The 72089-nt window shown below is 41.4% G+C and overlaps 1 protein-coding gene across 1 annotated transcript; it reads left to right on the forward strand.

Annotated features, from left to right (window-relative positions):
* The first annotated feature begins 19232 nt into the window (after nt 1–19232).
* Nucleotides 19233–51219, forward strand: DPT (dermatopontin). Its single transcript, XM_002809821.5, has 4 exons — nt 19233–19627; nt 34077–34202; nt 45565–45672; nt 50062–51219. Exons 1-4 carry the CDS (start codon nt 19323–19325, stop codon nt 50126–50128), a joined length of 606 nt encoding a protein of 201 aa, XP_002809867.1. The 5' UTR covers nt 19233–19322; the 3' UTR covers nt 50129–51219.
* Nucleotides 51220–72089: the final 20870 nt, after the last annotated feature.

A 72089-nucleotide genomic window follows, 5' to 3' on the forward strand; every position in this document is an offset into this window, starting at 1 on the left:
TAAGCTGGTGCAAACGTAATTGTGGTTTTTGTCATTACTTTCAACGGCTAAAACCGCAGTGACTTTTTCACCAACCTAATAGAAAAAGCTTCTAGATTTGCATATGTTGAATCAGCCTTGCATCCCAGGGATGAAGCCCACTTGATCATGGTGGATAAGCTTTTTGATGTGCTGCTGAATTTGGTTTGCCAGTATTTTATTGAGGATTTTTGCATCGACGTTCATCAGGGATATTGGTCTAAAATTCTCTTTTTTTATTGTGTCTCTGCCAGGCTTTGGTATCAGGATGATGCTGGCCTCATAAAATGAGTTATGGAGGATTCCCTCTTTTTCTATTGATTGGAATAGTTTCAGAAGGAATGGTACCAGCTCCTCCTTGTACTTCTGGTAGAATTCGGCTGTGAATCCATCTGGTCCTGGGCTTTTTTTGATTGGTAATTATTGCCTTAATTACAGAGCCTGTTATTGGTCTATTCAGAGATTCAACTACTTCCTGGTTTAGTCTTGGGAGGGTGTATGTGTCGAGCAATTTATCCATTTCTTCTAGATTTTCTAGTTTATTTGCATAGAGGTGTTCATAGTATTCTCTGATGGTAGTTTGTATTTCTGTGGGATCGGTGGTGATATCCCCTTTATCATTTTTTATTGCGTCTATTTCATTCTTCTCTCTTTTCTTCTTTGTTAGTCTTGCTAGCAGTCTATCAATTTTTTTGGTCTTTTCAAAAAACCAGCTCCTGGATTCATTGATTTTTTGAAGGGATTTTTGTGTCTCTATTTCCTTCAGTTCTGCTCTGATCTTAGTTATTTCTTGCCTTCTGCTAGCTTTTGAATGTGTTTGCTCTTGCTTCTCTAGTTCTTTTAATTGTGATGTTAGGGTGTCAATTTTAGATCTTTCCTGCTTTCTCTTGTGGGCAGTTAGTGCTATAAAGCATATAAACAGAACCAAAGACAAAAACCATATGATTATCTCAATAGATGCAGAAAAGGTCTTTGACAAAATTCAACAATGCTTCATGCTAAAAACTCTCAATAAATTAGGTGTTGATGGGACGTATCTCAAAATAATAAGAGCTATCTGTGACAAACCCACAGCCAATATCATACTGAATGGGCAAAAACTGGAAGCATTCCCTTTGAAAACCGGCACAAGACAGGGATGTCCTCTCTCACCACTCCTATTCAACATAGTGTTGGAAGTTCTGGCCAGGGCAATCAGGCAGGAGAAGGAAATAAAGGGTATTCAATTAGGAAAAGAGGAAGTCAAATTGTCCCTGTTTGCAGATGACATGATTGTATATCCAGAAAACCCCATCGTCTCAGCCCAAAATCTCCTTAAGCTGATAGGCAACTTCAGCAAAGTCTCAGGCCACAAAATCAATGGGCAAAAATCACAAGCATTCTTACACACCAATAACAGGCAAACAGAGAGCCAAATCATGAGTGCACTCCCATTCACAATTGCTTCAAAGAGAATAAAATACCTAGGAATCCAACTTACAAGGGATGTGAAGGACCTCTTCCAGGAGAACTACAAACCACTGCTCAATGAAATAAAAGAGGATTCAAACAAATGGAAGAACATTCCATGCTCATGGGTAGGAAGAATCAATATCATGAAAATGGCCATACTGCCCAAGGTAATTTGTAGATTCAATGCCATCCCCATCAAGTTACCAATGACTTTCTTCACAGAATTGGAAAAAACTACTTTAAAGTTCATATGGAACCAAAAAAGAGCCCACATTGCCAAGTCAATCCTAAGCCAAAAGAACAAAACTGGAGGCATCATGCTACCTGACTTCAAACTATACTACAAGGCTACAGTAACCAAAACAGCATGGTACTGGTACCAAAACAGAGATATAGACCAGTGGAACAGAACAGAGCCCTCAAAAATAATGCTGCATATCTACAACTATCTGATCTTTGACAAACCTGAGAAAAACAAGCAATGGGGAAAGGATTCCCTATTTAATAAATGGTGCTGGGAAAACTGGCTAGCCATATGTAGAAAGCTGAAACTGGATCCCTTCCTTACACCTTATACAAAAATTAATTCAAGATGGATTAAAGACTTAAATGTTAGACCTAAAACCATAAAAACCCTAGAAGAAAACCTAGGCAATACCATTCAGGACATAGGCATGGGCAAGGACTTCATGTCTAAAACACCAAAAGCAATGGCAACAAAAGCCAAAATTGACAAATGGGATCTAATTAAACTAAAGAGCTTCTGCACAGCAAAGGAAACTACCATCAGAGTGAACAGGCAACCTAGAGAATGGGAGAAAATTTTTGCAATCTACTCATCTGACAAAGGGCTAATATCCAGAATCTACAATGAACTCAAACAAATTTACAAGAAAAAAACAGAAAACCCCATCAAAAAGTGGGTAAAGGATATGAACAGACACTTCTCAAAAGAAGACATCTATGCAGCCAACATACACATGAAAAAATGTTCATCATCACTGGCCATCAGAGAAATGCAAATCAAAACTACAATGAGATACCATTTCACACCAGTTAGAATGGTGATCATTAAAAAGTCAGGAAACAACAGATGCTGGAGAGGATGTGGAGAAATAGGAACACTTTTACACTGTTGGTGGGGCTGTAAACTAGTTCAACCATTGTGGAAGTCAGTGTGGTGATTCCTCAGGGATCTAGAACTAGAGATACCATTTGACCCAGCCATCCCATTACTGGGTATATACCCAAAGGATTATAAAACATGCTGCTATAAAGACACATGCACACGTATGTTTATTGCAGCACTATTCACAATAGCAAAGACTTGGAACTAACCCAAATGTCCAACAATGATAGACTGGATTAAGAAAATGTGGCACATATACGCCATGGAATACTATGCAGCCATAAAAAATGATGAGTTCATGTCCTTTGTAGGGACATGGATGAAGCTGGAAACCATCATTCTCAGCAAACTATCGCAAGGACAAAAAACCAAACACCGCATGTTCTCACTCATAGGTGGGAATTGAACAATGAGAACACATGGACACAGGAAGGGGAACATCACACACTGGGGCCTGTTGTGGGGTGGGGGGAGGGGGGAGGCATAGCATTTGGAGATATACCTAATGTTAAATGACGAGTTACTGGTTTCAGCACACCAACATGGCACATGTATACATATGTAACTAACCTGCACATTGTGCACATGTACCCTAAAACTTAAAGAAAAAAAAAAAGAAAAAGCTTCTAGAAAGCGAACAGTTAAGCACAGTAAAGTTTGGGAAGTGGTGTAACACTCGAAACAGGAATGCTCAGGAGGGGCACTGTGCAGCTGGGAGAGCCCGGCGAGGCTTCCCAGGGGAGGTGCACTGAAGCTGAAGTCTGCAGGGTGAATTGGAGTGAGTCTGGTGAATGGAGAAGAGGACACAGAGTGTTCCATGCCATGTGAAGACCAGACAAAGGCCAGGAAGTAAGAATGATCATGGTGTTTTCAGGTACCTAGATGTAATTCATGTGACTGAATCATACAGTTCCTGGGAAGAAGCAGGGGCAGACTGTGAGAGGACAGCTCCTCACCTTTCTCAGTAACCGATTCTGTCCCATAACTAATAATTTAATAGTGATGTTGAGGTTTCAGAGACAGAAGTATTGTCAATGCTAAAAAAAAAGTATTCATCTTTTCAAGAACATATTTTAAATATAGAATCCGTAAATGTTAGGGTTGGAAAAGGCCTCTTATCTAACCCAATCCCTTCGTTTAACAAATGTGGAGACTGAAGCTCAGAGAGGTTTGATGACTTATCCAAGGTCCCCAGCAAGTTTTAATAAATGTTTTTGCTTGAATCAGTGCATAGACGTATTACCTTCCTGGATGGGAAGAATGTGTATTTTCAAAACAGTGCTTTTTTAGATCCAGGTATAGGATTCACATAACTCTAATTACAGTAGCAAAAGGATTATTTATAAACAATTCACCCAATCATTCCAGAAATCAGTGACACTTAAGTTTTCAAGCCATTCAGGGTAACTTTCTATTTCACAGTGCATTCTAAACAGAAAGTAGAATGGAAGAGAGATCCGCCATTTCCCCACATACATAAGGTACTTTCATAGGTTATAGCTCACTTCTCATGAGTATGAGTACATTTTAAGAACACACTTTCTGAGGAAATATTCTTTTTTTTTTTTTTTTTTTTTTTTTTTTTTACTTATTGACTTATTTATTTAAAACATTTATTGAGCATCTAATATGTACATCTAATATCCACATCTGCAGGAACACTTACATACTGCCTACTGCACTGTGCCAGTAGTTTGCATGTATCAAACTATTAATCCTTTCAATAGGCCTAGGGGGTGAGGCTATTATTTTCGTTTTTTTTTTTTTTTTTTTTTTTTTTCTTTTTTTTTTCTTTTATTGTAATTATTATTATTATTATTATTATTATTATACTTTAGGTTTTATGGTACATGTGCCCAATGTGCAGGTAAGTTACATATGTATACATGTGCCATGCTGGTGCACTGCACCCACCAACTCGTCATCTAGCATTAGGTATATCTCCCGATGTTATCCCTCCCCCCTCCCCCCAACCCACAACAGTCCCTGAAGTGTGATGTTCCCCTTCCTGTGTCCATGTGTTCTCATTGTTCAATTCCCACCTATGAGTGAGAATATGCGGTGTTTGGTTTTTTGTTCTTGCGATAGTTTACTGAGAATGATGATTTCCAATTTCATCCATGTCCCTACAAAGGACATGAACTCATCATTTCTTATGGCTGCATAGTATTCCATGGTGTTTGTCCTCAATACTGTTCATCAGTCTGACTGGTGGCCAGCAAGCTAACTTAAAGGTAAGCCTTTGACACCAAAATGAAAGGAAACCTGCAAAGGCAACTGTCAGTTATCCCTGACTCAGAGCCTTCCATTCCAGCCCGTGAAAACACTTCCTATGTTTTTCTTCTTCCTTCCAACTTCAATGATAATTAATGCTCCTATAATATCTTTTATCCAGGGAGCTCTAAGGGATTGACTAGCATTACAGTGTTGGTTCCTCTCTGATTAGCCATGGGAAAATGTCAGTTCTTGTTGTTCAGGAAAATTACTGCCCTTTCCAATTTAGGGCACTACACACCTTCTAAATCATCATTCTCAGGCCAGCGGAGGGAAGTGCCTATGTCAGAGGGGAAGCTGAAAGCTAAACATGGAAGGGACTGTCAGGGACCCAGCATGCTGCTCGGATGGCAGTGTTTCAGGAGGCTCTGACTCTGGGATGATCGGTGCTATGGAAGTGCTGCGTGTTCCAGGAGCCTCACCCACCAGGCTGCTGTCTCTGGCGTGCTGCAGAATACTTTAAGTATCAGGATTTGAAATCATGAGCTGCCTATAAGCCACCTTTTGATGTTTCATGAGTCTATTTCAGTTGCTAATGGTTGTGTGTGTGTGTGTTTACACGTGGGTGTGTTTAGCTCCTAATTAACAAGACAGTAAGGGGACAAAAATTGTAGAGTCTGGGACACCTCCATTCAGAACTATGCAATATCACTTGTAGGGTGTCCAAGTAGTTAGAGACAATGATTGCTTCGATGGGAAAATTAGCATTTTATACTCTACTCCTTTGGGACTCATCCAGCATTGTAATAAGGGCCTAGCTTTAGAGCTAGACTCAGACTGCCTCACACTATAAGGAAAGATGAGATGGTGAATCTTAAAGTCAGAATTCTTGTGTACAAGCCCCAGGTGCTCCACTATTTGGCAGTGTGACCTTGGCAATTAGTTAACCTTTTCTTATCAAACAGTTTTCTCATGTCTAAATGTGTATAATCCTGTCTCAAAAGATAGTTGTGGGATTAAATGTGATAATGAACATAAAGAGCTTAGCGTGGTGTCAGCACATCCCGTGCAGATGGTGGCCCTTATGTCATACAGTGGTTGCTGCTGCTGCACTTGCTTACTGAGTTAAGCCAGGTACTTCTTTGCCTTTGTAAAAAGGAATGAATTTTTTTTTTCTCTGTTTTCTCAGGATTTTTTTTTAACTTCTAAACTGAGACCTGGAAAAAACAATATTTACTTTCTCAGGCCCTTTTCCACCTAATAATCCTTCCCCCAACATGTTGCTTTTGTATTTCTTTTTCTTCTGCTGATCTCATTAAAAGAAGATATTTATATGATTATCGGATTGCTTCTAGAGGATTAGGGTTTGATGAAGAATTCTCATTAACATTTGGTATCGGAATGAAAACCTCCATAAGCCAGGTAACAGTACATATCATTTACCATTTATTAGGTGCCTGACACCTTTCAAGTGTTTTACATATGTTGATTTATTTAATTTCTCACAATTGTATGAGGTAGAAACTGCTAATTTTTCCATTTTTCAGAGGGAAAAACAGAGGCACAGAAACATTAATTAATTTGCTGAGGTTATGCCACCTTGTCTTCCCGGGGTCTACTAAATGTTGGAGTCTGTGGCGAGGACTAAATGTGAAGGAAGCTGTATTTGGGATCTGCAAATCCCAGTGAAGATGAGGTGAGGAAAGAGGGGATGTGTGAGGTGATATTCAGCAGATGTGGCCCCTGGGCACCTGGACTTCTCTAGAATGTTTGCAAGGAGAAAGTGTGCCTCAGAGCAGACTGTAGAAGGAAGAAAGGAAGGAGAGATGTTTCTTCACACATTTCCCTCCGTCTCTCATTCCCCTTCGCTTGAGGTTCCCTCCTCTCCTCCCCAAGAGCTCCCGGCCCCTCACTGCCAGGGTTTGTCATGCAATCCCTCAGCTTAGCAGCTGCTCAGGAAGCAGACACTGATGTTGTTCCATCCAAGTTAAAATGTGGAGGGACAACCTGGTGCAAGTGGTGTCTGTCAGAGAGAAAAGGAAGGTGGTTTAGACAAGCTGAGAAGGCCTGCCACGATTGCGTGGTATTCACTCAGGCGTAACTAGAAGGATGACTGTATCACCCCAATGATGGAACCCCCTTGAGCCCAGATGATTTAATTTCCTAGAGATACCATCACAAATACCACCAATCTGATTGTTTAAAATAAGAGAAATTTACTCTCACCATTCTGGAGGCCAGAAGTCAAAACTCAAGATGTCATCAAGACCATGTTCCTTCCAAAGGCTCTAAGCAAGAATCCTTCCTTGACTCATCCTAGCTCCTGGTGGCTCCCAGCAATCCTTTGAGCCACTTGGCTTGTAGATGCATCTCTCCAATCTCTGCCTCCATCTTTGTATCATCCCTTCCTCTGTGCCCCTCTATGTCCTCTCATCTTTTAAGGACACCAGTCATTGGCCCATAGCCTCCCTCTAACTGCAGTATGACTTCATCTTGAGTTTTTAACTAATTACATCTGCAAAGATCTTTGCTCCAAACAAAGTCACATTCTCAGTTTTGGGATAGGCAGACATTTTGGGAGGACACTATGTAACCCACTACACCAGGTCTTAGAAAGCCATAAGTGCCATTGGCTGTGGTAAAATAAACTGAGCCAGTACGCCCTTGCCTGAGAGAGAACAAGGACCATTTAGTGCCTTTGTAAAGCATCAAGTCAAAATTCTTTAAATCAGAATATCTCAGGAAGTATTGATCATTGATAAAGTTACTTGATAGCTACTAAGGATTGTGGGTTATAATGCATTTTCTTTGGGATGGTCAACTGAGATGAGCTGTCTGAGCTAGCCATACTGTTACAAAAAATAGTTACCTTGATGCAGAAGCCATCTAAGTAGGAATGGACACATCTATATATACACACACACACACATAGGTAAATAGAGAGAAAAAGGGAGAATAAGTTTTACATGACACTACTTATGATACCATTATGTTCATATAGCTGAAAAAACCAAAAGTTCTTTGCATTTTGTGCATTTGGAGACTTTTCTTTTCGTTGAAGCTATGGGTTATTTTGGTATACAAAACATGACACTTTTTGCAGTTTTTCCTCTTCGTTTTTTGAATTATATTTTTTTCTCTAAAGCCATCTCATTGGCTTTAGATTGCCACGTGATGTGCTTTTCATTATTATTTTCTCTGTAATATTACTAGCCAGAAGGTCACATTATTTCAAGTCTTGCTTCAGTGACTCCTGAAAGCATTTTTTTAGGATAAAGGGTACAAATTGAGAAAAGAGGAGCGGAGAGTGCCTTTACTTCATTGATGTGGGTCTATTTCAACTCATCCGTGCAAGACAACACTGATTCAATATCCGCAATCAATACACCAGTCCGAGTTGGGCTCTGGGGACACAGTGGTGAATGCAAGGGCGTCTTTCCTGCTTTCAGATGGCTTGTTGTCTGGCTTACCAAACAGCAGCTGCTCAGATATACTGAGGCCATCTGTCAATCAATGAAAAGTCAGAAAAACTGTACTTTCTTTTTTGTTGTTTTTGTTTTTAGAGACCAGGTCTTGCTCTGTCACCTAGATTGGAATGCAGTGGTGCGATCATAGCTCACTGCAGCCTTGCACTCTTGCACTCTTGGGCCCAAGAGATCCTCCTCCATCAGCCTCCCAAGTAGCTAGGACAAAAGCCATGCACCATGCCTATCTAATTTTTTTTTTTTTTTTTTTTTTTTTTTTTTTGGAGACAGAGTCTCGCTCTGTCATCCAGGCTGGAGTACAGCGGCGCAATCTTGGCTCACTGCAAATTCCACCTCCCAGCTTCACGCCATTCTCCTGCCTCAGCCTCCCGAGTAGCTGGGACTACAGCCATCTGCCACCATGCCCGGTTAATTTTTTTTATTTTTAGTAGACAGGGGGTTTCACCTTGTTAGCCAGGATGGTCTCAATCTCCTGACCTCATGATCTGCCCACCTTGGCCTCCCAAAGTGCTGGGATTACAGGTGTAAGCCACCACGCTCGGCCGCCCAGCTAATTTTTAATAAAAATTTTGTAGAGACAGGATCTTGCTGGGTTATCCCATCTCCTCTTGAACTCCTGACCTCAAGAGATACTCCTGCCTCAGTCTCCCAAAGTGCTGGGACTACAAACGTAAGCCACAATGCCTGGCCAAAAACTGTACTTTCCGAGCTACTTCCTGATCTAAATTTCATATCTTGGGAGGCATCAGATAAACAGAATTCACCTCTTGATCCTTAAGGTAGATCCTTATGAGGTCAAAAGACTGCATGTGACCTCACAGGTCATTTGGTCCAGTCTCCTGATTTCAGTGAACAGACATATGACAAATATTTATTGAATGTCTGCAATGCAGCAGACACAGTGCTAATACCCTGAAGAAACAATAGTATGTAAAATCAGGCACAGGACTGGCCCTCTTGGAACTTATAGTCTAGTATGGGGAATTAGATGTTATCAAATAATTATACAAAAACATATAAAATTGTGATTGGAATAAGGGCTCTGAGGGGGTTTATGCGGCCCTGTGAGAGTGTGGGGAATTTTCTGATCTGACACAACCCTGAGAGGTTCTTCATTTTGAGAGCACGAGTTTTGTTTTATAACAGGCTTCAAAACAGATCTTCTCCACCAGCTGGGTAACCCTGGGAAATTTTCTCTCTAAGCATCAGCACCCTCACTTGTAAAATCGGGAGGATGTGTCTTTCAAAGAGTATGGAGATGACATTCAATATAATGGATATAAAAATGTGTACCACAGTTAGACCTAATGATGTAAGCATGCACGTTCTCAAGATCTCACTTTCCTTTGCTCAGGAAGATCTTCAGGCCCAGGGACAACATGGCCTAGTGGGAAGCCTGACACACACATAAGGACAAATCAGAGGGATTCCCAGTTGATTCTCAGGAGAAGGTTTACCTTTGACTTCCTGAAGGGAAATGGTTACAAAGGTGTTTGGATGGAATGATATTAGAGTTAAGGGTAGAAAAATGGTGGAAGTGGTGCTGGCTTTGCATTGAAGAAAGAAGCACATGGATGCTTCCCAACATCACACAGCTGGGGAGGACTTTCTTCACCCCATGAGCACCTAAGGACTACAAGAAACTGGAGACAGATGCCCAGTGCTGGAGACAGTCACATTGTTTCAGGATCTTCCTTGGATCAAATCCAGACAGTTCTTCCTTATATCAGTCAGGTCCTGGCAGAAAACAGGTCCATATTCAACAGTAGTGACTGGAGAGAATTAATGAAATAACTATGTACAGAGATGTGAGCAGGGTTAATTGTGAACATCCCAGGGCCAGCTACAGCTATAAACCACGGTAAGACCACCCCTATAGTCCTAAAGTTGCAGGGTGAGGGAGTGAGGTTGCTGGAACCTAGCAGAAGCATTTACCTTGGAAAGGGGGCCAGCCAGCAAAAGCTAAGACTGCATGGAGAGAAACCTGGCCACTGCCAACCAGGCCTTGGTGGCAGGGAGCCAGGGGAATTCATATTTTGACCCCTGTCCTGATCCTTCCATATTCTGCTGGTGCCTCTCATTGGCCAAGCCCAAGCAGGAACCAGAGGGCAAGAGAGCACCTTAAAGTAGCACATAAAGCCTCCTAGAACACAGTGCAGGGAAGAGAAAGATCTGAAAAGTAAACAGGGAATATTCAGTACATCCCCTTGCAAAATGACATCTCATTGCTTTTTGTACCAGCAGTACCAGGCTCTGTTCCAAGCACGGTACACTGACATGTATTGTCTCATTTAGTTTTCATGATAAAGTATGTGCATTTCTATTTGAGTGCATGTGCATGTGCATATACTCTGCAGGGCTTTAGCAACACAGCAAAGATGCCATAGCCCCTGTTGGTGTCTTTTTCGGCTAAGCCAACCCACTGCTGTAGAGAGTTGAATTATTTTGGTAGTTGTTAATATTGCAGCATTTTAAAAAGCTGGGGTAGAAAATAGTACTCATTAGTGTGCAGCGTGTTCAGCTCCAGGCTGTTGACAGGCATGAGAAGAAGGCTGAGCTGCTGCCTTTCCTGCAGTTCTCAGTTCTGCTCTGTCACTGCCTGTGTGGGCGGTGTGTGGCAGGAGGCAAGTGGTGGGCTCCCTGAAAGCAGGATCAGGGTGCAAAGCCCTCAGCAGAGCCCACAGGCCACAGAGCCAGGGGAGTATTTCTACTGCAACCAACGACAGGATAGTTGGCAGAGGAGCCCTGCCTGGTTCTGCCTCATACTCGGGAAGCTTACAAAATCATAAACATCCTTATGCACCTTAGCCTGTGGTTTTACACTTTGGGATGCATAAAAGTCATGTGGGAAAGCTCGTCAAAAAGGCAGATTCCAGCTGGGCGCAGTGGTTCATGCCTGTAATCCCAGCACTTTGGGAGGCCAAGGCGGGCAGATCACGAGGTCAAGAGATGAAGACCATCCTGGCCAACATGGTGAAACCTCGTCTCTACTAAAAATGCAAAAATTAGCTGGGCATGGTGGCGCGCCTGTAGTCCCAGCTACTCGGGAGGCTGAGGCAGGAGAATTGCCTGAACTGGGAGGAGGAGGTTGCAGTGAGCCGAGATCATGCCACTGCACTCCAGCCTGGTGACAGAGCAAGACTCCATCTAAAAAAAAAAAAAAAAAAAAAAAAAATGGCAGCTTCCAGGGCCCCACCTCCAGGATTCCATTGAAGCATTCCTGTCAAAAACTCAGGAATCTTCCTCTAACATGCCTCCATGTCTGTGATGCTGGTGGTCTGTGGACCTCACATGTATCAATACTTTGGGGTGGGTATGTGTTTCTAGAGCTGGGAGAGACAGTATGCTTTTTAGGTGACCAAGTCCATTACCTGAAGTTGATGTACCGTAATTGCACAATGCTGAAAAGAGGTGCCAATCTGTAGCTTCGGGAATGGGAGCAAGACTGTGTGAATCTTGGTTAAAGAGCAAGCCGAGCTTGATCAGAGGAAGCAGCACACAGAAAACGCATGGAGGAGAGCACCAGCAGAGATGTCCTGTATATGAGGATGTTATTTTCAGGGAGGCTGCTCCTCCTGCTAAAGCCCTGCCCCCACGACCTGCCTTCAGGATGGTAGGAGGGAAAGGCTTGGACAAACTGTGTGAACTGGCAAAGTGCCCTAGAATTGGCCACGTTGCTTCCCTAAAGGATGTGTCACCAAATCCCTCAATGCCGTGTCCTCCGAGAGAACTGGCAGGGCTCAAACTAGGGAACATTGGCTTATGCCCAAGCCCTGTCACCCAATACTTCTGTAACTTTGGACATCACTGTACCTCTCAAAACCTCTATTTCCAAACTGATAAAATGGAAATAAGAAAGCCAACTTTACTACCTTCACCAATGCAAAGATGAACTGAGATCTGTTAAAACCCTGCACATGGAAAAGAATAAATATTTATTGAGTGCTGGATTGTGTGGTTTATATACATTATGCAAAATGCTACACAAATGAAAGGGGCTGTTATTTGTTTTATAAACCTTAGGTTTACACACTTAAAAACCCAATTTCAAATTAGAAAAATTGGCTTAAAATGACATCACTTAAGTACTTTCTGATTAAATTGTTTTCTTTCTTTTCCCCCGTTTGTATCCAAATCTCTCCAATGAACCTCCCCCTCTGCCGCTTTTTTTTGACCATGGTCTCTAGCGGGTCATGAGCTCAGAGGTTATAACCAGTATCCTGATCTCTGTTCCTCCACTTATGAGCATATAATATATTTACTAAAGCAATATTTCCAGCACCTATACATACATCTCTGTGCTTCATTCATCCTCACAGACCCCAGAACACTAATTAGGCACTTGGGCCCTGAAGCTTCCTTCTGTGAGTGTCTCAGAGCCAACTTGGCTTAGCACCACCCCATCCCCATCCGCATCCCTACTCTCACCCCAAGACACGTCCTGGTTCCCAAGCTCACAAGTTCCCAAGCTTCTTCTCCACCACAATAGCTCCTCCATCTGCCTACTGTTCCCAAGCCTCCTGAATTCTCTACCCTCACTCTCTGCCTTTAGTGCTCAGCCCTGTTATCCTGACACCTCTCCCTGCAAACTCACTCTCAGGAACCTCTGTGATTGACATTCATCCACATATTAATGGAACTCCAGAGAGTGGTGAAGCCATATTCCCCCAGCTTTACTCATTCCCAAACCCCTCCAGTCATCATCTGCACAAGAACACTCTTCTGCCCTGCATAGTCCTGGGGTTGTTCATTACACTAATGTGCATGATTGTCCCCTCAACTCCAGCTTCTAGTGTTACCCTGAGGTCAGACTAACAATGTACATTTGTTTCAAGCTTTACACTTGACAAAGTATTTGCAAGATCACTATTTGATATGACTGTCACAATAATCTTGTGGTCAGTGGCTGGTGTTGTGATTATCCTCCATTTTACAGATGATAAAACAAAGGTTATGGGTTTTGTCTGATTCAGTGGTTCTCAACCAGAGATGATTTTTCCCTCCAGGAGACATTTATCAATGTCTGGAACATTTTTGATTGTCACAGTGGTGGAAGAGAAGATGCTACTGGCATCTAGTGGATAGAGGCCAGGGATGCTCTCCAACATCCTATAATACACAGGGCAGCCAGCCTCCACAACAAAAAACTATCTGACCCAAATCAGAAGGTCATTTTGATTACTTGCAGAACCAGAACTTTAACTTAGATATTTGGATTTTAGGAGTCTCTGCTCTTCTCACAACCATCTGCCACTGCTCTGAGGCCCTACTGTGACCATTTAGCACTTGGGGTAGTATAGTTACTAACAAATTCAAGTCACCTTTCTGTACTAGCTGTGAAAATTGGGGTGAGCTACCAGTGATCTCTGAACGTAATTTTCCTAGAACTGCTGGAAGGTCAATTGGTCTGTCATATGTAAAGCACATAGTACAGTATTTAGCACACAGTAGGTGCACCTTATTCTACTCCTCCCAATCTTCTCTATTTCCTCAACTTGGCTTGTCACTCTTTCTCCTGCTGCTTCCAGTATGAGCATTTTTAACCTCATTGGTGGCCCTCAGGGCTAACCCCAAATGATATGAGAGTGGGTTCCACAAACGATCTTAAAAAGCAATGGGTCATGCAAGGGTGGCAAGTTTGCTGAAGGTGAGGACAGCCTGGGTGTACTGAGGCTATTGAATGCCTCTCTCAGCTAAACAGTGAAACTGGCACAGACTCATTTTGGAGGAAAGCCACGGATGGCTCAGCATACACTTGCCGGGAAGTTTGTAATAGTACTCTGGCCATCTAGAGCTGCAGCCAAGTCCTGATTATACACAGGAGTTAAAAGTGAAAAAAGACAGCAGGCAAAATGGAATCCTCCAATAACTCACAGTCAATATTTCGGGCTAAGCATCCATTCATCTGGGGCTACCAGCTTCACCCAGGCACTAGCATGAGCCTTGCCTTCTCCTGTCTGAGCAGCCCTCCTCGGGGCCAGCACGTCACATCCAGAATGCTCCAGTGGATCAGGTCTGCTCCAGGGTGACCTCTGTAAGTCTACATCATTCCCTCCCAATAAACAATAGCAGCTACCCCAATCCAGAAAGTGTAAAAGTAGCTCAGGAATGAGTTGATTCTAGGGCCATTCTAGGGGCTCCCAATTAAGATTGGGCAAAGTATTATATTCAGAATCTCTCAAAAAGGGATTATATGTTTGAGAAAGCTGCCAGACAGGAGTGGATCCAGGTCCCAGAAAGTGTCACCAGAGTGGCTATGAGTTCCTACACCTTTCAGAAGAACCCAGACTTAATAAGCATTGGTGAGGATGTGGAGAAGAAATTGGAGCTCTCATACACTGCTGGTAAGAATGTAAAATGGCACGATTGCTTTGGAAAACAGTTTGGCAGGTCATTAAAAGATTAAACACAAAATTACCATATAACCCAGCAATTCCACTCCTGAGTATATATCTGAGAGAAATGAAAACATATGTCCACACATATACTTCTACATACATGTTCGTAGCAACACTGTTCATAATAGCCAAAAGGTGGAAACAACTCAAATGTCCATCAACTTATGAATGGATAAATAATATATGGTAGACGTATACTGTAGAATATTATCTGGCATTATAAAGAAATGAACTAGTGATACATGCTGCAAAATGGATGAACCTTATGAACCACTAACATAAAACATTATGCTAAGTGAAAGAACCTATTCATGAAAGACCACATATTGAATGATTCTATTCATATGAAATGTCCAGAACAGACAAATCCATAGAGACACAAAGTAGATTAGTTGTTGCCTAGGGCTAAAGGATGAAGGGAAATAGAGAGCGACTACTGATGTGTTCAGGGTTTCTTGTTGGGTGGTTAAAATATTCTAAAATTGCTTGCAGTGGTGGTTGCATAAACTCTGTGAACATACTAATTTAAGGGATATATTGAATTATATACCTTAAGTGGTGAATTGTATGGTATGTTAATTATATCTCAATACAGCCGAAGAAGGAGGAGGATAAGGAGAGAGAAAAGAAGAATAAGAGAAAGAAGAAAAAGAAGAATCATGCAGACTTTTGAATGCTCTTTGTCAGAATCTCCAAAATATCTCAAGTCCACTACCTACTAGGAGATAAGATAGCCCAGGGGTGAATTGTGTGGGTGCCAGAATCAAAATTAGTGACCTGAGTCATATAGGCTTCAGCATCACTACATAACTTCTTGAGAATTGACACCTGGAATTTGGGTAGAGTGTTCTGCATTATCTGCTATACAGTAATTCTCACTTTAGTGAGTATCAGGTTACCTAAAAGGCTTGTTCAAACACACATTGCCGGGCTCTACTCCTAGAGTGTCTGATTCAGTAGGTCTGAGAGGGGCCGGAGGATTTGCATTTCTAACAAGTTCCCAGGTGATGCTGATGCTGCTGGGTTTAGAGCAACACCCCAAAAACTACTGATTGAACATTTAGTTCTTTAAAGTCCCCAGGGTCTATTGAGTAGACTTTTCAAATAACAGCAGAAATGCATAGTTCAAATTAGTTATGTGTATGTTAATATACATACTTTATAAGTGCATTATTTGACAATTATTCCTAAATGTTATAACTAGTAACTGTAACTTTGATGAAATGATGGAAGGAATTGCAGAATGGGAATCAGAAGACATGGGGTCATATCCTTCCAGTTCTAGAAATTTGGCCCAAAATGTTCTCTCACCACAGTTTCCTCATCTGTAAGAAACTAATTCCAATAATGCCTCACTAACATATAAAGTTATGAGGAAGATAACATAGTAACCTAGTTGAAAACACATGGTCAACTGTAAATGCATTAATCTTATGTTCTCAATGTCTGCGTATGGAAATCATTCTCTATGCGGCCACCGGCATCTCTCTCAAAGGCGTCAACAGTTTCTGGAATCTCCTGAGACACTGGATGAGTTAGGTTGCTTTCAGCTTTAAGTAACAGAAATCTATATTCAAACTGGACTATAGCATGAAGATATTTATTTTTGCACCTTACAGGGAATCCAGTTGAGGTAGTTCTAGCTGTAGTTGAAAGAAATCTGTGGAGAATGGAGATCAGGTAGAGGCCCTGGAAATTGTTGGAAAACAAATTCATAATAAAGATGAGTGTTTATGATAATCTGCTTTGTCTCTTAGAGCTCTTTAAGGTTTAAAATAGCTCATCTCATGTCCAGAATGCAAGGTACAACTCATGAGCATCAGGATGATAAACTGAAAAAATTAAAAAAAAAAAAAAAACCCTCTAGCATAGAGGTTCTCAACCCTGGCTTCCAGTGAGAAGCCTATAGGGAGGGTTTCAAAGGACGTCATTGTCGGGACCCTGCTCAGAAGCTTCTGATCTGATTGGTCCAGAAATTGCTCGGACTCTGGAGGTTTCCAAAAGCTTTCCAGGTAATCCTTAAATGCTGATAAGGTTGAGAATGATTGCTTCAGCGTATCATGAATCAGAGAGATCATTCTAAGCTAGGAAGAATTCCGATGCCAACACTGGACAGTTACTTACGGATGGAAGTGCTGGGAGAAGATGGTGCTAAAAACAAAACTAAGCCTCACATAGCTGTTCAGCCCAGAGCCTCTCCCCCTCGCTTCAGTAACCATGATCATCAGAGAAAACTCCATGCCCCCCCCACCCCACACACACACACAAGTTACTTGTTGCTTTATTCTCATGTATGACTGTCTTTCCCTTTCAAGACTATCTTGGTGCTTGATCTAGACTGAATACCATCTGGTAAATGTGCCATAGGCTAGGCAGACAGTGGGATTAATAGTGTGATTTTTCTCTGGCTCCACATTCCTTTAGGAAAGTGACTCTTAGCAATTGATGTGAATAAGGATCACCTGGAAAAATTTTTTTTAAATATAAATACCTGAGCACCCCTTGTGAGGTTGTGATTTAGCAGGCCTGGAGAAGAGCCAGAGTCTACATTTTAACAAACTTCACAGAGGCTGTAGATAGAATTGGTCTATGATCACAATTCTAAGAAACTTTAAGAACAACACTGATGAGAAATGGGAAATACTGTGTGCTTAAGAGATGACCAAAGGTTTCAAAAAATTTGAAAAGCCAAATCATCAACGAATGCATGGAATGGGTAATGAGCACATGAAAAGATGCTCAAAATCATGGATCATTAGAGAAGTAAAAATCACAACCACACTGAAATATCACTACAAACCTATTTGAATAGCTAAATTTTTTTTAATGGCAATTTTCTGGTAGTGGTGGGCAATGGTATCACCACTCTGGAAATCAGCTAGGTAGTTTCTTTTTTTTTTTCTGAGATGGAGTCTCGCTCTGTAGCCCAGGCTGGAGTGCAGTGGCACAATCTCGGCTCACTGCAAACTCCGCTCCCCGGGTTCACGCCATTCTCCTGTCTCAGCCTTCCAAGTAGCTGGGACTACAGGCGCCCACCACTAAGCCCGGCTAATTTTTTGTATTTTTAGTAGAGACGGGGTTTCACCATGTTAGCCAGGATGGTCTCGATCTCCTGACCTCATGATCCACCCGCCTCAGCCTCCCAAAGTGCTGGGATTACAAGCGTGAGCCACCACACCCAGCCTCAGTAGTTTGTTTTAAAGTCAAACATACATTACCTTCTGAACCAGCAATCCCACTCCTAGGTATTGATCCAAATGAAATAAAAATTTGTTCACACAAAAACCTATACATAGATGTTTATATCAACTCTATTTATAATGACTTTTATGTAATTCATTATACAAAATATAATGAATATAAAATTCATGATACAAAATATAATGAGTATAAAATTCAAAAACTGGAAACAACCCAAATGTCTTTCAACTGGTAAATGTATAAAGAATCTGTGGTACATCCATGCTATGGAATATTACTCAACAATAACAAGAAACAAAATACTAACACATACAATGAGATGTTGAATTTTAAAATGGATGAATCTTAAAAGCATTATGCTAAGTGAAAGATGGACATGAAAGGCTGCGTGTGGTATGATTCCATTTATTTGACATTCTGGAAAAGGCAAAACTATAGAGATAGAAAGTAAATCAGTGGTTACCAAGAGCTGGGTGTTTGGGAAGATTTGACTACAAAGTGATATAAGGGGATGTTTTGGATTGATGGAACTGTTCTAAGTCTTGATTAGGGTGCTGTCTATATTACTGTACATTAAGTATTTTAAAAGATGAATTAATTATATGTAAATTATAACTCAATGAAAAGAAAATTCAATGTGAGGGCAAAAATACTGAAGGCTAAATAGGGGGTTTATTTCGATTAAACCCATTACATTTTTGAGAGCAGAGCACAGTTTCTAGACTTGACTGGGTCTAATTTCAGGAGCATGGTAGAATGCTTAAGTGTAGAAATCATATCCAACTTATCTCCCCATGGGCCCATAGTACTTCCTTATGCAACTTATGAGTTCTCAGAGTAGCCCTGCAAACTGGTATTCCCACGCTTATACTCAAGGGTTAAAAAGTGTTGGGCTGACAACTTAAAAAAAAAACAGGCATTCAGGCTTACAGAAATCTTAGATGGCTCTGTTACTTCAGTCTATGATTTCGGTATTTTGAAATCACTGTCTGGGTATTTGTGTGGCCTGGAAGGCTAGTTTGGAGAACAAATACAGGGGTTTGCTAGTAGCGGGTAGGGTAGGACAGAAAGGGGTGAGGTGCTGAAGGGTGAGGAACAAATATGCCACTAATCAGTGTTTTTCAAGTGAACATTTCTACAGGATGGAGCAGCAGTTGGCTTTTATAATCTACATACAAAGTTGTTCTTTCTCCGGGGAGCTTCTTAGACTTACATGCTGCTGGTATATTCCTAGAATTCCACCTTAAAACAAGCTGAATGTCCTTATGGCTGACATCTCAGCATGGAAAAGTTTTGCTTAAGCGATGACACACTGCAGTTGGATCCTTCTCACCCACATCTGGAAGCCACATGTCAGCGGCAGCTATATAAAACAGTCAGACCAGCAATCTTAGAGTGACATTGTTTGCCAAAATCCCAGGCAGCATGGACCTCAGTCTTCTCTGGGTACTTCTGCCCCTAGTCACCATGGCCTGGGGCCAGTATGGCGATTATGGGTACCCATACCAGCAGTATCATGACTACAGCGATGATGGGTGGGTAAATTTGAACCGGCAAGGCTTCAGCTACCAGTGTCCCCAGGGGCAGGTGATAGTGGCCGTGAGGAGCATCTTCAGCAAGAAGGAAGGTTCTGACAGACAATGGAACTACGCCTGCATGCCCACGCCACAGAGCCTCGGGGAACCCACGGAGTGCTGGTGGGAGGAGATCAACAGGGCTGGCATGGAATGGTAAGGGCCAGTCCCTGCACTGCACTGGGGCTGGGAACATCTCTGCATATCCCTCTTCCTGGGGGCTGCTAGACTCTCAAGGAATATCAGTAACCAAAGCCTGGGCAAATCCCACCCCAAACCTCACCACTGCATGCTCTGGGTGGAGCAGGGCTGCTGCTGAGCAGACTACATTATAGGACAAAAACCTGGGATGGGGAGTGTCTGTGGGAGACAGACTCCTCTGTGGCTCTGTTCTTTCCAGAAGCTGTTCTACCTACTCTCAGTTTGGGCCAGGGGCTGGTGTAGGTCTGCGAGAAGGTTGCTTACCAGACTACCAAAAGATATGTACAGAAACTGAAAGTAAGAAACTTTATAGCAATTTAAACTTGCTGTGCCATCGGAATGGCATTTTTCTTTTTTAGAAATTTATTTTTACCATTTTACAAAAGTACTGGCCCACAGTAGTTTGGGAACAAGAAAAATAAACAATTGATCTCTCAGCACAGAGGGTTTGAGAACTATTGATTTAGAGCAAGTGAATGGAAAAGAGGGGACAAGGACATTTAGGCAAAGGAAAGTAGAATTAAATAGCTGTCTACTGTCTTGATTAAATGTGCTCTCTCAATTATGAGTACTGAGGTCCTTCTCTCTGCCTGAATTTAAAGTGGGTTTTATTGCTGGAAAATAGTTTACTAAAGGGTTTTGGAGAGAGGTGCTGTCTTCCCCTGACTGCATTCTGCCCTAAGCAGTGGCATGGAACTTTTTTGAGCTTGTACTTTTTTGTGGGGTGTGATTGTCTCAGCTGGGTCTCAGCCCAGGTGCTTGGTCAGGAGCTCATCCTAGTAGGCATTGACTGCTAGGCTGATTATTTACAACAGCCTAGATGGAGCCAGCACTCTGGGAGGCTTGGAGGAGAGAATGGAGGAGGCAGTCCAGGGAGGAGGAAGCCCACCTGGAGGGCTGCTGCATGTGCTATCTGTAGAGCAACCCAGATGCGTGGCAACAAGTACTTAGTGTAGTGGGGCTTGGAGGGGTCAAGCACAAAATCTGGCCAGGTGTGGTGGCTCACGCCTGTAATCCCAAGCACTTTGGGAGGCTGGGGAGGGAGGATCACTTAAGATCAAGAGTTCAAGACCAGCCTAGGGAACATAGCCAGACCCTATCTCTACAGAAAAAAAAAATTAGCCCAGTGTAGTTGCATGCAGCCTGTGGTCCCAGTTACTCAGGAGGCTAAGGTAGGAGGATCACTTGAGCCTAGGGAGTCGAGGCTGCAGTGAGCCATGCTTGCGCCACTGTATTCCCTCCTGGGTGGCAGAGCAAGACCCTGTCTCAAAAAAAAAAAAAAAAAATTAGAAAAAAGAAAAAGCATAGAACCCTGGGGGACACAACCAGTAGAGAGGTGATGATGGGAAATCCAAGAGGAAGAAACACCGGTGGGTGGGGGAGCCAGGCAAGAGTGCGGGCCTTTAAGTAATAACAACAGCTACCATTTATTGAGTGCTTACCCTGAGCAGGCTCCATGCTAAATGCTTTATGTGGATCATCTCATGCAATGCTCAAAACAAGTGTATATGCCATTTATAGGTAGACAAATTGCAGTCTAGAGATCCAGTATTTCCTCAGCTAGAAAGCTGGGGTTTGGATCCACAGAGTCTTTGCTTCAAAGAATTTGGGCTTTGCCACAGTGCTGGGCTCCTGAGAGGCTGCTGCCTCCACCCAGCGTGGGGTCCCACCCGGCAGCTGACTCTGTCAGCAGAGCCAGTGCCACTGGAGCAGACTCAGGGCAGTTCTTCCTCCTGGAGAGGGTGGGGACTTGCAAGACCACAGCAGAAGCCCAGCCCCAGAGGGATGAGCCCTACTTGGTTACCAGGACTGTGGAGGGGCTCAGCCGGACTGTAGAAGGGGTGGGGAGAGGACTCACACAGGCAGCAGCAGGTGAGGGTGCTGGGGCTGTGGAGGCTGCTTGGACAGCATTTGTGGGCCATTCTCATCCACCCCCATGGCCTCTGGTGAGCAGATTTAGTTATTCAAAACCCCTTTTGACAGATGCTGATTCAGAGACCAGGCTCGCCTTGATTGTGGTCTCCATGACTCCTCACAGGCAGGCCCACTGCCTAATGTGGAGCATGGCAATGATCTAATTACAACTGTCCCTCCAGTCCTCACCTCTCAGGAGCACCATCACATGGGTGCGACTCCTTTCTAACAGCCCTTTTTAGAGCCACAGTCAAGCAGCACTCAGCCATGGTTCCCCAAGCCGTAGAGGAAGAGCCCTAGGCTCTGAGTCAGGAGGCCTGGGTCTGGATCCTGGTTCTAATGACTTGTGGTGTGACCTTGGCCCCGATGCTCAGCCCTCCAGTCTCCCGCCTCATTTGGAAAGTGAGCAGTCAGGCTGCATGATCTCTGAAGGCTCCACAGAGCTGTGGCTCACCCCTGAAAACACTCTTGGCTTTTTCTTGCATTCTGTTGATCTTTGTGTTCATCCCTGCTAGAGAGAGAAGCCAAATGATGTTTAGTTTTAAACTTGCCAACTGTGTCTGGTTTGTCATGAACTCCCAAACTATTTGAAGAAAAGCAAAAGAGGAAGAAGGTGAAATAACATGATTTTATTTGGCCCGTGGGAGTCAAGGGAAAAGCTGAAAGGCGAGATACCTCTTCCACCTCCCCTTCCTCGTCATTTTTGGGTGTGCAGTGTCTAGTAATTTTGGTTTCCTTTCCTCCTTCCACCCTCTGTTGCCTCCTTCTCCCCCTCTACTAATCACAGGGTTGAAAATTCACAAACATGCAAAACAACTTCTTTACAATAAGATCCAGCTGCCCCAGGACTGACACAAATTACCCTGGAAGCACTTTTAAAAATGATTATGCCTTTGAGTTCAGGCTCCAGTCTCAGTGAAAAATCTGGAAGGAAAGGAATTGCTTATGGGCTGGGAAGCAATTACATCTTCACGTTGGCCACAGGCTTAGTCTGTTCTCAGGGAACAGTTGTTAATGGTTTTGTGCAATTGGGCTGTCTTGTATAATCAAATTAGCTTTCAGGTTTATTTTAAAAGAGGGGAGGAGTCTCGAACATAGGTTTGACAATAGCACATAGGATCTGCTAAAAAGAAAATCTTTCTAATCAAAGTGCCAGCTTTAAAAGGTGTTGCCATCATAGCTGAGTGGTCTGTGTTGCTGCCATTGATCACAGTTTCTCTGTTGAAAACCACCTCTTCAGGTGTCGGCTTCTGAAGTGTGGATGCTGGTCTCTGGCACTAACAACTGCCAGGAGGCCTTACCTGGGTCCCCATGAGTGGTATTTCGCCATCCCAGGGCATGCCTAGGTTGTTCTCAGGGAATCTGCTCTAACTTGGGTCAGCACAGGCTGTAGGGCACTGGGTCCTGTGTGGAATAAGATGAAGGTGAAATTTTCTAGTGAGATTGAGCTACTGTGTAGCGGAAGGAGCCCTGGGATTGGATGCAGGAAACCTGGAATCACAGCTCCTGCTCGTGTCTGTGACATTCGGTATCTCATTCTGGCAAAAAAGAAAGAAAAGAAAGAAAGAAGAAAGAGAGAAAGAGAGAGAGAGAAGGAAGGGAGGGAGGGAGGAAAGAAGGAAGGAAGGAAGGAAGAAAGGAAGGAAGGAAGGAAGAAAGGAAAAGACAAAGGAAAGGAAAGGAAGAAAAAGGAAGGTGTGACTCCCACCTCACAAGCTGTTACTTGTGTTACTGTGATACTTGTAGGATAAAGTATAAGAAAACTCTAAAGCAAATTGAAGTCTAAAACAAATGCCTAGCACATCATGGGTGGGTAGTAAAAGTTAAGTGAATCTGAAATTGATGTGGCTGATGTTGGGCAAGCCAGCTTTCCACGGAGTCTGAGTTCAGAGGAAAGGTGTTCCATTTATTGGCATCTACTTTTTACCCCGGGCTTCAAAGAATCTCAAGGAGAAGTTTTGGAGTGGCAGTTTGTGTTAGAGCTGAGTTTATGAATTCAATGACAAGCCACAGACTGGAGAAGAGGAGAAAGGAATCTATGCAACAGGGCTATGGCAGCATCGAGGTGCATTTGAAGGTGGATAGGCTGGGTGGGAACTCTGTTTTCCACGGTCGGACTATTTCCCTAATCTAAGCAAGACCAAGCCTCAGCGTAGTGCAGGGCAGTTGTCCTGAGTCATGGTTCTGAGTATTGAGTACTCACAGCGCCCACTTCCTCAGGGATGCTTTCCAAGACCACCTCCTTTCCCCACACATCTCGCTGTCTCCACTCCCTCAGCCTGCTTTGTTTCCTACAATACCCTTGTCACTGCCTGGCATTTGTTTCTTGTTTTGTCTCCCTCACTAAAACATAAGCTTCATGAATACAGGGGCTTTGTCTCATTCACCACTGTATCCCCAGTGCCTAGAAGAGTGCTGGTACATAACAGATCCTCAATACATACGCAGTGAAAGACCAAATCAGCAGTCCAAACCCCAGCCGGTGACCCCACAGCCCTCCGCAAGGAGGCCTGCAGGTTTTCCCACAGGGGAACCATTTTGCTTATGTCTTTGATTCCCAATATTCCAGTGTCTATAGTAGGGGTTCCAACTGTATTGTTCACATCTCATTTTGATTTATTGCATTTACCAACATGCAGGATGGTCTTTCAAGATTTCTTAAGGATCGCTAAAACATGCACAGAGGATGGCTGACACACTTCGCCGCCGCAGAATGAAGTTTTTATCAGGTTTTCATTCTCTCAATAATCTTAAGGCCTCGATCAATTTCAAAAATTGAAAGTAAACTCTTTATTTCAAAAGCCATAAGGACTAAATGCTGCACAGTAACCTATCCTGGTTTGACATTTGTGGAAGAACTGATGAAATCCAAATTCTGGAGTTTGGTGTTATACCAGGGTTAATTTCTTAGCATTTCTTAGCATTCCTGGACACTCTAGAGTTATGAAAATTAACATTAGAGGAACCTGGGTGAAGAGTATACATGAATTTTGTGTGTTGTCTTTACAAGCATTCTGTAAATCTAAAATTACTTCAAAATAAAATTTAAAAAAATAAATATAAGGATGTGGCACAAACATAGTACGACAGAATCGTGGAATCCCAGCACTGGAGGGGGTCTTGGGCACAATCTAGAGCAACCTCCTTACCTCACAGAATAGGAATAAAGGCCGTGAGACTGAAGCAATTAAAAACTGAATAAAAACATTGCTGTCAGGTTAGGAACTGTCATCCTCATTTTACAAAGGTAGATATAAATATCAGCAGAAGGGGAGAGATTGGTCATGGAGCGATTCTGTTTGGAATTAGGAGAGAAATCCATAACTTTACATAAGTATAGGTTTTATGGCCCTAACCCTGATCTACATGGTGATTTATGATTTATAGAGTATACCTCATTTATATGTTCATTTGTTTATTCATTCACTACCAAATGCTTATTAGCACAAACTTTGCCAGGCCCCAGGAAGATGGAGATGAATAACATACAGTCTATCCCATGAGTTATTCAAAATCTAATATTGTTTGATCTTCACAACAGTATTGGAATCCAGGTGTTTCACATATGAGGAGGTTGCCCTTGCATAGCTAGCAGATGGCAGAGGGAGGACCTGAGCCAGCCAGCCTGATTCCACAGTGCTGTGGGTGATATGAAATGCTGATGTTATTTTTGTTCCTGGATAAAGCCATAGTGAGTGCTGACCTAAAAAAGATATCAAATCCATGTAAGGATGACTTCTGAGGGCAAGAAGGCTGAGTGTGGGAGAATACGGTCATGACAGATCTAGGATTCTTGCCAACTTTCCATCTAGGTCACTCTCCTAAGTGCTAAGAATCAATTGTCTGGGGGAACTTGAGCTCTGCAAAAATGGTTGTTGGCTGCTCTTGTAAGGATGGCAAAAGCTCACTCCTCCCAGGAGGGGATTTGTTTCTGTCTGGGAACCTGCAAGACACAATCTTCTTAATCAATAAGAGATTTCTGCAGAGTTAAGATATCGTGTGTGTGTGTGTGTGTGTGTGTGTGTGTGTGTGTGTGTGTGTGTGTTTCTTTGAGGTATCTTGAAGTATTGAAAAGTTAATGAAGTTTAGAGTCAGAACAATTCTCAAAATGCAATCCCACTAACCCCACTACTACCTTTACTCAGGTCATCTCAACTCTGAAATAGTCAGCTTTCACATCTAAAACACACTTCCCTAGAACTGTTGTTGTGAGAATTAAATAAGATAATATGTGTACATTAACGTGTGTCCTTAGGGGAATTACTTATCTTCTCTAAACCTGAGTTTCCTTATACGTAAAATGGTGATCGTGGTGAGAAGCTCATTATTTGAGCCCATTTTATAGGATTGTTTTGATAATTAAAATAATTAATGCACACATAGTGCTAAGCACAATGCCTGGCACATTGCAAGTCCTTGATAAAGGTTATTTATTATTACTTTATCATGATTACTCTGTGGAAACTGAGACTCATGGAGACAAATATCACACAGTTGGCAAATTACAAAGCTGGAGTTGAAAACCAAATCGCTAGATTACAGAGCCTCTGAAATGTATCATTTTGCTTTTGGAACATATAATTTAATCACAATCTATAAATATTATGTGTACATTATAAGTGTCTTGAATATTTATTACATTTTAATAGACATGGAGATAGCATTAGATCTCTTGGTTAAAAATATTATAATTGATATTCACAAACCCACATAAAATTTTCTGTGACGCTAACATAGCTCATGCAATCCCTGTGTGACCTGGAATTGCTCTCAGGACATAAATGCATCTCACAAGATAATCTAGATCTTCTCAGAGGCCTTAGGGGAAGCCTCTCCTGCCTGTATTTTTCCCAAAAAAACTGAGGAATTTGTATTTTTGGAGGCATTCTCGCTCTGTCCTGTGCTAGGTCTTTCTATCCAGAGACGCTCTTCTGCAGGTCATTTCTGCTTCACTGTTAAAACCTTGTAGACAGACTAGCAGACTTCAAACCTGGATATGGAGAAGAGAGCAGAACTCTTACCTAGATGCAGGCAGGAAGAGAGCAGAATGTGTGCAACTTAACACTATTTAAAGAGACTGTTCATATCCCCACCATGTTGGCAGGAGGATGAGCAGTAAATGGTGCAGTGTTCAAAAACTTTGCATTGTAGCCCCATGAGGCTACTCAGTGACAGTATGTGTTAGGTGAAATGTGTGATGGTGATATCAACATGTCACAAGGAAGGAAAGTTAGTATGATTTGGAATTGTCAAGAAAGGAAGGATCTTTGAAGGAGGAGAGGCTTGGTATTGTCTTTTGTGCTCTGATATGTGCTTTCTGAGGCTCCTCTCTGTGTCCAATTGGAGAAGTTCAATCCTGACAATTTCCAATGTAGGCTCCAATATTTACTGAAAGTGATGTTTCGTGACTAGGATATAGCCTGTCTTTCTATTAAATTACAGATATTTTTATCATCAAAGTAGTAATAACTACGACTTCCCCTGCCTTTCAATTATATACGTTGTGCCAGGTTCTGTGCTACACTTGACATATAGCATCTCTTTAGTTTTTGTGTAATACTGTCAGGTTAAGAACTGTCATCCTAGTTTTACAGAAGTAGGTATAAATATCAACAGACGGGGAGAGATGGGTCATGGAACAATTCTGTTTGGAATTAGCAGAGAAATCCAGAACTTTAAAGGCTTCTTTTACTGGGCAAACTTGCCCCCAACTGGATTTGTCTCTGTCCCTTGCCACTTCACTGCTCCACCGTCCCCACCCACTCTCCTATTTCTCTGCTCCTCTGTCTTTGGTACCAGTCTACTTATTTCCAGTATCTGTATTATCATAGTGTCTACTTATCAGTACCAGTGTCTGGTAATTCTGCCTGTCCAATGTCATAGTGTTTACTTATCAGTACCAGTCTTCTGAAGAGATTCCAGACCAAATGCAGCATCAGGTATAGAGTAAGTTCTAATGAATATTTGTCAAAAGACTTAATGAACATTCTAAAATTCTGTGGGCCTTTTTATAAATGCCTGATAGCAACTTAAAGAATTATTCTGGGGAAAATAGAATTAACAAAAATCAAGGCTTTAGTCTAAAAGAAAGAAACTCTTTTGGTACTATTTAAGACCTCATCCACCTTTGGGGTGGGGAAGAAATTTGGGAGTGTTAAGGATGCTGTGCCACATGGAGTGAGCCACTGGTCTAGATCATGGGCAAAACTTCTCATAGTCCATCTCTGCAGTGGGGTTGGAAACTGGCTAACAGCCCTTGAAACGCCTGTGTGTCTGTGAAGCTGGGAAGAAAAAGACCAGCACAACCAGCCCATCTATTATCTATTTAATGGAATTCTGAGAGTTTTTGACCAAGATGGTGCTGCTTCCTTTTACCTTGTTCCTCACTTGACTCAACCCCACACCACACCACCTAAAGGCCAAACTTCTTAGCAAGTCCAACTTCTAAAATTGTATAGAGGGGTTTGCCAACAAAACCAGACACTCACACACCTTGCAAATGCTCTGTAATTCTGCCTGTCCAATAGCTTTGGACTTGGTAAAGAATGCAGACAAGAAGAAGCAGTCCTGTCCAGCATACCAATCAGAGCTGTGGGACCATCTCGAAGAGATTTATTGTATTCCTTGAGAGCTCATGAACATGAGCTTTGACCTCAAATGAATCTGAGTTTGGGTCCTGGCTCTTCCAGTTACTATCTTGGCCAAGAGTTTTGTAGGCATTGTCACTGACTCCACACAGTGCCTTAGGTGAGGCTCCACAAAGCATGTAAAGGTCAGGGCTAGGACTAGAACTCATGTCTGCTGATTCCTCAACAAGGGCTCTCTCCCCTGCACCCCACTGCTTTTATGTTTTACTATTGCAGATACAGGAGAAAGTCTTCCGTTTTAGCTTTCAGGGTGATGGCCCTGAGATAAATCATTTTCAGAAAGTCCACTTTCTCAGAATAGGTTCACAAATGTGTTTTCAGAGGAGAAGTAATTACCTTGTGACTTTCCTTCTAGAAAGCTTCCAGTGTCAGATGGAGCAGGGCTAACAATACTCCAGTTTCTGAAACTGAAATTGAACCTCAGCCTTCAAAGAGGTGGTAAGAAAAAAAAAAAGTTTGTCTTCTCTGATGGGAAGGAGAGTCTTGTAAGTAAGGTACCAGTGCCCTCCTGCTCTAAGGAAATAGTCTTATTTCCTTAGAGCTGCGGTCATGTCATACAATTCACCAGGATATTAGCCATTGTATTGGTGACTTTTAGGAACTCCTCACTCACATCCATGAAGGGGCCTGAAACTCCCTCCAAGTAGTTTCCCTCCAAGTATTTTCCCTCCAAGCAGAATAGAGCATTGAGCCACTGCTCTGTTCTCCAGGCCATTCAGGATCAACAACCAGGTGCTGTGAAGTGAGTCAGAGCGTCAGTCATTTGACCGCTACCCATCTCTTTTTAAATTGAGTTTGGGTAACTTTAGCAATGCAATCCCCGCCAGTTCCCCCAGTCCTGTTCCATGTGGAAGTTGCCTCTCTTCTCACCTAGCTCTGTGTTTGTAATCCTGCAGCTATGGCCAGTGTTTAGGTGAGTCTTGTTAAATAAGGAGCTTTGTTAAAAGTGAAAATGAGAGGAATGGAGGAGAGGAATGCCCAAAGCTATATTTATTTTGCCCCCTCATCATGGAGCTGTAGGGAGAAGATGGAAGCAAGAAAAGGGATCGCTCACCCAAGATCCACGTAAACTACTTGGAGGGAGTTTCAGGGCCCTTAATGGAATTGAGTGATGAGCTCTTAAATGTCAATTCTGCCTTCAATAATGGGACATAGTCCGGTCACTCATTCAGTCCCTCATTCTTCTATTAAACATTTGCTGGACAACAATGTCAGACACTGCATGGAGTACTACTTCCTGAGAGTGGTAAGGCATACTAAAGTACCTGTGCTCCAAAGTGGGTGGCTAGGACATCCAACCTCATTGAGCTTTGTTTTAGGGAAACAGCAGCTCAGGGAGGGCCTACGAATCCACCGGTGTTTCACTGATTGGAGACAAGGGAGCCAAGGGACAGCTTTTACAAAGCAGACTCATAATTACTGTGTAGACTAAATGTAAGTATAATGACACTAATAAGCAATTTATTAATCCCAGGAATTTTACATGCATTGTCTTATTTGGTCTTCACAATAACTTTAATACATATGTGCTATTATTACACCCATTTTACAGATGAGGAAACTGAGGCTATTAGAGGGCATGAAGCCTGCCCAGATGACACAGCTAAGAACAATGGAGCTGTCCAGCAGCATAGCCAATGCTCTTAGCCACTCTACTATCTGCTCCCCACAGTATGAAAAGGTACCCCTACAAAGATCCGGCTCTGGAAGGAATGCTTTCACATACCAAACTCCTGAACAGGCTCACTCTACCAAAATGTGAAGGCAATCAAACCAAAGCTGGAGGAGGAGAGTTACGTTTGGTTATCTAACTTTCACTATATGTTCTTAGGCTCTGAGCCCGTGGGGTCCAAATAATCTTCACAGGGCAGAGTTATCTGAGGTGGTGTGTGAGAAAGTGACACACGCTTCCCGTACAGGCACTGGGGCCAGCAGCCTGGCCAACAGCTGGCAGGGAATTTGTGGAACTTGGACTGCCTTCAGAACTGGTACTCCATGAAACAGTTCAGCTTATCTTCCTACGTTTATTTTTACTTAAGGGAACTTACCCCCATGGGAGCTCTGTCCTCTATAGGAGTCTGAGTACACAAGACAAGCCAAAACAATGGAACAACAGCTCCGTGGAAACCACAGCCCAGCTCAGTTCTGAAAGGGCTTCATTTTAGAGGAAGGCAGCATTTTAGTGATGGTAGGAGAACAGGTCACAGAGAGCACTAGCTTGTGGCAACCTCTTTTTGGACACACATGAGTTTTGCTTATGATTCTGAGAGCTTCATATTGAAATTACCTCTCACCTACTTTACTAGGAATTGGGATAGAACAGACCACCCTGGTAGATCAGCCCCCAAAGCTACCTTTCCACCATATCATGAGCCTAGTCCATTCCACTCATATAGCTTGCTGAAATATGCCAGGCATTCACAAAGTGATTAGTATACTCCTGATGAGATGTGAGCAACGGTAGAATAAAGAAGGCTACATCAGCCATATGCAGAAAACTGAAACTGGACCCCTTCCTTACACCTTATACAAAAATTAACTCAAGATGGATTAAAGACTTAAATGTAAAACCCAAAACCATAAAAACCCCAGAAGAAAACCTAGACAATACCATTCAGGACACAGACATGGGCAAAGACTTCATAACAAAAAAGGCCAAAAGCAATTGCAAGAAAAGCTAAAATTGACAAATGGGATATAATTGAACTAAAGAGCGTCTGCATACCGAAAGAAACTATCATCAGAGTGAACGGGCAACCTACTGAATGGGAGAAAATTTTTGCAAACTACCCACCTGACAAAGGTCTAACATCCAGAATCTACAAGGACATTAAACAAATTTACAAGAAAAGAAGAAACAATCCCATCAAAAAGTGGGCAAAGTATATGACCAGACACTTCTCAAAAGAAGACATTTATGTGGCAAACAAACATATGAAAAAAAGCTCAACCTCACTGATCATTAGAGAAATGCAAATCAAAACCACAATAAGATACCATCTCATGCCAGTCAAAATGGTGTTTATTAAAAAGCCAAGAACCAACAGATGCTGGCGAGGCTGTGGAGAAATAGAAATGCTTTTACACTGTTGGTGGGAATGTAAATTAGTTCAACCATTCTAGAAGACAATGTGGTGATTCCTCAAGGATCTAGAACCAGAAATACCATTTGACCCAACAATTCCATTACTGGGTATATACCCAAAGGAATATAAATTATTCTACTGTAAAGATACATGCACAGGCATGTTTATTGCAGCACTATTTGCAATAACAAAGACATGGAACCAACCCAAATGCCTATCCATGATAGACTGGATAAAGCAAATGTGGTACATATACACCGTGGAATACTATGCAGCCATAAAAAGGAATGAGATCATGTCCTTTGCAGGGACATGGATGAAGCTAGAAGCCATCATCCTCAGCAAACTAACACAGGAACAGAAAACCAAACAGTGAATGTTCTCACTCATAAGTGGAAGTTGAACAATAAGAACACATGGACACAGGGAGGGGAACATCACACACTGGGACCAGTCAGGGAGTGGAGTGTGAGGAGAGGGAGAGCATTAGGAAAAATAGCTAATGCATGCGGGGCTTGAAACCTAGATGACAGGTTGATAGGTGCAGCAAACCACAATGGCACACATATACCTATATAATAAACCTGTACATTCTGCACTTGTATCCTGGAACTTAAAGTAAAATAAAATAAAATTTTAAAACCTAGATACATGTATAATAAACTACACAGTTGCAAATACCAAAAAAAAAAAAAAAGGCTAGGTCATCAAAGAGCCATAGGTCTCAATTTACACCTTAACCTGCTTTATTGAGCCCCTATAGCTGAGTTTTCTAGTCTGCCAGAACTTCTTACAAGTCCTGGGAACAGGGAATTCAAGCTAATTTACATGGTTGACTGAATACTGAGCCCAACTCTCAATTCTTCTCGCAACACAATAGCAAAGTGATTGATACAGAACAGTAGTAGAGTATGAGATGTTTAATGAATGAATGAATAAATAAATAAATAAATGCATATTTGAATTATATATATTAGGTGAATAAATGAATAACAAGTAATAAATAATAAATTTAAAAGGACATGATTTCTGACGACAGACAAGTAATATATTTAATATCTAATTTTGTTAGATCCGCAAGTTCATTTTCAGCAACGGAAAAGAATAAATGAAATCCAGTTGTTGATAATGTTACAATTAGTGTGTCAACAAGGCCTCTCTTACCAGTCAGCAAACGGTACTTATTTTATGCATTATATTTTCTGGAAACTTATCTTCCCATGAAATACAAGGTTGCATTCCAGCAGCTGTCTGGCCATGCACATAGACAACTGCCTGCTCTGGCTCTGCCCACTCATAAAAGGGGATAGACCAATGGCTGGGATGGTGGGAAATGCAAAGAAAGAGAGGTAGCTGAAGAACTATTTTGAAAGGGTTTGTGAAAGAGCTCATTCTATAAGGTGGAAATCCACTGGATTTCATCAAAGGGCCATGGATCACCATACCCATCTGAGCTTTGCATGCTGTGTAGGGGCATAACAAATGATCATCCTTGTGCTCCATTTCCAGGGCTCTGCTGTTAAGCAGAAGAAATGTTTATTTGAAATTCATCAATACATTGTGCTTCTCTTTGTCTTCTTTTTATTTTAAATTCCAGTAAAATGAATTATAATATCTTTTATTTTAAATGACACGAATAATACAATCTTGAATTTGTAAAATTCTAGATGTAAAATTCTAGATCCTGGATAAGTAGCAAGAACAGCGGAAATCCACTGTGGCCAGGTAGAAAATAGTGTTCTCATCATCACAGCAAAAAGCGGCAAGACTGAAGACCCCATAGGAATTGGGCCCAGGAATGGGAGAAAATCATACTAGAGATGGAAAAAAGGAAGAAATGATTGTACTATTCTAAGCCAATGTTTAGTTTGAAAGGTGCTGTGAAGACCAGCAGCAGCACAGGTAGAATGAAAGAGCAAAAATTATTTCTGATCTGTGGACTGGAGTGGAGCAGTTATATATTTGAAGAATTAGGACTAAGCAGCTAGGACAGGAAAGGGATCTTTAGAGGGAGTTTGAGGCATTCAGTTGGCCTGTTGCAACTCTGTAAGGACTGCCTCCATAGCCAGGATTCTTGGTGGCCACCGGGAATAGAATTCTGAGCAAAACATGCCCTGGCTGTGTAGAGCTTATGGTCTTCTGGGTGGTAGAAAGATTCCTGGATAAGTAGCAAGAACCCGGGTTGTGGTCCCAGCTTTCCTACTGGGCTGCCCTGGGCACATTCACCATGCCCATCTGGGCTTTGCATGCTGCATAGGGGCAGAACGAATGATCATCCTTGTACTCAATTTCCAGGGCTCTACTCTTAGGCAGAAGAAATGTTTATTTGAAATTCATCAATACGTTGTGCTTCTCTTTGCCTTCTTTTTATTTTAAATTCCAGTAAAAATGAATTATAATATCTTTTATTTTAAATGGCATGAATAATACAATCTCGAATTTGTAAAATTCTAGATTTAAAATTCTAGATCCACCCATTTATGCAGGCTTCCATCTAACAATATATATTGAAAGAGGTATGACAGGGGCTGTGTTCCCGAAATTTTGTTCAGTTAGAAAATTCTGAGTCACTTAAATTTTAATGGAGGGGCTATATTATTTCTACAAATATAATAAAGACTATTATTTGCATAAAATGGAATAAATTGTTAGGAATCTAGGTCAGAGAAAGAGTGTGCAACTGTGGCAGTGGGGTCTTGGGAAGGGGTCTGTGTATGTGTCACTGTTCTTAGGTTCCTGGGGTTGTCTTCTCTTCAGGTACCAGACGTGCTCCAACAATGGGCTGGTGGCAGGATTCCAGAGCCGCTACTTCGAGTCAGTGCTGGATCGGGAGTGGCAGTTTTACTGTTGTCGCTACAGCAAGAGGTGCCCATATTCCTGCTGGTGAGTCTGGCAGCCGACCAAACCCTCATGACTCCTGGGGTGGGAGAGGCACCTAGGAAGTGCTCTGGCCCCTGTTTCTAGCTTCAGGTAAGCTTGAGGGTCACACACAAGCCTGGAAGGCAGCGCTGGCATATAGACAAGAATGAATGAATGACTTAGGAGGATGTTCCTGCCAAGAGGGATCTTTCGGGTTATCCAACCCCCCACATCCTTCTTTTGGCAGAAAAGGAAACAGAACCATAGAGCCGGCAGTGACTGGCCCAAAGTCACCCACCTACTCTGTGGGAATGCCAAGTCTTAAGCTTAGGCCTACTGACGCCCATTCCAGTGCTGTTCTCCTTCTCCCCAACTTCTGGTAACTTCTCATCACATCCAAGGCTGCAGGGCGTATTTGGGAACCTAGTTTCCTGCAGTCTCTCTCTGGGAGAAACCAATCCGCTCATGGGTCAGAGTCTAGTACATAGTTATAGACAGAAAAAATAAAAAATTAAAAAATTAAAAAATTAAAAAAAAAGATTGTGCTGTTTTCTGGATCCATTTGGAATTCCAGCCTCTGATATTTTGTTTCTTTCCCTATCCCTGGGCTGATGCCAAATATCTCCTGGCCTAGCCTTCCAATTGACTAGGAGAATGTGTATATTGTCATTTGCCCTGATGACTTACACTGGGTGTTGATAACACAACTGGCCCAGGTTTTTTTATCTGAAAACAAGCCAGGCATTTCTGCCTTGAGCAAGGGGATCCAGAAGTGTCAACATGTGAAGCTTGGCTCCCTCAAGTGATTGATCTCTCTACAGTTTGATGCTTGCAAGGACAGCTTCGCAGGTCATGCCTATTCTCTGCAATCAGACAGCTTACTCTACAGACGCCCAGTGGCACACAGTATCTCTAGGGATACAAAGACCCAAAAGCTTAACTTTTTTCTTTTTAAAGTAAGGACCAATAGTAAATTCAGAGCTCAAAGTCACCTGTCACTGTATGATGGAGCAGAAACCTCCTCTAGTTCTTCAAAACTGCTTCCATAAAGCAGTTTTTACTCCTCCACAGCGGGTGAACAGGCCTGGCAAAGGATTATGATGCAACTGGGATAGGTCCTGAACCAAAGACCTAAAGATCTCTTGCAGTGGAGGAGGTAGAAGGAGCACTAGTTTGGGCAAAAAGAAACTTCAGTTTCAGTCTCTGTGCTGGCCTTTCCTCACTTTCCTCCCTTCTTTCCCCTTTCCCCTTCTCCCCTCCCTCTCATAACTCTGCAGGCTCAAGCATGTCACCTAAAATGATGACCACCTTTTTTGAGTCTCCAAGATCTTTAAGACTCTGATGAAAACTATAGACCTTGTCTTCAGGGGGGGAAATGCACTTAGCATGTTAATACAAAAGTTTGCAGAGAATTTCGGGAGTCCTTAAACTCCCTGAAGGCCATTCATGAACACACTGCCGAGAACCCCTGGCTCATAAGTTGAAATTTCAAGGACTAGAAGATCTTTCAGGTTGTGTTGAACCATAAAAATGTCTTAACTCCAAAGGCACTTTTGCAAAAGATGATCCAGATGCCAGAATTGTTTTGAGACGATGAAGGAGGTTCCAAAGATGAGTGCGCCCCATTGAAAGGGGAGAGTAGGTAGGAGCTTGGCTCCACAAATCTCTCATTCCTGGTCTATTAACAGAATGGCACTTCCCACAAGGAAACCAGCCTCCCTTTGCCGCAAGGCATTAAAAGCCAGTTAAAATGTATGTAAATTACCTGAAAGAGCAAGGAAAACCTAATACGCAGTCAGTGAATTTGTTTACTACATTAGTATAACTTTCCCTGAATCAGACTCCAAAGGAACACATCAGGGCTGGGGTATGCTGGGTGGCCAAGAGAAGTGGGTTCAGGAGCAGGGGAAAGAGTGAGGAGGTGAGGAGGCAGCCCTGCACGGGCTGCAGTGGGGAGGAAGAGGAACATGGACAGCCTAGGGGCAGCTGGAGGCCTGGATTTGGGTGGCTCTGTCTCTCTGCCCTTCGTAGATGCCTCTGTCACAACACTTTCTGCATTTTACTACCTGTGTACAGTTGCTCCTCTCTACCTGGACTGCCAGTGTCTGGAGGATATGGGGCCACTCACTGATCTTTGTATTTTCAATGCCCAGTATAGTGCTTGGAACATAGTGTCTTCTTAACAACTGTTGAACAAATATCCACATTAATAATTGTGGAGGGTGTATATAATGTGAAGTGGCTCAGAAAATATAATTCTCTTACATATAATTTTTTGTACTCTCCCCCATCCCTCTACTTCTGCCCAGAATATAAGCTCTACACAAGCAGAGATCTTTGTGCTGACATATTCCAAGCCCTATAAATAATGCCAGGCACATAGCATTTGTTTGGTTGAAAGAATGACTTCAGCCTACTTTTTGTTATGAGCAGTAAATAAGATAATATATTTCTGGCCTTGCCACTGTCTATGATCACACAGAGCTGACCTGTCTTGAAGCAGAGTCCCCTTCACCCTCCCAGATGCAGGAGAGACCCAGCCTCCTCACCAACTAACAGGACATTCAAAGGCAAACTCTGCCCAGGAACAACCTGGCAGGTGTCAGGTCATTGCAGGAAGCAGAACTTGAGAGCGGGGTTGGTTATGCAGAGGAACAAGACATGTGACCAGTTGGACAGTCTGTTGTTAGATGTACTAACTCATTCTTCCCCAGGCAGAGAGGAGTAAGCTGAGGCAGCAACATTTCTCATCACAGCAAGGCCCGAGGTCTCTGCAGAGATAAGTGGGAGAGCCTGCTGTGTCTGTGGCCATGCCATCATGGCTGGCTGGCCCCTGCCCAAACAGAACAACAACAGGTAGTGGGCTTGGGCCTCAAGGCTTTGGGTGACCAGGCAGGCGAGGAACTAAGGCTCACTGGTTTTAGAAAAGTTGTCAAGGCCGGGCGTGGTGGCTCACACTTGTAATCTCAGCACTTTGGGAAGCCGAGGTGGGCAGATCACAAGGTCAGGAGATCGAGACCATCCTGGCTAACACGATGAAACCCCGTTCTCTACTAAAAATACAAAAAAAAAAAAAAATTACCCGGGCGTGGTGGCAGGCACCTGTAGTCCCAGCTACTCAGGAGGCTGAGGCAGGAGAATGGCATGAACCCAGGAGGCGGAGCTCGCAGTGAGCCGAGATCACGCCACTGCACTCCAGCCTGGGCAACAGAGCAAGACTCTGACTCAAAAAAAAGAAAAAAAAAAAAAAAAAGAAAAGTTGTCAAACAGCAGAAATAGAGGGTGGATGAAGGTAAGTGTGAGAGAAAGGGGTAAACATCTAAATGTTCCTGGAATTCCCATATTTTATGGATCTGTGGGATCTGTGTTAACACTCTGAGCATTGCTTCTTGAAGCTTATCCTGTCTGTTTATTTGAATGCTGAGACCTGAAAAAGACAAGTCTTTGTGTTTCCAGTTCCACCGTTGTTTTAATGATGCCCCAGATTTCCAGTGGTCACCTGGAGACTGGTTCCAGGATACTTCTGCTTCCCCAAGAATGCTAGGTATCGTTCCTCTCACATACTTTAGAAATGACTTCTCAAGCTCCCTTAGATGCAATTCACCAGCTAAGATGCTAAAAATGTGATGATCATATAGACATATATGTAGGAACAAAGTCTCAACGTTAAAGATTGATAGATAAAGATGAGCAATTTTGAGTTGCCAGAGATATTCACGTCTCTGCTGACAAAGTTTACCCAAAGCCTTGATCTGCAATGACTTTGCCACTCCCCACCCACCCCAACCCCCACACCCTTCACCCTTCCTTACCCCATCCTACCATCCAGACATGTTGCTGTTGGTCTGTAGAGCCAAAAGGTGGGGGAAAGTACAGAGAATTAATCCAAAAGGCATGACAAGTCAACTTTGAAACAAGTCCCACTAAGGTGTGGTTCCACCTGGCTGGTTCTATTTGTGATGGCATGGTGTTAGAGCTGAGAGCTATCACAGTCACCAAATAAAATGGTATTTTTTCAAAGAAAACATTGGAGAAGCAGCAGAACAAGATTCAAGTATGCACCATGGTACACAGTGTATGACTCACTATCCCACTGGTGTGTCTAGACATTTTAGTGGCATCTTTAAATTGCCTGAGTCATGATGTTATATTATATGTCTTTCTAAATGCCTCCAGGGCATAAATTAGGTCTTATTTTTTCAACATCTCCAGGATATTACCCAGAACAAAATAGACTCTTAATAAATGTGTCAAATGAATGACTAAATGTTGCAAGCCCCTAGGAACAGTAACAATGGTGAAACCCGACATTGATGTGATGATGTTTTATAGTTGACAAAGACTTCTTTCATGTACATTATTTTATTTGATCCTTTTAACAGCCTTACAGAGTGAAGTGAGAACTCTTTTTCCTGCACCTTCCCACAGTGAAATGCTAACCCTCTTATCTGAAACCTTCCCTTACATGACTTTAATTAGCTTGAATTACCTCCCGGGGAACTGGACCCATGTGGGTGGAAACGACATTTTTCCCCTTCCCTCTTTGAAAGGCATTCTTCAGCACGCAGCCTGACACTGTATGAACTAGCTAAGTGAGTATCTAGCGCCTGTGTTTGTGAGCACTTAGGGATTCAGAAATATCATCACTTTGGGCTGGAAAAAACAAATCATCCAACCAACTCCCAAATGAGTGTGGGATTTATTTGTTTGGTAGGAACCAAGGTGCTGCTCTCATTTCAGCTCGTGCAGTTTCTCGTTGGATATTACAGCCTCACTGGACTCTGGCAAGAAAGCAAATTCCTGATAGATGTGGACATGCCATTAGGAAATGGTCTCCACTGGATTGGATGAATATGTGAATTTTATAGACATTTATTTAGATATGAAAATTCTAATTCTTAGTCTAGTGGTCTGCAAACCACAAACACATGTCGCTGAAGTTGCCACAACCCTTTAGATATTGTTTGTCACAACCTCTCTTCTCCAAACAGCTCAGCAGCTGCAGGCTGCACACCAGACTGTCTACTGTCCAGGCGGAGACTCTGTGTTCCAGGATCTGATGGTTGTGAATTATTTTCTTTTCTAAATGGCTCTTCTCCAGACCCATGGCCTTTCATTAGGTTCATTGGATAATATCTTTTGACCATAAAATAATGCATCCATTTAGATGACCTTTACTTTTCTCTTCAACCCTGATATTCTGTCTCTCAGACTTTGCATTCTCCACTGCCTACTTCCCCGCTCTCTGTGTGCAGGTCATAAGCCAGAGAGTGCTTTTTTTAAATTCCTGTATAGCTCTAGTTAACAACATCAGTTGATTAGAACATTCTTATCTCTCCCACCCCAAAGCACTCAGTCAAAGCTAATCTTTAATTCCTAGCCTCTTTGTTCAGATGTTAATACAAGATAGGGAGTGTTTGCATGTTCACTCCTGTAATGCTGTTTTAGGGACAGGAACAATCTCACAGGCCACTGCATTGCTGTGCCTGTCATATGCCACCTGTGCCCAGACAGCCTCCTGCAATTCAGCTCCCAGAGGCCTGGTAAGAAGAGCAGCTTCCATTAGGTATATCTCCTAACGTTAGTTAACAGGTGCAGAACACCAACATGTCACATGTATACATAAGTAACAAACCTGCACATTGTGCACATGTACCCTAGAACTTAAAGTAAAATAAAAAAATAAAAAAGAGCAGCTTCCATACTGGTCCTCTGTGCAAGCTGGAAGCTATTACTATAGAGATGGAAATACTTAAGTTTTGAGGAAATTGGACTAGATGTCACAATTTAAAGGAACTTATATTGGGTTTAGATGCTCTGTGCCCTACTAAAACCATTGCCTTCCATTGCATGATGTACATAGCACTCATTGTGCAGACAGTAGCGTCTCTGAACTTGAGCAAAATCGATCATCCCTTTCATCTGCTGGAATGGTTCCCACTGACGTGCAGAACCAGGGTGACCACCACATAATGTGGCTAGTAAAAATCAATACGAGCCAAAGTGAATGTGCTTACTGACTAGCCCTGGGCTTGGACAGTGAGTTAGAAACTCAGTTCCAAGAGAGCAATTTGGAAAGTGTTCAGGGACTTTCCTCTACTCATTTAAGCTACAGATATCCCTGGAACTGTTATTCCCTCGTGTTGTGATACATGTCTGAAATGTTTGAAATATAAAGTCCCAAAATGCCATAAAAGGACAGACATGGACATTTGTTTTTATTTCTCACACCCCAGAGCCCCAGGGTTCAGATTTTCTGTGCAGAGAAGGGCACTTGGGTGACTACCAGAGGTCCCACTTGGCCAATCCCCAGCTCCTGTGGGAAGAAGCCGGGAGATTGTTCTCTGTGGCTGTTTTCCTTTACACATAACTCCATTTGGGGTTTATTTTTTCTGTCTTTACAAAACTAATTCAAAGAGGGTCTGATGTAGCTCCTAATAAAGACAAACTAAACTAATCTGAAATATGTTCATTCCTTATAGCTTACCTGGAAAAGCATTATGCAAGAGGATTGATCATGAACAGACTGGCTTTATTTAACAAACTTCTCAATGATTTGACTGTCAGACAGGGACATCTTTTTAGCTGAATATATAAAACGTAAGCCAACCTCAACACATCAAATCCACAAATGTTGAGTTTCTCCTCCAAACCCACCTCTGAACCAGATCATAAAAGCATATTTGATTCCACGCACCAGTGATCTCTCAAAGAGCTCACTATATTGGCCATCATGATGTTATACAGTATTCTATTATCTTGCTAAATATATAGTGCTGATGTATTAGTCCATTTTCATGCTGCTGATAAAGACATACCTGAGACTGGGCAATTTACAAAAGAAAGAGGCTTAATGGAGAACTCACAGTTCCACATGGCTGAGGAAGCCTCACAATCATGGTGGAAGGCAAGGAGGAGCAAGCCACATCTTAAGTGGATGGCAACAGGCAGAAAGAGAGCTTGTGCAGGGAAACTCTCATTTTTAAAACCATCAGCTCTCATGTGACTTATTCACTAGTATGAGAACAACACAGGAAAGACCTGCCCCAAGATTCAGTTACCTCCCACTGGGTCCCTCTCACAACATCTGAGAATTCAAAATGAGATTTGGGTGAGACACAGCCAAACTGTATCAGCTGACATGTCACAGGACATTAGAATGGGATATTTAAAGTAAGGTGCTAATTGAGTGGTGGAGAAATAGAAGAAAAACAGAATTCAGTATTGAATGACCAACAGAAGCTTCTCTAAAATGTTGTTTGAGCATGAGCTGAGCTATAAAAGATCATTTGGAAGACATTCTAATTTTATTCTTATTTTTTAAAAAGCTGAAGTATAGCTTCCTCAGGTACCCATTCTGATCTATTCATATGTAAATGCTGGGTTTTTTTTTTTTTCCAGTTTTTATGGTAGGGAGTCTGTGGTGTGTGCTTTTCTGGTGTCCCCACAAAGTGGGCCAAGGTTGGGGATATGATGGTTCCTGACCATGAGATGAAGCTGCATCTGTTCATGTGCACATCAATAGGAGGGAAAGTCCTAAAAGAGGAGCTTCCAGGTGACACCGAGTAATCCAGTTGTCCTGATTCCCCCAAGTGAAACAGCTGTAACAAACACATCTCAGTGCTATGAAGTTTGACTTTCATAGAAGAAAAGCGTCTAGCTCTGAATAAGGTCTGGTAGAGGTGGGTTTTCACAAAACCTTATTCTGAGTCACTTTATGTCAAGGAATAGATTGAAAATCTTTACTTTAACTATTAAAAACTTAATCAGTTCTCAACCAAACCTCTGACAATGAATAAAATTGGCCACTGTATATAACTAGATTATATCTCTATTTCCCTTTCCAAAATGGATGTGAGAGCATATATCTGGACTCAGCTCTGCAATATGTCTGTTCTCGTGGCAAAGGAGCCGAGACATCTATCAGCAGCAGCTCAGTCTATGATATTGTATCATAGCAAATGTTCATTGAGTCCAGTTGGATCTGTTGATAATTTTAGAGCTTCAAGAATCTTAGATGAGAAAAATCTTATATCAATCTTAAAATTTTCTTCAGTTCAAACTGATTTCCCTCAGCTCATAACTAAGATATTATTTAATTTTTTCCCATCAGCTTCAGCTGACACAAGAGTTGTACAAGTGACTTTATGTTATCAAGTTTTTACTTAGCTTTGGAACAACTCTCTGTCTTTCATCTTGACAGCAGAAAAAGTGTTGTGAAGTGAGAAACTGTACCACAAGAGTCATTCATCTGAAAGTGCGCATGCACACACACACACACACCAGTAGTTTTGTTTTTGTTGTTGTTGTTGTTGTTGTTTGAGACGGAGTCTCGCTCTGTCGCTCTGTTGCCCAGGCTGGAGTGCAGTGGCGCAATCTCAGCTCACTGCAAGCTCCGCCTCCCGGATTCACGCCATTCTCCTGCACACCAGTAGTTTTCATTAAAAATTAAGTAATAGCTAAAATTGAACAAATCTATTCAAACTCTTTACTTTAGGGGAAAGGAGAAAATAAGGCTTCCCATAGTACTGTTTGAAAAGTAGACTCATTTCAATAAAGGCATCTTCCTGACCAACGCTCTTCTTCATCTTGCCAAGCTGAAGGTTTGTTTGATTGTTTAAATTGGTCTAGGAATTTATGGCAATGCTCAGTATGAAGTGTGTTTTTCCAAAAAACTGCTTAAAGTGACCTAGTAATTCACAAGGAAGCTGCAACCACACTGAACTCTTCCCCGACCCTCACTCGCAAAGCCCAGTGTCACAGCTTAGGAAACCCTGATCATTCTGCTTCCTTGTAGCCTCTTTTAATTTCCTGAAAAGTCTCTATGCCCTGTCTCAGTGTCTAGTTCTGAACATTCAAATTCTTTTTTCTCTCTAAGGAGCTATTACTGGGGCTTTCACTTATTAGGACACTTTGTGCGTGTGTGTGTGTGTGCACATGCGCATGCAGTGTCATCAAGCGCTAAATGCAGCCACATATATCTGGTTTGAAAATACAGAATACAGCATCCTGGGCCACATTGACACAATAGTTCTTCCAATGGATGGTGTTTGGGAGGTTCACTTTCTACCAGTGATTTGGGTCATTTCTCCCTTGGTATTTTTATTTCATAAAGTAGGAGAGATTTCCATCGATATCCAACCTCCTTCCTTGTCCTCCTTTACCCAGGTTTCTCTAGGACAGTCTAAACTCAATCCTACGGTGTTATAACAAAAACAAGACAAAATAACAACAACCAAAAGTCAAACAAAACAAAACCTGTCTGGGACCAAGGAGAAAATGTACCAATGGTCATGCACCTCACCTTCTCTAGGACATTCTAGAAATTCACTGGACATCAGTACCTCACGAAGAGGCTTCTCAGACAAACTGTCCAGTTAGACAGGGGGCTTATGTCTGGTCACTACCAAAAATGAAGCAATAGAGAATCCTAATTAAAGAAAGCATTAAATAACATTTTCCTTCTTTGAAGCTTAAAACTTCTTGATGTTTTTAAAGGTAAGCTTTTCTTTCCCACTTTATTCCGTGGTATTTATCCAAGTATCTGAAGACAGATCAGAGTGGTCAATAAAAACTTAAAAAATAAAAAATCTAGCCTCATAATTTCCAAATACTTTTGGCAATTGGATTTAGCTTAATGCACTGTTGCTCTATGTAGATTCTGCCTTAGCAAAAAAATAAAAATAAAAATAAAAAAATAAAAATAAATTCACTTGGTAATTAATTTTTACACATTGTATCCAGAGATGCTTCAAAAGTTTTAGAAAATATTTTTTGTTCCCTGAAGTAAGGAAAACACACACACCCCCACCCCCATGCAACCTCTTATTCTAATTTGCATTATTCATGTTCTCAACAAACCTCTCTTTCCTTGGGTTAACTTTAATACAGTCCTTGTTAGAATTCTCATGGATCGTAAATCAGTGGGATCCAAGTAAGGCCCTATTAGTTCTACTTATAAGACATTTACCATGCTGGGCGCAGTGGCTCATGCATGTAATCCCAGCACTTTGGGAGGCTGAGGTGGGTGGATCACTTAAGGTCAGGAGTTCCAGACCAGCCTGGCCAACGTGGTGAAACCCCGTCTCTATTAAAAATGCAAAAATTAGCTGGGTGTGGTGGCACACACCTGTAATCCCAGCTACTTGGGACACTGAGGCAGGAGAATCACTTGAACCCAGGAGGCGGAAGTTGCAGTGAGCCGAGATTGCGCCATTGTGCAAAAGCCTGGGTGACAGAGTGAGACTTGGTCTCAAAAAAAAAAAAAAAAGACATTTACCTGAAAGATAAAGTCCTGCTTCTGGATCTCTTTAGAAGCACAAAATGAGTTTCCGGATTCACAGGGCCTTATTTCCCTTCATGAACACATTAAGCAAAAACACAGGTACCTCACTTTGGGTTGGACTTGGCATCCTGATAGAGCATAATTATGTCTTAGGAAAAGTCAAATCAGAGAACAAGGGTTAGTGAATAATGGGTAAAACGAATGATTATGAACCAAGAGAATGGGCTAACCATTGATCTTGCTCCATCTGTGCACTGAGATCCTCCTAGAAGCCCTTACAGTTTATAAATCAATCTTTTCATGATTTCATGACAATCTTAGAGAAAGATCACCATCAGTCTGCAGAGGAGAAGATCTTTCTAGCATTAATAAACAGTGATCTGGTAAACCCAAATCAGATGAAATTATTGACACTCACAAACTAGTTGTTTTCCAGGCTGCCCTGGGGTGTGGATAAAGACTTTGGAGGAACTATTTCATGGTAAAAGGACTGTTTTCGTCCTGAAGTTTCCAGTGGCAAAGCCCTTATGAGAACTGGGGGATTCTAGACTTTTATTCCAGGATGGACTACCATGGACCTACTCATATAAAGGCTCAGGATTTACTCAATATTGGAAGAGAAGGAAAGGAAAGGAGGAAGAAGAAGAAGAAACAAAATAGTTCCTAGTGATTCAACACCTACCATGTACTAGTATAGCACACTCATCACTCATTTTTATTAGTTCCAATGACAAACCTATAAGGTAGACTTTATTCTTCTACAGATTAGAAAACAGATTAATTGACTTTCCTCAGGCCATATATTTATTCAGCTAGTTTTTATTATGTATGTGTTTTAGGTGCTGGATGAACAATGGTGGACAAGGCAAAAACTCTACCTTTGGGGAGCTTACATTTTAATTAAATAATTTTTGAACACTTTGTTGACTATAACTCACAATAAGAAACATTAAACTAAGTGGTTTTGTGGATGTCATTTAACTTCAGTCTGGATTTGCCAAGATGCTCAAACTCCATCTCTTCTTCATGGTGTGTCTTCTGTTTGCTCCCAGCAATAATAATGTGTTTCATTTTCCTCTAACCTTTGTTCTTCCTGCATAGGCTAACAACAGAATATCCAGGTCACTATGGTGAGGAAATGGACATGATTTCCTACAATTATGATTACTATATCCGAGGAGCAACAACCACTTTCTCTGCAGTGGAAAGGTGAGAAAGATAGCCCCTTCCCCATGGGCTAGGGTTAAAGGAGTTGGGACTAACTCCCTGCAAAGATTATACCTGCAGGAATTTATAAACACACACACACACACACACATATGTAGAATACAAGTGCAAATTTCTTACATGCACATATGTTTCTGCAGGAACTTTGACCTGAGGTTTTCCTTATCTTAGTTTCCTACCTGGTCAAGCATTAACTGCAGTTTTGGCTGGAAAATAGGAGGCAGTGGGAAGTGAGCTGTTCTCACGAGCTCACCTCATGAAGCTGCTCACCTTGGAGGTGAGGGTGGATTCCAGCCTGCTCAAGAGCAGAGAGTCCTAAACTCGGTATCCCTTGATGGTCTAAGCTTTTCCCCTCACTCAATTTCAAAGAGCACTTTTCCTCATGAAACACCAAGAGGAGAAGGCAAATATGCTTAGAGGAGTGCCCATTGTCAAAATGGACCCCCTTCAACCCCGTGCCTCTATATCATCCCCACTTTGGGTTTTAGGAAAGAAGAGAGAAGAGAAAGAAAAGGGATTGGAGATAAGAAACACACAGAACCTACTGTCTTAGTCTGGGCTGCTATACCACATTACCTTAGACTGGGTAACTTACGAACAATAGAAATTTATTTTCACAGTTCTGGAGGCTGGAAAGTCCAAGATCAAGGCGCCAGCAGGTTCAGTGTCTGGTGAGGGGTTGCTTGCTGCTTCAGAGATGTTGCTTTATTACTGTGTCCTCACACATGGTGGAAAGGGCAAGCCAGCTCCCTTCAACTTCTTTTATATGAGCACTAATCCCATTCATGAGAGCAGAGCCCTCATGGCTTAAACACCCCCCTAAAGGCTCCTCCTCCTAATACTATCACATTGAGTATTAGGTTATAAATATATATATAAATTTTAAGGGGACACCAACATTCATACCGTAGCATCTACCAACCATATTTAGAAATGAAAGGAGTTAACAATCCCTCAGTAAACCTACAAAAGTTAATGAAAGAAGAGAATTTAAATGGCCTAAAGATAAAAACAGCACTAACACTTTTTATATCACCTTTCTCTCACAATCAACTCCTTAATCCTATCTCAAATACATCAAAACAGTAAGAAGAAAACAAGAATTGTACTCCCTATTAATATAGAGAAATGTGTGGGTAAATTCAGGTGTTAATGATTGGTTTGGCCTACTTTTAGTCAGCTGATAATCACTTTACACAGAAATGAATTCCTGAAAAGTTACCAATAAATATTTTGCAAACCAAATAACACTTACATTAACTCATTAGATAGTATGCTATGATGAATTTGAGTGTGACACATCTTTGGTGTGTGTCTGTGTTTTCAAACAGAATTACATCTTAAATAAAGTTAACTTATTTAATATGACCTAGAATTTCTTTTTTTTTTTTAAAAAAAAAAAAAAGACAAGTAGCTCTGGAAAGGCACAATATATGTTGCAGGCTGATCAGCAAAAACCTTTATGTTTACCCATAGGCAAACCACTCAGTTTGCACACATTACTTATTTTTACTTTAGATACACTTTAAACTAGCTTAGTTACCAATTTTCTAGAAGCAGCAAATTAGAAAGGGAACTGAGTATATACTACTTAGGATGAAACTCATTCCACCAATGAGAATAAATAGCTGGATGACATGACAACAAATATGCTTAAGAAAAATAAAGAAAATGAAAGGCTCAAGAACTCAAAGAACATGGGTTGTCATTCAGCAGGGCCGTGCTCCCCAAAGTGCAAAACGAAATAACAGGAGTGCTCAATGCTCCAAATGATGACTTCAGCTCAACAAGAAAATTACTTCTACGCTCCCTGTTTAAGAAAGCAGGAATTAATACAGTAAAGGAAGAGTGCCATACAAGATTAGTATGAAATAAATATATTTGAGTAGTTAAAATGCTCAATTCGGTTTTCAGTAAATTCACTTTTCAGTAAATTTTTCGGTTATGTGGATTACCCAGAATCATGAAAAACTGAAATATTATGTCATGGCATTAATTTAAAATGAATATCCTCCCCCCAAAATAAAATAAATATACTCATGCAATTTTGCTACTGTCATCAAAAATAAGTAGCTTAATGATCCACAACTTGGGTTTCTTCTGCTCTGCTGAAAGATGCTAAGGCCCCCAGCTTGGAGAACTATTGTCAGGGCAGGACTCTTTGTGCAAGAGCTTTCCCTCCACACGCAAATCATAGTGGTTTCCTCTTAGGATGCAGTTTTTCCATCTATGCGCTATTGACATCTGGGGCCAGATATTTCTTTGTTTCAGGGTCTGTCCTTTGCATTCTAGATGTTTAGCCTACCCACTAGATGCCATTAGCACCCCACCCCAACCAAAAGAAGTTGCAGACATTGCCAAGTATTCCCTTGGGGAGCAAATTTGCCCCCACTGTCCTGGTGTGAAATCAGAGACTGAACCTGGTGGAATCATTTGGTCTTTATAGGACCAAGTCTAAGAAGTTTTGCTCAGCATCAATTAATAGCCTTTTAAAAGAGTAGTTTGAATGCCTGATCATAAGATCTTTTTTATCTGTGTTTGTTGGTACACAGAAAAATAAGACCTGGCTGTAGTAATTACAGACATTTGGTAAACCCACATGCCACCAATTTTCTAACTTCCTTCTAAAACAATCTATGACCTCTTTTGACAATTGCAGGAATCAAAATATCACCCAGGCCCTGGTATCACCCAGACCCTCAAGTTGATCACCCAGATTTGTGTTGAGGGACTCTATACCCAATTGTTCTAAACAAATGACCCGGAGCAACAGACTCAGAATTAGAAAGCCTGCCTTAGGCTGTTTGAGCAGAGTGAGCCCTGCTTCCTAAGACTAAGAGCAATCAGCCCCATTTTTCAGTTTAGAAGCCGGATGGAGGCCTTGTTAGTCACAGTGTTTAGGATAAATTGTTGAAAAGAGGGCTTGCAGATTGAAAAGGGAGATAGATAATTCTGAGTTTGTAAAGGACTCCACCAGGCTTTGGAATGATTTGCATAATTAAATAAGGAAAAACTCTTCATTTTTGCCCTTTATCAGGACCGTGCAAAGGGCATGGCAGCCATGTGTTCTTCTGGGCTTAAGATTACCTAGTTAGGCAGACAGTGTGGTTTAAGAGAAAGACCAAGATTTGAGTACAATAAACTGCGAATCTGAAATTGTCACCTATTATTTGTATTACCTTAAAGCAAATTAATTATTTCTCTGAGCCTGGTTTTTCACCTAAACAATGAATTGTTGTGAGGATTAAAAGAGAAAACACATAAAGCATCTGGTGCAATGCCAGATATATTAGAGGCTACAATTATCATTATCACTGTTCAACAGTATTAGACCACAGGAGTGTCATGCAATGTAGGCACTCAATACATTTCTCTTAAATGGATGAATAAAGAACATAAATTTGCCCTGAGCAAAGAACATTCCTTGAAATGTATCCACACCACATTTTTCAAAATTTAGTAATGCTATGTACACTCTTCCTATCCCCAACCACTTAAACACATAGGCAATTCATAATGATTCTTGTGATGCCAGAATGGCAGCCATTTTCTTTTTTACTTTAAGGGATTTTTTCATTCCTCTGTAGCAGTGTTTTCTGAAGGGAAACACATGTATAGCACAGAGCCCAGTACATGGTGAGCACTCGGCATATGGTAAGTGCTCAGAAAGAGTCAGTGGGAAAATGGATGGACTTTTTAAAACAAGATTTTTTTCTTTTTTTTGAGACAGGGTTTCACTCTGTCACCCAGGCTGGAGTGCAGTGGCACCATCTCGGTTCACTGCAGCCTCAACCTCCCAGACTCCAGCAATCCTCCCGCCTCAGCCTCCCAAGTAGCTGGGACTACAGGCATCCACCACCACAAACAGCTAATTTTTTGTATTTTTTTGTGGAGTCAGGGTTTCCACATATTGGCCAGACTGGTCTCAAACTCCTAGCCTCAAGCAATCCACCTGCCTCAGCTTCCCAAAGTGCTAGGATTACAGGTGTGAGCCACCAAGCCCAGCCTAAAACAAGATTCTTTACAATGAAATGGAGATGATGTTAAATAAATGCTTTTATTCCAAGCTGTTAACCCACAGGTCCTTGAGGTACTTTCTGGAGGCAGCAGGGGTGAGCTGACCACCAGTGATGAACAGAGGCCTCCACACAGCCAGTGACCTAATTAGTCACCTTCAAGGGTGACCTGAACTCACAGATTTGTCGGTTCTTGGGAAACTGCATAAAGATGTCTTCTAAGAGCAAAGTGAGGTTAAGTGTCCCTTCAGTTCCCAGATCCTCCAAATGTTCTCTGCTGCTGTTTCCCCAGCAGCGATTCTTCCTGCCGTGTCCTTTCTCACTGACATTCATTTTCTGACTCTCCCTCCCACAGGGATCGCCAGTGGAAGTTCATAATGTGCCGGATGACTGAATACGACTGTGAATTTGCAAATGTTTAGATTTGCCACATACCAAATCTGGGTGAAAGGAAAGGGGCCAGGAGACCGGAGGGTGTCCACATATGTTAACATCAGTTGGATCTCCTATAGAAGTTTCTGCTGCTCTCTTTCCTTCTCCCTGAGCTGGTAACTGCAATGCCAACTTCCTGGGCCTTTCTGACTAGTATCACACTTATAATAAAATCCACAATTAAACCATGTTTCTCACTTTTCACACGTCCCATAGCAACTGCTTTATATGACTGATGATGGCTTCCTTGCACACTACATATACAGCGCGCATGCTTACAGCCGGGCTTCTGGAGCACCCGCTGCAGCCTGGCTACTGCTTTTTACTGCAGAATGAACTGCAAGTTCAGCATAGTGGAGGGGAGAGGCAGAACTGGAGGAGAGGTGCAGTGAAGGTTCTCTACAGCTAAGCCTGTTTGAATGATATGTAGGGTCCCCAGAAAAAGCAGACTTTCTGCCCTGAGGGACATCTTCCCACTCCCCTGCTCCACATGAGCCATGCATGCTTAGCAATCCAAGTACAGAGCTCTTTGCTCCAGGAGTGAGGAGACTGGGAGGTGAAATGGGGAAATGGAAGAGTTTGGAGGCAGAGCTGAAAACAGGGTTGGAAGGATTTCCTGAATTAGAAGACAAACGTTAGCATACCCAGTAAGGAAAATGAGTGCAGGGGCCAGGGGAACTCGTGAGGATCACTCTCAAATGAGATTAAAAACAAGGAAGCAGAGAATGGTCAGAGACTGGGACTCAGATTGGGAACTTGTGGGGATGAGAGTGACCAGGATGAACTGGGAAGTGGAAAAAGGAATTTGAGTCACTGGCACCTAGAGGCATGCCCACGATTCCTAGGAAGGCTGGCAGACACCCTGGAACCCTAGGGAGCTACTGGCAAACTCTCCGGGATAGGGCCTGATTTTTTTGGTGGGAAAGGCTGCCCTGGGGATCCACTTTCCTTCTGTGTGTGGCTCAGGAGTTCTTCTGCAGAGATGGCGCTATCTTTCCTCCTCCTGTGATGTCCTGCTCCCAACCATTTGTACTCTTCATTGCAAAAGAAATAAAAATATTAACGTTCAGTATGCTGAAAATATTCAGGGTCAGTTTTTTTGCTCTCTACTCTTTCCCTTGCTGATTATTTATCCATTCATTCTGAAAATCCTGGTTAGCATTGTGGTTTGTGCCAAGCACCATGCAAGGCCCCAGGAATACAATGATGACAATGACAGAGTGTGGTGGGGGAATCAGATATTTAAGACATAAAGTGCTAAATGCTTTACTTAAGATTAAACAAAGGAAGGAATCACATTTGTTGGCCTTTGAGTTTAGCCTAATCTTTTCTCAGCATCCTTCAACCTTCCTCATCCCAAGATGTCACATGAGTTTTTAAACACAGGAAGTCCCTCTTTTCTTTATCCACAGCAGACTGCCTTTTTTTTTTTTTCTGATCCATGCTGCTCTTCCCTCATCCTCTCTCCCAGTGGACCCAGAAGAAGAGCCAGCCAGGCAAAACCACAGGGATCGCCTACCCTGCCATACACCCCATCTAGGTGGTAAAGATGGTGACTCTCAGCCAATGGTGATGGTATTTCCCACTGCAAGATCCCAGCATTGTGATGGGGAAGGCAGGGCTAAGGATATCTTCTCCTGCCTTAACTCCTAAAACACTTTTTCATATTAGAGTTTTGCTTTCTTTCCTCCATGTCACTGTTTCTGCCTGTCTGTCAGTTTTAATTTATAATAAGAAGCTTCGGTGTTATTTTTCACAAAGGGAGCCATTAATATTTTAGCAATTGCAGCCTGGTTCGGGATGGCAACCAGGAAATAGCCTTAGCTGGGTATGTGGAGCACAGCAGGAAAGGAGACAAGCAATGCTGATTGGCTGACTTGGCATCCAGGAAGAAAACAAAAGGCTGGTGAGAGGATGGGGAGCTGGGAGGGTGCAGGGAGCATGGCTGGGGGAGCAGAGGCTGCAGCTGGGAGAAGCCAGGAGACTACAAGAGAACATAAGTCAAGAAAAAAAAAAACTTTAAAGTAATTCAATAAATAGTGCCTGTGCCAAGGGGAATAAAAGGAGTTTTTACTAAGAAGAAAACTATTATTTGCATGTAGATAGGCCAAGGACAATGACAGAAAAGACACTGTCAACTTGGTTTGAATCTGAATAATTATACTTTATGTTATAGGTCATTCATTAAGAACTAAGTGTCAGAGTGAATACTAAATCCCAGATCTGGTAACTGCAAGTTTTGTTCTCTGTTTTTTCATTACTCCAATCTTTCTACTAACTTGCTCCACAGTCTTGGATAAGTCACCTCTCCTTTCTAGGCCTACTGTTTAAAATGAGGACATTTATCTAGGTAACCATTGTGGTTTCTCACAATTCTAAGAATCTCTGAACTCTATCACCTCCTGAATTGTTTATAAAGGGAATTTCTAAGGCATTTTCTTCCAGGAAAGGAGCCTGGAACTAAAGATGATAACCTAGGGCCTACTGCTGGCTCTGACAGAGGGTGGCTGTGTAAGATGAGAGAAATCCCCAAGCCCCCTTCCCCTCATCTGCCCAGTACAGTTAGGAATTCCTTTCCAAACAACTTTACAAGATGCTGGCCACATACAGTGAGATAACAGAAAGAGGAGATACATGATTCTTGCCTCACAAGGCCTTCAGCCTAATGGTGAGATGAGAAGATAGATGATGACAATAACTGCAAGAAAGTTTCCTGAGGAAGCTGAGTCCATGCTTGGCCCTGAAGGACAAGTAGGACTTCTGAGGTGAGTAGAAAAGACTGTAGGCTCTGGCGTCAGACTTCCTGGACACAAATCATGGTCCTGTCACTTCCCAGCTTTATGACCTTGGCCACGTCACCTACCTTTCCTGAGACTCTATTTCCTTACCTGTAGAAATATAGTACTTACAACACAGGATTACTATAAGAATTAAATGAGATCACATAGTGTCTTGCACACAATAAGTACCCAATAAATGTAGTCAGAGAAGGAAAACAGTGTGAGTATATATTGGAAATAAAATTCCTTAGGTAAGCTGGATTTTAGTAGACGTCAATAATAGGAAACATTTATCAAGCAAACTTAAGGCCCACTTACATTTGATCAGTAACTGAATCAATACATTATCAAGTGTTTATTATACACCAACCATTTTACTAGGCACAGTTCCTGCATTCTGGAGAATTATAAACTAAAGGAGTTAGTCAAGCAAACAAACCGTGACAGTACAGTTTGATAAGTCAAGGGCAGGTGGCATTTCAATAGAAGGAGGTGAGAGGTCAAGATAGGAAAGGGGATGGTAGCATTTAAGGCAATGGAAACGATATTATGGAAGGCAAAAAATAAGGTATGGGTTTGAGAAAGTTTCTCCAGGAAATACTGGCCTTACCAAGGGAGACTGGGAGGTCCAACATACAGTCATATTGCTCTAAAGAGAGATTGGTTGCTCACATCAGTACCATAAGGCATTCCACAATTTGGGCATGTTAATTGTAACTTATTCTATCTATCTGGAACTCAGATGGCCTGGAGAAGTTCTCTCTCCATCCTGGCTCTTCATCCATATTTATGTCTTCATGCTTGATTACTTTAACCCAAACATGAAACTCAACACTTTAGTAAGTTCCTTCAGAAAACTTCATTCTCACAAAAGCATTAGTGCTCACAAATGCTTAAACAGATCTGGGATTTAGTCCCCACAAATTCAAAAACAACAACAGATTCTGCATATTTCTGTCTTTAAAAATGTTCTTGTTCACCAGGAAATCAAGGATTTCCATCTCTCTAGCAGTTCCCCCAGCTAGCTCCAAGCCTACTTGGTTCTTCTCTTATTACTCAGAGAAAATGTTTCTCAATATAGTCCATGACCAAACAATTGTGCACATCACAGCTGCCAATAGAACAGAGATCACATAGTCAATAGCATCCACTCTCCTTAAAGTCTCAATCAGTTTTAATTAAACCACTTCTGTTTAATCGAACCACATTATTAAGGAGTGCTATCTGAACCTGGTTACCATCCTGAGATCCAGAATTGGTGAGACTGAATAGGCAGAACCCTTGACAAAATGTTGCCTAGACATACTTGGGTGTAGCATCCCTTTCTATTAACTTGCTGAATCTCTGTTATTAAATGTGTTCCTTTATAAAGCAAGAATTAAAAACACACCTACCTTAAAATTTATGGTAAGAAATAATAACTTATTCATGCATATCTGATTTTCATATCCCACGCATATCTCAACTTTTCATAGAATGAAATATTTCTAAAAAGTGAAAATCAACCAAAAGTCCCTATTAATTTTAAAACCTATTCATTAGATGCCACTGTGTCTTGCTAAGCACTTGAATCTACCTTTGTGTGACCTTCTTCTTCCTCTCACACTAATGCAGGCCTATTTATCCATAAGAAGCCCAATTATAAATGTGAATGAATGACTGTATCAGTGAAAAATGCTCAATAGAAATATTGCAAAATGCAAATTATGAATTTGCATTGTAGCGTTTTTTATTCCTTTGTTCTTCTATATACTTTTCTGCCTTCCCCAACTTATAAAAACAATTATCATTGATTGTATTTATAATCAAAAAAGAAAAGTAATTTTAATCTTAGAAAACAAAAAAAGTCACTGGCTGCCAGGCAGTTCAGTCCTAAGACAATGTTTCAGCTGAAAGGTGACCATATGGTTACTTCATGGGAAGAAAGAGATTATGAAGCCAGGCCCTTTCATCTAACCGGCTGCCTAATGGGTTATAATTTAATATGCAGAATTACCTGCCCTTTCCAAGGTCTCTAACCATCCCCAGAGACAATGGAACAGATGTGCAGCCTGTCATAAGGCCAATGTGAAACTAACATTTACAGCAGTAGCTGGAAATCTTCTCCCCATGTCTTCCAGTCATGGAAGTCCTACTTCAGGGCCAAGTATAAATTCAGCTTCCCCAGGAAACTTCCCTGAGCCTTCCAAGACTGGGGCTCTTCACTTTCTCAGCATTCTGTGTCTTTATCTTCATTTCCTTAAGGACAGGAGTCTCATTTCTCTTTGTTCATTGGCAGATTTCCCATGCCTAGCTAAGTGTTTTACACATAATGGGCATCCAAGACATGTATTTTTAAACTAATCCGTATTTCTGGTTGGTTTCAATAGATCGATCAACACTCTAAGCAACCAAAAACTGAAAAAACACTTTGAAAATTATGAAATTCTATTAAGAGGCAAGGTATGATGGTACTGTGGTTCTGATGGAGGTTAATACCACTCTTACTCTCTTTATTCATCATCATTGGGTAATCATTTAATCCCTTTAAGAGCTATTCACTAATGATAAGTGAGTTGGAAAGTGTAACATACAATCACAATGATCACTTACACATTCAGAAAGTGTATTTTACCATCCTGGGTAACATAACAATTTTGGTGTTTTATGAGCTGTCAATTGTATCAAAATCAACACATGAGCCGCTAGCACAGTACTAGGCACTTGGCAGAAATGAGGGAAAGTCTCACTGAATAACTCCTTGGGAGACTGGGGGACCAAGAGGCAAAGGGGCTCAGGTTGGTAAAATAGTGTAAACCTGTGAAACTTTGGATGCTGTTTTTAAGTCTCATATAAGCAGGTGGGGTGGGCGGGGATTTTTGTCTGATATATCCCTTGCACCTAGAATAGGGACTGACCCATGGTAGGAATTCAACAAATATTTAATTAAAAAATAAAAGTAGAGCCCTAAGACAGACCCTAATGCAGATTATGACTTCATGAACATAGACCTTATAGCCTTTTCTTTTTCTTGTTACTCTCACTGAAAGTGTACCTGTGGGATTACCTCATGATTAGATGGACCAATGCAGTGAAGCTGGTTTCTCAGAACTAGGTAGCTTTCTTTTTATACGGCTGTCTAGCAGGCATTCGTAGACCCTGTTGGTGCCTGGAATCTGTCTTCTCTGTGTCTGGTAGATTTCAGCTGACCTGGGTGTCTCTGTGGGCCTCTTTTATTGGCAGACTCAAAGGTGAGCTCATTAGCCATTACCCCCTTGGAAATATGTTCTGGGAAATCAAACATGCTCTGAGTCACATCTGTCTGCCGCCTACCACAACGGTGCAGCATGCAGACTGGTTCTGCCAATAGGCTTCTGGGAGGAAGAAATGGAAAATCTGTCATAGTATGAAACTGCACAGCTCAACTTGGAGAAGGACTTCAGTCCACAGAAATTCACAGAGTGAAGGCAGGCTCTTAGTTCTCTTCATGCATAGGTAAGCCTCGAGAAAATTCCCAGGTCCCTGCAGAGGAGAAAAAAATGGAAAGAGGTGGACAAGTGGATTGAGTTGGGCAGGGCGGCGACACTCAGTGCTTTCCAGAATGGCACTTTGGCTTGTTCTAAATGGATAATATCACATGGCTATGCTTTTGTACACATAATGTTGACCGCAACTTCAACAAGGTGCCATTAATCACCTTCCTTGCTCCTAGTACAGACTGAAGAAAGCTAAGAAGCATAAAACACATGCCTTTCCTCAGAGACATTTTTTGTTCTAGAGAAGGAGACAAGAACAAAAAACTGGAAAGGTTAATGAATAAAAGAAGGCTGCTTACAATCACACACCCAGTGAGTAATACACACAGAAAATCTTACGCTATTGCAGAGAGCAAAGGATCATTATGAGCTGGAGAAATAGAAGGCATTAGGACAGGTAGAAGATGAATAAGACTTATGCCAGCAGCAGAGACTGCCTGAGCAAGCCTATGGAAGTGAGGAGGCTCCTCAAGAAGCCAAGAAAAACCTTGGGTCTCCTGAACCCAATTCTCAGGCTGGAGCCCAGTGAGGCAAATGAATTGCCCAAGGACACCCTATGAGTAAATGATGGAGGCACTTAGAATTCAAGCCTCTGGGATCTGAGCTTGGTGATATCCTCTGTCAGGACCCTGTCCAGTGAGTGGTTTAGTGAGGCGAAGGGAGAGGGAGAGAACATGCATTGCAGGCTCTTGCACTCCATGCTCAAACAGGCTTTCCCATTTACTACTCACAGATACCCTAGACTGGCATAGTTACTGCCATTTTATAGATAGGTTCAAAGGTCCCTGGAATAGTAGGTGACTTGCCCAAGGTCACACAGCTAGCGGAAATGGATGTTGAACTGAAGTCTAGCTGTTTACAAAGCCCAGTCATCTCAGCTATGCCAACTTGGATTCAAGGGTTTCCACTGGGAGTAAGGAGAGATAACTGCTTTAAACTCTGCTTTTTAAATAATGTTCAATTTGAAATAGTTGAATAATGTCCAATATGAAAAAATGATTCAAAGATTTATTCCAGTATTTTAAACACTGCCTCTGGAGGGAGAGATGGCATTGTAAGGTGGTCAGGAGGATGTTGTTGGAAGTTAGAAAGCCAGATGAGTTGTCTGAAAATAATAATGTTGCTACTCAACTGTTTTATATTAATATAAACATTACCCATTATAATAAAATCAGACACAGGTTCAACATCTCCTGTAGTATTAATAACTCTTGTCTGCCTTCTAAAATGACTCCTGAATAACAAACCCTCCATAAACTCAATCTAACCCAAATAAACAGAATTGCTGTGACAACCGAGATCATAATTGTCTTTGTTTGATCCTTCAGCCTCCACAATTGTGTAGGCTCTCCACACCGAGTCATGGCCTTGTTTATCTTTGCTGTGTGTGCTCTGGGAAGCTTTCTGCCTAGAGAATTAGCACACTCAATAAGCATCACTGTTCTCTTCACTTGATTAAACTCCAGCATACTCGGTCTGTTAACAGAAATGGGTTGATATCACAGTTCTAGCTCACCTCACCTCATGTTGCTCTTTTTCAATGTTATCTTAGACTGTGCAAGTTATCTGCATTATAAACCAAATTGATCACTTGGATCTGAAAGTTATAATAGATTCCAGACATATAAATTATTTTTCATTAGCTTTAATTGCCAGTAAAGGAATTTGGACTTAATCTAAGGAAGTGAAATAATGTGGTTCAGCTCTATTAGACAATGTAAAGCTCTCACTTATTTAAAAAAAAAAAAGTATAGAAAGGTAAGCAAATTTCCAGTAGCTGCAACCTTAAGGTCCTTCCACAGGAAGCCAATCTCTATGGCCACCAACAGAGCTGTCTTTGATGTTATATGCAGCTTCAGTCCACACTGGCTTCAGTGCCTTCAGAGCAGGTCTCTATCTCCTGAAGATCCAGGTCTTTGATTCTCCTATGGCTCTAAATATATGTGCCAAATAATAATGATGACAACAATTAATTATTTTTGTGCATACTCTGAGCCACGCTCTTTACTTAACCTTTATATGCACCTCATATGAATACTCAAGTAGATTTCCAAAGTGGCTATCATTATCCTTATTTTACAAAGGATAAGACTGACACAGAGGAATTGAGTTCCTTTCTCAGGGACATAACTGTACACATTGAAGGAGAACTCAGACTCAGGCCTGGATGAGTCCAGAGCCTGTGCATTCCAGGATATTCTGTGCTCTCCTGAGACTCCAATATAGACTGTGCCATGCTGCCTCCTATAGGAGTAACAGCTGCTCGTGGCATATTTTCTCTCACCACCTAGGGCTCAACCAGCATGAGCACCACATCAACTTAACATCAAAGCTAACTTCAAACATTGAGGCTAGTAGGTCCTTTCCTGGTACACATGGTTCATGACTGTATCCCCAGTACCTCACAGAGTACCTAGTATATTGTTGATGCTCAGTCACAAATATACGTTTGTTATAAATAAATAAACCCAATAAATAATAAACAAATAAAATATAAATATATATACAACATATAAATGGAATAAACTAAGTGAATATTTTCAGAGTGAATCAATGACTTAGTGGATTATTCCTGGTAGATGCTCTAAGTGGCAGTCCCTTCATTCACCTGTTCTTCCCCTAGACTCTTCATTCATAGTCTTCCAATCCATATTCTTTCACTGTTGCTTTCATTCCCATATCCCCAGATATTTACACTATCTGTGACCTTAGAACTTCTACCCAATGGCTCTAAAAAAATGAAAAAATATGACCACACATATTCCATTTTTTTATAGACTCATGCCTGACCTCCTCACCTTAACTGAACCCTGGCTTTCCCTGCAGTCCTCTTGAGTGAGGGTCATGCATTCACGTAGGCTCTGAGTCCTGTGGAATCTCTAGAATAATTTTCACCTCCTAAGTAATTCTTGAATTTCAGCCTTTTCGTCTATTCTCTAACTACCTCCTTTATTCAGATCCTTATCCTTGCTTTCCTGTCTCCTTTGGTCTAGGCTTTTCTTTAGGAAGTCCATTTAATCGCTGGAGGGAGATTTTTCCAAAACATAAATCCAATAGGTTGTATCCCCACTTAAAATTTTTCCTAAACACTTTCCAGGAAAACCACATAGTCTTTCAGTGGCATAGTACCCTTCACACGCACCGCCAGATGCCTGTGCTCCAGATATGCAGAATTAGTCACGTTTCCCTGAAGAGACCATGTGTCCCTATGCCTCTGTGCCTGTTCACATACAATTTCCCATGCTTGGATGCCTCTGTACCTGTATCTTCTTTCCCTGGAGGACTTTCAGTGGTGTGTTTCCTGGTTTCCAAGGTGAGTTAATAGTTCCTCACTGGTGCTGCCATATACCTGATTATACCTACATCATAGCACTTGTCACACTTCTGCATTTTTTTCTATTTTGACAGTAACTAAATATTCTCATTGTCTCTTCATACCCAGTGCCCAGCATATGGTAGGTGTTCATTAACTATTAACTATATAAATATTTAAAGATGAAAGGAGAGTCTTCTGACACCAGGGAGTCTACAGTTCCATGGAAAATAACCACGAGTGGAACTCATCATCTCTATTCCAGACTACTGCAACGGCTTTCTACCTAATGTAGCTGTCTTTGTTCTTGCTGTCCCCTTCAAATTCCACTTACACACAACTGCCAGAGTGATCTAACATGGAAATCTTTGACTCCAATGCTTACACTTGCCATGTTCCTCATAGTAGATGGGTTTAAACTCAACTTCTTAAAAAGGCATTAATGACCCTCCATGGAGTAGTGTCCTCTGTCTCTCATCTCCTCACTCCCTGCCTTCCTTGATCCATCTCTGGCTGGTTAGGAGACAGGGAGGAAATACAGGAATCTTAAAATACTGTGTACAGAACACCATCACTGCCTTTGCCATAATGCTTTATGGCGACTTTATGAAAATTATGTTCCCATGGCCAGACAGTAAATTCCTTGAGGACAAGGATTGTATTATATTTCTCTCTAAATCCCTGGTAGATAGCACAGTTTCTGACCCATAGTAGGTGCTCATTTATGGGTATTGAATTAATAGTATCTAATGATAGGCAGAATAATGAGTTGGCATGAAAAATAGCACAATGTGATGCAAAGGAAAGCAAACTTTTGGACAAAGATCAGGTCTTCCAGCAGACAATAAGCTAAATGTATGCCAGAATGATACAAGACGTACATTTCTCATTAAAGTTCTTCAACTGAGAACAATATTTTATGAATATTCTTTGGTTCAAATCAAAATCTTACGATATCATAAAAGGTATGTTTAAAATAAAAATGCAAATTCTCTTCATAAATTCAGCTAATTTCATAAAGCAAAAAGCTTCTAGTACACATTTTCAAAACTAATGATACATAACATTAACACGAATGCATTTATTGGTAGAATACACAGCAGCTAATGACATTCCATTACATGTTCTCTCTCATTGGTAGCCACCACTTGATGTCTCCTATGATTAGGCAAAGATTCAGTCAATTGGGCAACAGTACTAAGTAAAATCATCTTGTGGGGACAGCACCATATTTGTTGCAATAGAGAATAACAAAATAACAGATTTCTGACACTCAAGCGTTTCACAACTTATTTAGTGAAAATAAAGGGACACCCATGAGCAATAAGACATAACCTATAAATACAAACTGCCTCCAGTCAAATATGTTCTACACATGATTATTACTAACAAACATAAATACAATAAACAACTATACACTTCTTCCACAGGCCTGTGTGGTGGTACTACTGCCCCCACCTTGCAATAGAGGGGGTAGGCATCCAAACCTTGTGACCTGCCTAAGTTTACATTGCTATATGAAATAGAACTAAGACTTAAACTCAAGTCTTCTGACTCCCTAATCCAAGCTCTTTTCAGTACCATGCAAGAAGCAAATGTCAGATTTTCCAAAAAAGTATCCTTCGTCCTTCCAAGTTCCCTCCAAAATGAGATTTTATAGACTAGCTCTGTTAAGGCAGATTTGGTTACATGTATTGGACTAGGCAATCTATAATGTGTCTTCCAATTCGAAAAGTACATAATCCTCTCTAGTCTGTATTTATGGGCACCTTCAATTCAGCCATAACTCAGCCATTGTGACTGAACTGTTTCGTCAGGCAACCAATCAGGGCAATGAAGAAACAAACAACATATATGACTTATTTAACTGAACAACTTAAGCACAATGGTTAAACTGCTCAAGAGTGGAAAAAAAAAACAGTCTTAGCCAAGCTTAATATTACCTCATTCCTTCAGTGTTATATTTAACACACTGAATCCCTGTTTGTAAATGGCTCTATCCCCTCATAAAAATTGCATTTTGGCTATTAGAGTTTTTAATAAAATTTATTTTGATGACAAACATTTATTAGACTTTTCTGGCTTCCTTCATATCTCTGTACTCTTACATAATACCCTATAGTTTACTTTTTAAAATTTTTATTAAGTTACTGAATGCGTTGTCACTACTATTATTTAAGCATCACATACATTAAATGTCTACAGAATTCTCCACTTTCCTATGAGACCATAAATGTGTCTTGAACTATTAATCTGAATCACTATTCAAAAAGAATCTTCTGGGGGTGTGGGGCGAAGATGACCAACTAGAAGCAGTGGTGACTGGAAGTTGCCATCGAAAATAACCAAAACAGTGTGTGAATCCAGCACCAGCAATCCAGGTATCCAAGTTCCGTCATCAGGACTGACTAGGCACCTGGCATGACCCACGGAGAGAAAGGAAGAACAGTATGGTACAATGACTCACCTGAGAGCCACAGGGGGCATGGGAGCCCCCAACCCCCAGGCAAAGGAGACAGTGAGTGAGCATGCTACCCAGCCTGGGAAACTGTGCTTTTTCAATGAACTGTGCAACCCACGGTTCGGATGGGAAGACCCAGCTTGTGAGCCCACACCACTGGAGCCTAGGGTACTAACCAGGGAGCCATGTAGATTCTCAACAGCCACTCAGCTAGAATCTGCTTAAGCCTACCAAGTTCCCAGGGGGAGGGGCAGCTGCCTGTTGTCTAAGCTGTCTGAGCTCTTAGGGGAGAGGTGGCAGCCAACACTGGGACTGCTAGCTGCCTGACACACTAAGCTCCTAAGGAAAAGGAAGGGCAACAGCCATCTCCATAGCTCCAGGCTGTGCTTTTCCCCTGCTGGAGCCAGGGAGGCTGGAGGACTTGGTCCCAAGACGAATCCCAACAGCCCAACACACTGGCTGTGGCAGACTGCAGCCAGAGTGCCTCTTCAGGCCTGACTCTGACCCATCCCTCACTGGGTGGGGCCTCTCTGCAGGAACTCCAACAACTCCAGCCAGGGGCTCAGGGACAGAACTCTGATCTCCCTGGGCTTGAACCCCTAGGGGGAGGGGTGGCCATAGTCTCCACAGACCAGCAGACATAGCCTTTCCTCCTGTTAGTTCTGAGGAATCTGTCACACAAGTGGGATTCCCCCAGCACGGCACATCCACTCCACCAAGGGGTAGGCAAAGTGCTTCCTTAAATGGGTCCTACTCCCTATACCACCCAACTGGGCGAGACCCTCCAACAGAGGTTGTCAGATACCCTATATAGGAGCATTTCTAGTGGTATCAGGTTGGTGCCCCTCGAGGTCAGAGATGCAAGAGGAAGGGGCAGGCACCCATCATTGCTGTTCTCCAGCCTCCTTGAGTGACAGCTCCAGGTGCAGGAGCAAACCACATGAATAGGGCCTGAAGTGAATCCCCAGCAAATGGCAGCAGCCCTGCAGAAGAGGAACCTGACCATTGAAAGAAAAACAAACAGAAAGCAACAACAAAATCAACCAAAAAACTCTTCACAAAACCTCATCCAACAGTCAGCAGTCTCAAAGATCAAAACTGGACAAACTCATGAAGATGAGAAAGAATCAACAAAAAAAAATGCTGACAACTCAAAAGGCCAGAGTCCATCTTCTCCAAATGTTAACAACAGTTCTCCAGCAAGGATGCAGAACTGGATGGAGGATGAGATGGAAGAATTCACAGAAGTAGGCTTCAGAAGGTGGGTAACAACAAATTCTGCTGAACTAAAGGAGCATGTTCTAACCCAATGCAAAGAAGCTAAGAACCTTGATAAAAGGTTAGAGGAGCTGCTAAGTAGAATAACCAGTTTAGAGAGGGACATAAGTGACCAGATGGAGCTGAACTTTGTGAAGCATACACAAGTATCAATAGCCAAATCAATCAAGCAGAAGAAAGAATATCAGAGTTTGAAGGCCATCTTGCTGAAATAAGGCAAGCAGACAAGATTAGAGAAAAAAGAATGAAAAAGAAAGAACAAAACTTCTCAGAAACATGGGACTATGTAAAACGACCAAACCTATGATTGATTTGAGTACCTGAAAGAGACGGGGAGAATGGAACCAAGCTGAAAAACACACTTCAGGATATTATGCCGGAAAACTTCCCCAACATAGCAAGACAGGTCAACATTCAAATTCAGGAAATAACAGAGGACACCACTAAGATACTCCATGAGAAGATCAACCTCAAGAAACATAATCATCAGATTCTCCAAGGTCAAAATGAAGGAAAAAATGTCGAGGCATCCAGAGATGAAGGCCAGGTCACCTACAAAGTGAAGCCCATCAGACTAACAATGGACCTCTCAGCAGAAACCCTACATGCCAGAAGAGACTGGGGACTGATATTCAACATTCTTAAAGACAAGAATCTTCAACCCAGACTTTCATATCCAGCTAAACAAAGCTTCATAAGTGAAGGAGGAATAAAATCCTTCTCAGACAAGCAAATATTGAGGGATTTCATCACCACTAGGCCTGCCTGGCAAGAGCTCCTGAAAGAAGCACTAAATATGGAAAAAAAAAAAAACTGGTACCAGCCACTGTAAAAATACACCAAAGTGTAAAGACCAAAGACACTATGAAGAAACCGCATCAACTACTGTGCAAAATAACCAGATAGCATCATGATGACAGGATCAAATTCACACATAATAAAATTAACCTTAAATGTAAATGGACTAAATGCCTCAATTAAAAACACAGACTGGCAAACTGGATAAAGAGTCAAGACCCACTGGTGTGCTGTATTCAGGAGACCCATCTCAGATGCAAAGACACACATAGGTTCACAATAAAAGGATGGAGGAAAATTTACCAAGCAAATGGAAAGCAGAAAAAGAGCAGGGGTTGCAATCCTAGTTTCTGACAAAACAGACTTTAAACCTACAAAGATCAAAAAAGACAATGAAGGGCATTACATAATGGTAAAGGGATCAATGCAACAGGAAGAGCTAACTATTCTAAGCACATATGCACCCAATACAGGAGCACCCAGATTCATAAAACAAGTTCTTATAGACCTACAAGGAGACTTAGACTCCCACATAATAATAGTGGGAGACTTTAACACCCCACTGCCAATATTAGACAGATCAACAAGACAGAAAATTAACAAGGATATTCAGAACTTTAACTCAGCTCTGGATCAAGTGGACCTAATAGACATCAACAGAACTCTCCACCACAAATCAACAGAATATACATTCTTCTCAGTGCCACATGACACTTATTCTAAAATCAACCACATAATTGGAAGCAGAACACTCCTCAGCAAATGCAAAAAAACTGAAATCATAACAAACAGTTTTTCAGACCACAGTGCAATCAAATTAGAATTCAGGATTAAGAAACTCACTCAAAACCACACAACTACATAGAAATTGAATGACCTGCTCCTGAATGACTCCTGGGTAAATAATGAAATTAAGGCAGAAATCAAGAAGTTCTTTGAAACCAATGAGAGTAAAGAGATAACATACCAGAATATCTGGGAGACAGCTAAAGCAGTGTTAAGAGGGAAATTTATAGCACTAAATGTCCACATCAGAAAGTTAGAAAGATCTCAAATTGACACGCTAACACCACAATTAAAGGAACTAGAGAAGCAAGAGCAAACAAATCCAAAAGCTCGCAGTAGACAAGAAATAACTAAGATCAGAGCAGAAATGAAGGAGATGGATATATGAAAAACCCTTCAAAAAATCAATGAATCCAGAAGTGTGTTTCTTGAAAAAAATAACAAAATAGACCACTAGCTACACTAATAAAGAAGAAAAGAGAGAAAAATCAAATAGATACAATAAAAAATGATGAAGGGGATATCACCACTGACCCCACAGAAATACAAACTACCATCAGAGAATACTATAAACATCTCTATGCAAATAAACTAGAAAATCTACAAGAAATGGATAAATTCCTGGACACATACACTCTCTCAAGACTAAACCAGGAAGAAGTCGAATCTCTGAATAGACCAATAACACGTTCTGAAATTGAGGCAGTAGTTAATAGCCTACCAACAAAAAAAAAGCCCAGGACCAGACGGATTCACAGCCAAATTCTAACAGAGGTACCAAGAGGAGCTGGTACTCTTTCTGAAACTATTCCAAACAATGAAAAGGAGGGACCCCTCCCTAACTCATTTTATGAGGCCAGCATCATCCTGATACCAAAACCTGGCAGAGACACAAAAAAGAAAAACCTCGGGCCAATATCCCTGATGAACATTGATGCAAAAATCCCCAATAAAATACTGGAAAACCAAATGCGGCAGCACTTCAAAAAGCTTACCCACCATGATCAAGTCAGCCTCATCCCTGGGATGCAAGGCTGGTTCAACACAGGCAAATCAATAAATGTAATCCATCACGTAAACAGAACCAATGACAAAAATCACATAATTATCTCAGTAGATGCAGAAAAGTCCCTCGATAACATTCAACATCCCTTCATGTCAAAAACTCTCCATAAGCTAGGTATTGTTGGAACATATCCCAAAATAATAAAAGCTATTTATGACAAACCCACAAAATGGGCAAAAGCCAGAAGCATTCCCTTTGAAAACTGGCAAAAGACAAGGGTGTCCTCTCTGATCACTCCTATTCAACATAGTATTGGAAGCTCTGGCTGGGGCAATCAGGCAAGAGAAAGAAATAAAGGGTATTCGAATTGGAAGAGAGAAAGTCAAATTGTCTCTGTTTGCAGACAACATTATTCTATATTTAGAAAACCCCATCATCTCAGCCCAAAAATTCCTTAAGCTGATATGCAATTTCAGCAAAGTCTCAGGATACAAAATCAATGTCCAAAAATCACAAGCTTTTCTATATGCCAGCAATAGACAAGCAGAGAGCCAAATCATGAATGAACTCCCATTCACAATTGCTACAAAGAGAATAAAATACCTAGGAAAACATCTAACAAGGGACATGAAGGATCTCTTCAAGGAGAACTACAAACCGAGGAAATAAGAAAGGACACAAACAAACGGAAAAACATTTTATCCTCATGGATAGGAAGAATTAATATCATGAAAATGGCCATACTGCCAAAAGTAATTTATAGGTTAAACGCTATTCCCATCAAACTACCATTGGCATTCTTTACAGAATTAGAAAAAAATACTTTAAATTTCATATGGAACCAAGAAAAAGCCCATATAGCAAAGACAATCCTAAGCAAAAAGAACAAAGCTGGAGGCACCACGCTACCTGACTTCAAATTATACTACAAGGCTACAGTAACCAAAACAGCATGGTACTCATACCAAAACAGACATATAGATCAACAGAACAGAACAGAGACCTCAGAAATAACACCACACATCTACAACCATCTACAAACATCTAATCTTTGACAAACCTGACAAAAACAAGCAATGGGTAAAGGATTCCGTATTTAATAAATGGTGCTGGGAAAACAGGCTAGCCATATGCAGAAAACTGAAACTGAGTCTTTTCCTTACACCTTATACAAAAATTAACTCAAGATGAATTAAAGACTTCAATGTGAAATCCAAAATTATGAAAACCCTAGAATGAAACCTAGGCAATACCACTCAGGACATAGGCATAGACAAAAACGCCAAAAGCAATGTCAACAAAAGCCAAAATTGACAAATGGGATCTAATTAAACTAAAGAGCATCTGCATAGCAAAAGCAACTATCATCAGAGTGAACAGGCAACCTGCAGAATGGGAGAAAATTTTTGCAATCTACCATCTGACAAAAGTATAATATCCAGAATCTACAAGGAACTTAAACAAATTTACAAGAAAAAACAAACAACCCCATCTGAAAGGGGGCAAAGTATATGAAAAAATGCATCTCAAAAGAAGACATTTACATGGCCAACAAACATATGAAAAAAAGCTCAACATCACTGATCATTAGAGAAATGCAAATCAAAACCACAACAAAGTAACATCTCACATGAGTTAGAATGGCGGTTATTAAAAAGTCAAGAACCTATAGATGCTGGTGAGGCTGTGGAGAAATAGGAATGCTTTCATTCTCAGTAAACTATCGCAAGAACAAAAAACCAAACACCGCATATTCTCACTCATAGGTGGGAATTGAACAATGTGAACACATGGACACAGGAAGGGGAACATCACACTTCGGGGACTGTTGTGGGGTGGGGGGAGCAGGGAGGGATAGCATTGGGAGATATACCTAATGCTAGATGACAAGTCGGTGGGTGCAGCGCACCAGCATGGCACATGTATATATATGTAACTTACCTGCATGTTGCACACATGTACCATAGAGCCTAAAGTATAATAATAATAATAATAATAATAATAATAAGAAGAAGAAGAAGAAGAAGAAGAAGAAGAAGAAGAAGAAAATAAAAAATAAAATAAAAAAATAAAAAATAAAAAAAAAGGAATGCTTTTACACTGTTGGTGGGAATGTAAATTAGTTCAATCATTGTGGAAGACAGTGTGACAATTCCTCAAGGATCTAAAACCCGAATACCATTTGACCCAGCAATCCCATTACTGAGTGTATACCCAAAGGAATATAAATCATTCTATTATAAAGACACATGCACAGGTATGTTTATTGCAGCACTAATTACAATAGCAAAGAGATGGAAACAACCCAAATGCCCATTAACGATAGACTGGATACAGAAAATGTGGTACATATACACCATGGAATACTGTGCAGCCATAAAAAAGAATGAGATCATGTCCTTTGCAGGGACATGGATGAAGCTGGAAGGCATCATTCCCAGAAAACTAACACAGGAACAGAAAACCAAACACCACATTTTCTCACTCATAAGTGGGAGTTGAACAATGAGAACACATGGACAAAGGGAGGGGAACAACACACACTCAGGCCTGTCATGGGGTTGGGGGAGAGGGGAGGGATGGCATCATGACAAATAGCTAATGCGTGTGGGGCCAAAACCTAGATGACCGATTGATAGATGCAGCAAACCACCATGGCACGTGTATACCTATGTAACAAACCTGCACATTCTGTGCTTGTATCCTAGAACTTAAAGTAAAAAAAAAAAAAAAAGATATTTTTAATAAGCAAAAAAGAGAATATTTGGGTTTTTTTAGTTGTAAAATAATTTACTAAAGGCACTATTGTTAAACATCAAACTAATAACTTGTTGCCAATAAGGTACATCGTTGTAAACATAACAAAAGTTTAAGAGATATATGGCTAATAAGCAAACAATACAATTTTAAGTGACAGCTTTCCTATTTACAAGATCATGTCCCTTCCAGCCATTACAAGGGCATACAGTGATGCCATTGCTCCCAACAGTTACCTGGGAAGGGAGCTTGGACCTCCAAATTGGTTTGAGATCATGACTGCCAAGATCTTTAAAAGCTCGAAAAATCTTCACTCATAAAGGTCAATTCAAAAATTCCTGGGTTTAGAAATCAAGATATATGCTTTATACTTCCACATCAAAAAGATATGGAGTCAACCCCAAAGACAGTATGTCCAGGCAAGAACTGGCGAGCTCTGCTGCTAGCCACAGCATCACAGAAAATGGAGAAATCAGTCAAATGTGGCTATTGAACATAAGCACCATAATAAACATAGCTCATATAGCTAAAACCTAGATTGTTTCCCCACAAGATAACATTCATTTATAGCTCTAATGCTGAAAGAGCAGCTTTTTAATGTAACAGATGATCTAGGTACAGAAGTCGTAGGTTTCTCTTCCTAGGATAAAAAAGTTCAACAAAATACAAAATAAACAACATCACAGAGGCAATAAAATCTCATTGTACTGAAACATATACAAATTACGGCTACCTTGGTATACGAACGATTTAGAAATTATGATGGAACATTCCCATAAAATTATTTACATATAAGAATTCAAGCAATTTGTTAAAGAATCAGTAGTGGGCCTCAGTTCAAACAAATTAATATTATCATCGTTACATTCAACTTAATACACTTAGCCGCTATAACGAAAGTAACTGTAACCTCACGTCCTGAAATACCGCTAGTAATGTTAAGAATCCAAACCTGTCAAAGGGCAAGGTATTACAGCATTTGCCTCATGAATGAAAAAGTCCAATAATTTCAACTTAATTTTTCTAACTAGAACAAGATCCAAACATGGGAAGTTTCTTTTTTCTTCTTTGCTTTTGTGGCTTTAATGCCCTTTTGTTTTTCTGAGCAAGCTAAATACATTCCCTAATAAACACCATCACTGGACAAAGGATCTAAACATTGAGATTTTTACTAAATCAATGTTTCAAGTTGGCACAATGTTCCTACTAAGTTTCAATTAGCACATCTTTCCAATGTCAGGGAAAAAAAAAGACAAGGACTACTATGTCCTATAAAGAATGGTGAAATATTCCTAAAGCTGTGTATCTATGAAGAAAAAGTGACTGTCCCTCAAAAAAGAGAATATTTGAAGAGCCCCTTGGAGATGTTTGAGGCAAATTTTCAGCTTTCATCCAACTCCCATAAGGTCATTCTTTTTCCCCAAGGTGAATCCTGAGAAGCCAGGGACTGTGGCTTTCTTCCTCAAAGTACCATCAGTAGGAATAGCTTTGAAGGATCTCAACAAGAGAGACTTCCTAGGCCAGGGATTTTAGCAACAGCTTTGCCCTCAGACCACATGCTGGCTCCGCTCTGCATGTGCCACCTCCCTTCTGCATTGACCTGACTTCCGTATCTGTGCACCTGGTGTAATTGCTAAATTCCTAGGCAAATATTTTTTTCTGAAGGACAACATTTTAATTTAAAATGCAAATAATCTGCTTCTAACCAAGATCACAAGCCTTAGGTAAATTTCGTTCATCAGAGAAAATCAGGAAAGAAATTTCTTCATGATGAAGGCTCTGGCTTCCAGGGGCTAAGTGTGAAACCTCATGCCTTGGACCAGGTGTGTACAGTTATAGAGGAAGTTTTGTAGGAAAATATTTCGCCAACCAGGTTGGGAAAGCAGCAGCGCAGCAGAGTTGGGGAGTGTGGGATACGAGTCAGATTACCTGCCTCTCTTCCCCCTCTGCGATGTTCAATCTGCACAGCTTTGGGCAAGTGACTCAGTCCTCACGAGGCAGAGTTTTTGTCTGTAAAATGAAGATAACTATAATAATTCCTCCGTACCACACTGCATTCTTGTGAGCATCAGTTGAGACAGGATAAAACGTACTCTGAACACCATATGCTGATTCATTATTAGTATCAATTCTACATTCTTGCCATTTTAGGTTGCCTGAGTAAATCCTTCTTTTCAGCTCCCTAAATGCCTTCAACTTTGAATTAGGAAGGAGTTTGGAAGCTAGTACTCACTGAGCACCAGATGTGAGTGCTACACTCTGCTAGGGGCTACAAGGGTTAACAATAAATAAAAACATATACATCATATGATGGTCCTGATCTTAAATATCTCATAATCTAGTCATGGAGATAATACAGACACAAAAGAAACAAATACTGAAAAAAAAATCAAGACAATGTCAATTTAAGGCTAATTAGGTAGATCACTGCTGTATGGATTCACACATAACAGAGGTGAAAGATGGACAGTGCTGAGGTCTGGCATAGTAGCAGGGTAAGACTTTGTGAAAGAGGCACAGGAGCTTGGGTGTGATATGGGCATTTGGAGAGATGTAGCCAAAGGAAAACTCATCCCATAATTGAGCCACTCCTGAATTGAGGCCAGAAAAGAATGATACCACAATTGAAGAGGAACAAAAAGACAGAATCCAAAATGTAGGTCTTAGCACAAGGATCCCTGTCTTCCTAGAAGAAGATGGAAATGTTGGCAAATATATAAGGAAACACTTTCACTGAAGTTGACCTCAAGGATAAATACGAAACTATAACAGCCAGGCCTGGTGGCTCACGCCTATAATCCCAGCACTTCGGGAGGCCGAGGGGGCTGGATCACGAGGTCAGGAGATTGAGACCATCCTGGCTAAAATGGTGAAACCCCGTCTCTACTAAAAATGAAAAATAAAAATAAAAAAATTAGCCAGGCATGGTGGCGGGCACCTGTAGTCCCAGCTACTTGGGAGGCTGAGGCAGAAGAATGGCGTCAACCCAGGAGGCAGAGCTTGCTGTGAGCCAAGATCACGCCACTGCACTCCAGCCCGGGCAACAGAGCAAGACTCCATCTCAAGAAACAAAAAACAAAAAAAAGTAACTATAACGTGCTCTGATTGACAAGCTTGGTGAAAAGAAGAGGTGGGCCCTTGGAGTGACACCAAATACAATGAAATACTCATGCATGTAATGCCATAAGACAAATTAGGAAAAAAAATCTTACTAAAGGATTACATTTCGTATTTTCCAGTATCCATATCTTTTTTAA

The sequence above is a fragment of the Pongo abelii genome, chromosome 1, assembly GCF_028885655.2.
Source record: "Pongo abelii isolate AG06213 chromosome 1, NHGRI_mPonAbe1-v2.0_pri, whole genome shotgun sequence".
In the NCBI taxonomy this organism is placed as follows: Eukaryota; Metazoa; Chordata; class Mammalia; order Primates; family Hominidae; genus Pongo; species Pongo abelii.

What these genes read in the sequence shown, in the direction of transcription:
- DPT (XM_002809821.5), top strand. Translation starts at nt 19,323, where the DNA reads ATGGACCTCAGTCTTCTCTGGGTACTTCTGCCCCTAGTCACCATGGCC. An exon ending in AACAGGGCTGGCATGGAATG is followed by an intron (nt 19,628 to 34,076) that starts GTAAGGGCCAGT and finishes TCTTCTCTTCAG; the next exon opens with GTACCAGACGTGCTCCAACA. An exon ending in AGGTGCCCATATTCCTGCTG is followed by an intron (nt 34,203 to 45,564) that starts GTGAGTCTGGCA and finishes CTTCCTGCATAG; the next exon opens with GCTAACAACAGAATATCCAG.